Source organism: Macrobrachium rosenbergii, chromosome 37 (genome assembly GCF_040412425.1).
Source record: "Macrobrachium rosenbergii isolate ZJJX-2024 chromosome 37, ASM4041242v1, whole genome shotgun sequence".
Lineage (NCBI taxonomy): Eukaryota > Metazoa > Arthropoda > Malacostraca > Decapoda > Palaemonidae > Macrobrachium > Macrobrachium rosenbergii.
Genome location: NC_089777.1, coordinates 42,117,340 through 42,189,428, shown reverse-complemented (window position 1 = coordinate 42,189,428; position 72,089 = coordinate 42,117,340).

Below are 72,089 nucleotides of genomic sequence, written 5' to 3'. Positions count from 1 at the left end.
TTATATTTTCACATAATTTGTAAAGAATATTGTATGGAAATGTGGGAATGTTTTTCTATAAGATCATATTTATTATATAAATCACATGCCTTATTATATATATATATATATATATATATATATATATATATATATATATATATATATATATATATGTATGTATATATATATATATATATATATATATATATATATATATATATATATATATATATAAATAAAGCCATGTGATTTCTATAATAAATATGATCTTATATATATATATATACTGTGTATGTATATATATATATATATATATATATGTAATATATGTATGTATATATATATATATATATATATATATATATATATATATATATATATATATATATATATATACAGTATATATATATATATAAATCCAAAGAGAGCAACAATCTGATGTACTGAAACAGGAAATCTTGGCCACCACCTTCCGAGCATCTCGAGGTAGCATCTGGGAACGATACCCAACCGAAATCTTCCTGTCTCAGATAAGATAAACATACGAAGTGGCTTCAAGTGAGGAGCGTAATGTGTATAGATGAGTCTCTCGGATCCCTGGGAATGATTGTAGCGCTGAAATGTACTGCGATGGGATGCGACAGGCCCATCATTCACGGTAAGGTCTCGGGATCGGCTCTCAGCTTTCAACTTTCCCCTGCATCTATTATCCGGCCGATCGAAGGAGACACAGTCGCCGACAACGCTTTGATTCATGTCCCGATCTGATCTGCGTAGCGTGGAACTGTTCTCTCTCCGTCTCTCTCATCTATTCTCACTACCTCTGTTCAAATTTCAGTTTTGGTTTTATGCCTCCTTTATTCTCTTATCTGAATTTACTTAAATGATCTGACACATGTAATTTACTGCTACTTTTAAAATCTCTCATTTCATAAGCATCACTTCTCTCTGAATCTCTCTCATGAGACCTTTTTCTTTTATAATCATCCATGGCCCCCACTCTCTCTCTCTCTCTCTCTCTCTCTCTCTCTCTCTCTCTCAATGGTCGTGCCTGTCTGTCTGTTTGTCTCTTTCCCAATCACCCTTGGCCCCTCTCTTTCTTTCAATGATATAGGCGTGTTCTGTCAAGGTGCGTCGATGCAGCATCAATATCAAGTCGCAGATTTTTTGTGTTTGTCACCGCAAGACCTTTCTGTCATCCATCATCGCAATTGTTATTTTATGGCCGTCTCGCTCACCAGGAATAGGGTGGGCCAATGGCATGGGCGTTTGCATGGGTGGGTAGGAGCTTTTGTATGGATGGATAGGAATGTAGGCGTGGGTATAGAGAGAGAGAGAGAGAGAGAGAGAGAGAGAGAGAGAGGTCGTTTGAGTTGTCATAAAGATGAATTAAGTGTTGGACACCCTTGGAAAGAGATCAGATGGATATCTTATTAGCTTATCTTTGCATTATTTTCTTCTTGTCACTTCACCGCTCCCCACCCTTTCCTTTTTAAACATATTTCTCTTTTGTTTTCAAATACTGTGGTTAATAAAGCAAATATTATCACAAAATAAGAAAACATAATTGCCCACCTTTCTCTCTCTCTCTCTCTCTCTCTCTCTCTCTCTCTCTCTCTCTCTCTCTCTCTCTCTCTCTCTTGTTCATGTACGTAAAATTCACCCCAGTCGTTCAGTCATATAACTGCAATTCATTACGGTCAATATAATGACAATCACCTATAGTCGCTTCTGGGTTCAGTGACTGAAGAATTATTTAAACGATATAAAAAGAGACAGAAAATTGTCCTTGTATTGTATGTATGCTTGTATATATATATATATATATATATATATATATATATATATATATATATATATATATATATATATATATATATATATATATATATATATATATATATATATATATACACACACACACACACACACACACACACACACGTACACCCACTGAACGTTTGTACGCCAGGAATAAGAAGATATCCATTACTTATAAATATCGATGGTCATTGGTGCCTGTGTAACATCTACCCAGAAAATATAAAGTTTGGGATCATCGAGGTGTTTTTGCTCAATTAAGTATAATCAAGTACACTGTCAAGTACACTTTTATCTGTGAAAGTACACTCGAGTGTACACACATTCACGCTGTGTGTAGCTTTGTTCTCATAAGTGAATGAGTTTACTTTTGTTTCACGTATGGTAGCTGTACACATCCACGTGGCCTTTCAAGTGAAATGACATTTGTTGCTTGAAAGTTCGTGCGTTTACTTGAGATAGTGTATTTAGACATCCGTGCTTTCAGATACTCGTGAGCGTGTGCCCGCGCAAATTCAACCATGTACAATAATTGCGCGTAATGTTTTCTAAGTGCGCTTGAGTTTATAGAGTTGTGTGTACTTAACCCCAAGTAAATATACCCGTTTTTTCTGTGCACTGGTACAGTTCTGGAGGACGCGTGTCAGTCTAGATTTTCTTCCACGTGTGTCACGGTAAAATCCACGGCATGCATATACCACTGAAGAAGTATTGCTACGGTCTCCATGTAAGTGTCCCATTACAGATCCCGCCAACACCCCCTCCCCCCCTCCGTGTATGTGTCCTTATAAAATTCCCATTTACAAGTGCCCATGCAAGAGTCCCCTCAAGTTTCCGTACCCATGTGCAAGCGCCAGGGAATGCAGCTCATGTTGGGGTATACGTGGATGGCTCGGAGCCAATACCTGACCTTTGATTTATGATGCCCAAAAGAGATACTGGAAGACGATGAATAAGTCTCGGTATTCCGACACTTTGTTGAAGAATTAATGATGCAGAAGGAGAAGAAGCAAACTGCTCGTAAAATATACTCGACAATATACATACACACAATATATTTATATAAAAACGCACGCACACACACACACACACACACACACACACATATATATTTATATATAAATATATATATATATATATATATATATATATATATATATATATATATATATATATATATATATATATATATATATATATATATATATATATATATATATATATATATATATATATACACACATACATACATACATACATATATGCAAAATACAAAAATTTAATTGTTCAATTTTAATTTCTTATCGAATCCAGATCAAATACTATACTTCGTCGACTAACTTTAATAAACTAAACATTTTAGTGTCTTCGTCTTGTTTGTCAACTCTCTTCCGGTCTTTCTTTTCAAGTGCCTCTCCTTTTCTTGGTCTCTCTTTAACACTCTGGACTCTATCTCTATCTCAATACGTCTCTCACTTTAACTTTGTGGTCTCGTCAATCTTTGGCATTCGTACCAAACTATGTTTCCGTTTGTGCCTTTCTTTCCTCCCAAGTTTATAAGTTTACCAGTTATCCCTTTCCCTTCCTATACCTTCTCTTCCCCTATGCCCTTTTTATCTCTCTGTATTCCTTTCCTTTATAACTTACCGTTACTCATTGTCTGTCTCTCATTCAAGACCATCGCCTTCATCTCTCTCTCTCACTCTCTCTGTAAAAAGATGACCTTTGCGACAAATTCATCAAATCTCTGACGGAGATACAGAGGAATCTTAACGAGCAATTGCGAAGCCAATTAGATAGACAACGCTAACAAGGCATGTGTCCGCAACATTCGTCTCTGATCTTCTCGTGCTATTTGCCAGCAGAAGTTAACAGCGTATTGATCTACAATGGAATATCTGTCACCTGTATGCATAACGCTACATTTCTTGGAAATTCACGGCAAATATGCCAAGACATGTCACAAAATCTTTGTCACATTTATTGTAATAATCTTTACAGGCTTGAATTCCCCTTGGACAAAGTTACATTGAAATTCAAACACTGGAAAAGATGCCACAAATTCTACTTGAAATTAAACTACGTAATTCAATAGGCCAATATTTGTTCATCCTTGTGTATAACAATGCTATATACCCTGGAAATTCTTAGAAAACATATCAAAAGATAACAGAAATTTGAGTAATGAAAAATAAGCCATAAACGTTTTTAAACAATATGAAACATCTACATGGAAAATATCCAAGTTCAATTCGTTTGGATAAAGATGTTTGAAATTTAAGAGACTGAGCAAATTATCTTCGTTTACTGACGTTGGAAAAACAGCGAAATGATTAGTAAACTATACACCCTGAACGTTAATGTTATCGTTGCACGGAAATAATCTCAACCAGTTATTGCTTTTTTTTTTATCTCAAGAACCTCTTATACACTTCTTTTTTCAACGGCATGGAATAACAGCAACTAAAACAGACATATTACCAAACCTTTTTTGTTTATTTTACTGGACAATAATAATATCTATAAAGATAGTAACTGTACCAAAAGTACTGGTCCATATTAAAAACAATAAGATTTCTCTGGAATGACACGAGATGGGGATCATAATGATTTATGTTCTGGACTCCATGCTTTGACTGGGATCAAAGAAGTTCAATAATAATAATAATAATAATAATAATAATAATAATAATAATAATAATAATAATAATAATGATAGTGGTAAAATTTTATGTGTATCCATTTATCTACTTTTTCTGTTTGTAACTACGGTGGTCTGGTAAAGAAGTTCCATGCTCAGACTTACAGTTAGCAAGACACTCTCTCTAACCCTTGGCCTCCTTACAAGTATGCATAATGAATATGGAGCTTGCATCTCTTTTCTTAAATTGCCATAATTTTCGGCGCTAATAATAATAATAATAATAATAATAATAATAATAATAATAATAACAATAATAATAATAAGCAAAGAGGGATCCGTATTATATATATATATATATATATATATATATATATATATATATATATATATATATATATATATATATATATATATATATATATATATATACAGTATATACACACACACTACGTACATGAATTTTTGTCACATCACTGTAACATTTGTTATTCATAAACATTAAGCTACAAATGTCGTTGATATATATATATATATACTGTATATATGAATCTTCGTCACAACACCGTAATTTTATATGCAAGCATTAGGCTACAAATGTTTAATATCCAAATCTTCGTCACATCACCGTAATTTTATATGCAAGCATTAGGCTACAAATGTTTAATATCCAATTCACTCTACCTCGGAAATAATGTGTATATATATGTTTACCGAAGGGGAATTATAGTTGATAAGAATTTCGTCATCTCACGGGATCGAATCCCCTAACACGAGATCTTAGGACGTCCAGTGGACGCCTTAGACCACTCGGATATCAACAGAGGTATAAGTTGATACCGACTCTCGTGTACAAACGCACAAAACGGATATCATGGGGGAGGCGGGCAAGGTCTAGAGGTGGGTTGATTCCGACGCTAATTACAAATAACTGCGTTGGGCGGGTATTTGCACACGAGACTCGGTATCAACTTACACCTCTCTTGATATCCGAAAGAGCTAACGCGTATACTGAACGTCGTGAGTTCTCGAATTCGGTGGTTCAATCCCGTGAGATGACGAACTTCTTATCAACTATAATTCCCTTCGGTAAACATACAAATACACATAATATTTCCGAGATAGAGCGAATTGGATATTAAACGACATTTGTAGCTTAATGCTTATAAATAAATATATATATATATATATATATATATATATATATATATATATATATATATATATATATATATATATATATATATATATATAGACTGAATACAAAAACACACACACACACACACACACATACATATATATATATATATATATATATATATATATATATATATATATATATATATATATATATATATATATATATATATATATATATAATGATTGAGTGCATGTTGTATGTGTATTCATTTCGAGAGAGAGAGAGAGAGAAAACTATGTAGATAAAGAGTTGAAAGGGTGCTTTAGCTTTTAGTCTGAGAAAATTGTTCCAGGATTATGATCTTAGAAAAGACTATGTACGAATTTTAATCTAATAATATCAGAATTGATGGTTAATTATTCGTAACATCGAATTTTCAAAAGACTTCAAAATACGCATTGTACTGACGACCAGTGATACAGAAAAGTGTAAAAACAAGAGCTACACAAACAACAAGAATAATAATAATAATACTAATAAAAATGAAATTGTAAAGTAGTATATGAATGAGTGAAATATATTAAAAAAAAAGAGTCCTATATGCAATACAGTGGTTGCATAAGTGAGCTGGTCTAATAATGATAATAATAATAATAATAATAATAATAATAATAATAATAATAATAATAATAATAATAATAACAACAACAACATACAAAAAGGCAAAGTGACAAGGACTGAAGGGATAAAGCTACCAGACGGGGATAGCATCTGAAAACCAGTGGAGACGAGTGGCTAACGAGTGCATGGGAAGAAGGACTGATAAAAGTAGTCGAAGACCCAAAAATATACAGAGACAGGAGAATGAAAAACAAAACAGTCGAATGGCACAGCAAACAAATGCACGGACAGTACATGAGACAGAGTAAAGGACTGGCCAGCAATGAAATATGGCAAAGGCTACAGAGGGGAGAGTTCAAGAAAGAAACAGAAGGAATGCTAACAGCGGCACAAGATCACGCCCTAAGAGCCATATATGCCCAAAGAACATTAGATGGAAATAACATCTCACCCATATGCAGGAAGTGCAATATTAAAGACGAGACCATAAACCACATAGCAAGCGAATGTCCGGCGCTTGCACAAAACCAGTACAAAAAGCGGTATGATTCAGTATCAAAAGCCCTCTACTGGAGCCTGTGCAAGAAACACCAGCTAGCTTGCAGTAATAAGTGGTACGAACACCAACCTGAGGGAGTGATAGAAAACGGTTAGGCAAAGATCCTCTGTGACTATGGTATCAGAACAGATAGGGTGATACGTGCCAATAGACCAGACTTGACGCTGATTGACAAAATCACGAAGAAAGTATCACTCATTGATGTCGCAATACTATGGGACACCAGAGTAGATGAGAAAGAAAGAGAAAAAATTGATAAATATCAAGACCTGAAAATAGAAATAAAAAGGATATGTGATATGCCAGTGGAAATTGTACGCATAATCATAGGAACACTAGGCACGATCCCAAGATCCTTGAAAAGGAATCTGGAAAAACTAGATTCCGAATTAGCTCCAGGACTCATGCCCAAGAGCGTGCTGTTAGAAACAGCGCACATAGTGAGAAAAGTGATGGACTCATAAGGAGGCAGGATGGAACCCGAAACCCTACACTATTAAAACCACCCAGCCGAATAAGGATGATTGTGATAGACCAAAAAAATAAGTAAATGAATAAATAAATATTTATTTGAATAATAATAATAATAATAATAATAATAATAATAATAATAATAATAATAATATTAAGAAGAAGAAGAAGAAGAAGAAGACGCTGCCTCTATCGCTGAACCATTCAAGCAAACTCCATCTACCACAATATTTGTATTAGCTAAATATTATCATAAACGAAATATAAAAAAAAATGAATGTTAATGATGTACCAGCATAATCATTACAAAATTCCTTGCAGGTGGTTGTTACTGAAAAACTCCAGAGAAAAATGTATTAATTAACATTTACACGTAATTATCTTACGTCAACTCCTAAATTGGAGTATAATACATCATCAAGAGTTATGCGGTAAAAAAAAAACTCCCAAGTAGAATAAATAAAACATATAAATGTAAAACAATCACAATATTTAATGCATCTTCTAGAATTATGTTTTAAGAAATTATCATCATTATGGATGAAAATGTATTCTTATGGAACAATTTTTAATTTAAGCCCATATACAAGGATGTTCGTTGGTGGGGTGGGGTGGGGTGGGGTGGGGTGGGGGAGATGGGTATCCAACCCAACCCTGAAAGCGATCAAACCCTCTAAAGAGAAATCCCCCTAAATGTTTTCACATAAAAGTACTGTAATAAGTTGACTGAATTTAGTAAGAAGCCTGCACAAAGTTTCAAGTTCTGACCGAGGTATAATAATTGTTGATAAGCGATATTATTATTATTATTATTATTATTATTATTATTATTATTATTATTATTATTATTATTATTATTATTATTATAGTAAGAAGCCTGCTCAAAGTTTCAAGTTCTGACCGAGGTATAATAATTGTTGATAAACGATATTATTATTATTATTATTATTATTATTATTATTATTATTATTATTATTATTATTATTATTATAGTAAGAAGCCTGCTCAAAGTTTCAAGTTCTGACCGAGGTATAATAATTATTGATAAACGATATTATTATTATTATTATTATTATTATTATTATTATTATTATTATTATTATTATTATTATTATTATTATAGTACGAAGCCTGCTCAAAGTTTCAAGTTCTGACCGAGGTATAATAATTGTTGATAAACGATATTATTATTATTATTATCATTATTATTATTATTATTATTATTATTATTATTATTATTATTATTATTATTATTACCATTCATCTGCGGCCCGTAATGGACAACCAACCATATGTGATGAAAGGGAAGATGAGGAAGAAAGAAGAAACGACTAGCACAGACAACATACAGTATATCAAATGATAATAAATAAAACCGAATTTATATAACAGATAACCAAACCTGATAAATAAAGCTGAATTTTTATAACTTATTATCAAATCCAGCATATAAACCTGAATTCGTATAAATAACATTCAAGCCCATAAAAAATCGTAAGAGGAGATTTTTTTTTTTTTTATGAACTACTGAGGACAATAATATCACTTCCATTTTCTTCGGAGTGAGCAGAGGATCTCGGAAAGTTTGGTGGTGGTAAACGTCCTTGTAGCGCATATATGCCCTTATTGCAGGGGTAGCCCTAGCTTACAAATGGCTCTATTGAAGGTTTACCACTTTACCTTACTGATGTCTTTACCTTCAGATGGCTTCCATATGTTGCTCAGGTGCTCCTTAGCTTATAGATGTTTACTATATGGTTTCCATTAGCTTATAAATATCGCTATTATGTCTCTATTAGCTATTGCCACAACAGATGTCTTGATTACAAGGTCTACATAATCTTACATATATCTTTATTATGGTTCACCCCTCATCCCTGTTGTTGCTAGATTGAGCGGGCCTTATGCCAGCACATTCATTTCTTATTTCGAGCAGCAAGTATTTCCTCAGCCTTTAGATGATTCAGTTACATGATCTCCTCTTCGTACCAGAATGTATGAGCACTTCATAAGGTTCCCTTCGACTGAAAAAGTATCAACTGCCAACCTCTTTCAACTGATAATACACTCTCGGATCATAAGGACTGTCTTCGTCCTCCGTTCTCTCCATATGACCAAGCAGCATCACAACATTGCGATTCATATTTTCATATTTTTACATCTATATCACATTCTCGTTTTATATATATATATATATATATATATATATATATATATATATATATATATATATATATATATATATATATATATATATATATATTTCTCTCAACCTCTCATTTGCTTTTGTGCTACTAAAATCATTCATGTCAATAGATTACAGCTTTTACTTTCATTTGTATTTAACAACTGATGCGTTGAATGGAGTCGTCATGTACCCATCTCCAGAGGTATGAGCATGCAATTTCCTAGTTTTCATTATTTTACTTTTTTTGGGGGGGTGCCTTTCGGTGCCTTGGAGGTTACACAAATGCATAGTTCTTTGTTGCAATTCAACTTCTTGCTTCTTCATCTTAGGCAACGTGAATCCTCATAAAAGACATCTACAAAGCACTACAACATTTCAGTTATATTATTTTCATATAACGTGCAAGTGAGGTCTAAGGTCGCAAGAAGAAAATAATAGACAACAGAGGATTTCGTATTCCCTTTTTTTTAACCTTCAATAACAATATTGATTATAAGTCTGGTTTACTCAATCCGGATAATAATAATAATAATAATAATAATAATAATAATAATAATAATAATAATAATAATAATAATAATAATAATAATAATATGGGTTAAATAGCAAAATTCAGCAATGATGGAGAGAAATGAAAGAATAAACGACAACGACGTGAATGGAACCTTTGGCAACAAGAGAGGCTTCGACGGGGAGGACGGTCAGGTACTTGGAGGTCGTCATCCAGCAACTGACCACCACAACGACAGAGACTGGAGCTACAGAGGCAAACTAGAGGAAGTGGACAAGAGAAGAAAATAAGGAAATATGGAGATGCTACATCAGAAGCAACCCAACAAAAAAAGGATATAGAAGAAGACTGGTCAACAACTGGGATGAGAGAAATAACACCCCTCAAACAGAACAGAGACTAGCAGACCAAGTAAGGAACAAAAAGAAAAAGAACTGGCTCTCCACAACAGAAAGAGAGGAACTGAAAAGAGAAATAACACCCAGCAACGAAGGACAACTCCAGCATTGTATCACAAACCACCATGCGCCCAAATGGATGACCACAGGGAGAACATCTTTAGTACAGAAAGACAAGAACAAGGGAAATATAGCAAGTAACTACAGGCCTATCACCATGTTTCTCCCTGTGGTCATCCATTTGGGTGCATGGTGGTTTGTGATACAATGCTGGAGTTGTTCTGCTATTCGTGGGTGTAGGGCCTTGAAGTTTTTGAGCCAGTATCCATGGACTTCATCGGGACCTGGGGCTTTCCAGCTGGGCATTTTCTTTAGTTGGTGTCTGACTGTGTCTGTCGTGATCTCGGTGAATCTTTGTTTTATTCTCCCCATTTCTTCTGCCTACCAATTATGTGGAAGTTACTAACAGGTACCATCAGTGAAAGGCTATACAACTACCTAGAGGATACAAACACCCAACTACCTAGAGGATACAAACACCAGCCCCCACCAACAGAAAGGCTGCAGAAGGAAGTGTAGGGGCACAAAAGACCAGCTCCTAATAGACAAAATGGTAATGAAGAATAGAAAGAGACGGAGAACCAACCTAAGCATGGCATGGATTGACTACAAGAAAGCCTTTGTGATGATACCGCACACATGGCTAATAGAATGCTTGAAAATAGATGGGACAGAGGAAAACACCATCAGCTTCCTTAAAAATACAATGCACAACTGGAATACAGTACTTACAAGCTCTGGGATAACACGAGCAGAGGTTAGCATCAGGAGAGGGATCTTTCAAGGCGACTCATTGTCCCCACTACTCTTCGTAGTAGCCATGATTCCCATGACAAAGTACTGCAGAAGATGGATGCTGGGTACCAACTCTGAAAGCAGGTAACAGAATTGACCATCTGATGTTCCTGGACGATATCAAGCTGTATGGTAAGAGCACCAAGGAAATAGATACCCTAATCCAGACTGTAAGGATTGTATCTGGGGACATCAGGATGGAGTTTGGAATAGAAAAATGCACCTTGGTCAACGTAGAAAAAGGCAAAGTAACAAGGACTGAAGGGATAAAGGTACCAGACAGGAATAGCACCAAACACATAGATGAGACAGGATACAAATACCTGGGAATAATAGGAAAGGATATAAAATACCAAGGAAAGAATATATGCAGAGACTTAAGGTGATACTCAAGTCAAAACTCGACGCCGGAAACATGACGAAAGCTATAAACACATGGGCAGTACCAGCAATCAAATACAGAGAAAGAATAGTGGAGTGGACGAAGACTGAAATCCGCAGCATAAACTAGAAAACACATGACAATACACAAAGCACTACACCCAAGAGCAAATACAGACAGACTATACTTAACACAAAAGGAAGGGGAGAGAGGGCAACTAAGCACAGGATTGCGTCAACATCGAGAGAAGAGCACTGGGGCAATATCTGGAAACCAGTGAAGACGAGTGGCTAAGGAGTGCATGGGAAGAAGGACTGATAAAAGTAGACGAAGACCCAAAAATATACAGAGACACGAGAATGAAAAACAGAGCAAAGAAATGGCACAACAAACCAATGCATGGACAGTACATGACACAGACAAAAGAACTGGCCAGCGATGAAATATTGGCATTGGCTACATAGGGGAGTACTCATGAAGGAAACAGAAGGAATGCTAACAGCGGCACAAGATCAGGCCCTAAGAACCAGATATGGCCAAAGAACAATAGATGGAAATAACATCTCACCCATATGCAGCAAGTGTAATATGAAAGACGAGACCATAAACCACATAGCAAGCGAATGTCCAGCGCTTGCACAACCAGTACAATAAGAGGCATGATTCAGTAGCAAAAGCCCTCTACTGGACCCTGTGCAAGAAACAACAGCTAGCTTGCAGTAATAAGTGGTACGAACACCAACCTGAGGGAGTGATAGAAAACAATCAGGCAAAGATCCTCTGGGACTATGGTATCAGATGCTGATTGACAAAATCAAGAAAAAAGTATCACTCATTGATGTCGCAATACTATGGGACACCAGAGTAGATGAAAAAAAGAGAGAAAAAATTGATAAGTATCAAGACCTGAAAATCGAAATAAGAACGATATGGAATATGCCATTGAAAATTGTACCCATAATCATAGGAACACAGGCACGATCCCAAGGTCTCTGAAAAGGAATCTGGAAAAACTAGATGCCGAAGTAGCTACAGGACTCATGCAGAAAAGTGTGCTACTAGGAACAGAGCACATAGTGAGAAAAGTGATGGACTCCTAAGGAGGCAGGATGCAACCCGGAACCCCACACTGTAAAAACCACCCAGTCGAATAGGATGACTGTGATAGATGATCTTATAATAATAATAATAATAATAATAATAATAATAATAATAATAATAATAATAATAATAATAATAGAGCACTTTTAAAATCCATCTATACTTATGATTGACTTTCTCCTCGCAAGCCCTCGAATTCTCCCCAAGAAGGAAACTTACTTGGTCAAAGACGCATTACGAAATAAAGCTAGTCTTACGAAAGATATGAATACAGAACAGTAATCAGAATCAAAAGGCAAATGGAACTCGAAAAATTCAGGGAGTACAAATAAAAGATGCGAAGACGATGTGAAGAGGTGCCATAGGAAGATAAAAAACAAAAAAAGTTTGGAGCGTAACACGCAGGCAGAGAAAAAATTTAAATAAAATCAAACATAAAAGGCATAACAATAGAAACACCTCAGATTAAAAAATAATATAATAAAAATACACAACGAAAACACCATATAATAGTGATGGTTATTAAAAAGTGTGGAATATCAAGAAGAGTTGCAAAATATGCAACGGCAACACTGAATAATACTAACATGCCTTCGAAACAAAACAGCAGAGAACTAAGGCATGAAATTAAAATCTCAGATACAAAATCGAAGCAAAACTCGAGGAAAGTCGTTTTCATTTCGGAAGAGCTAACGAGCATTTTATTGCCCTCTCTCATGCTCACCCATGAACGCATAATGGGTCCGCTAAGTTCCGACCTCTAATAATAATCTCGACATATGCATTATGGGAAGATAATATCGGCACTGTGTAGCCTTTGCAAAGCCGAGAGAGAGAGAGAGAGAGAGAGAGAGAGAGAGAGAAATTTCCAGCTTAGTGTAGATCATATTTCATCGTCAAATTGCATTCGTGTTTTTGACATGGATGAAGAACCGAACAGATAATGGTTCATATTTTTTACCCTTTTGCCTCTGGCAGTGAATTATGTACGCAGAAGGTGGTTAACAAGGGGGGCGCCACGGTGGAGAAAGGCATGGGACTAGCAACGTCATCCAAAATTTCTTAGTGAAAAATTAATGGCAAAATCTTAAAGAGCCACCTCCTCTCAAAGGTAGAGTCCGGTTTGATGGTGACTAGATGATGTTATTAAATGTGGATTAGATTTCTAGTTCCCTCTTCAGGTCTACCCTCGGCTACGGTCAACAACAGTCAAGTAACCACCAAGTATACAGTTCACTGCTCAGGTCTACAAAAGCAAAGAAAGTTGTAAGGGAACGCACTCTTCCTGTTCTGTCCTCGCCTGAATGACATCCACAACCCTTTTATTGCCTCTGAATATCAGAAGTTTTACAGGGAGCTTGCGGCTACCTGCTCACTTACCGTTATCAATAATAATAATAATAATAATAATAATAATAATAATACTGCCATGCAGTAAGAGTAAACGCACATGGAGCAACGTTTTGTGCAATGACCAAATTCACATACATTGCCATTACCTGATATAGGTGTTGCCTTACAGCTGAGAGTTTAAGTAGGCAATTAACCTTAGTAAATTGGTTTTCAGTGCTCTATGTTGACCATAAACCATATATCAGAGCTCTTGAGAAAAGAAAAAGTTATGGAGTAAATCCCATGAATGACCCAAGTCCAATCCTGAGTGTTTTCGGGTAAGCAATTAGTCCGTGGGGTCACTGTTTCTTATATTGCGTTTTATTAATGATTTTGGGCAGAAGAAAAACGGGGTAAGCGACGAGGAACTTCAATTATTCATTCTTTAATGTGAGAGGAAGTGGAAAAGAGGAAGAAAAAGAAAGAGGAGGGGAAACTTAACGGTTTTCTTTAGGACTACGGAAAGAGAAACATTACTAAATTTCTCAAAAGAAAAAGAAAATGCTTAATATATTAATATTCTATAATATTGATACCGAAAAATCACGTTTCTCTCTAAGAAGTAGGAAAAGAAAGACTATTGTTTTTCTCTCCAGATTAAAAACAAAGAAGCACCTCTCTACTTTCTATGAAGAATATCATAAAATGAATAAGAATTCGTTTAATTTTGAAGGAAGAATTTTTTTGGCCATATTTAGACCAACATTGTTATATATCATGTCCCATCCACTTCACAAAAATATAAAGAGTTTAGCACTTTATTTCTATTTTATTTTTCATTGATTCTGTCCTTTATTGTTAGAGTTATATATAAATTTAAATATAATATACATTAAAATATAAATATAAATTAACTAGCAGAGGTTGGCTTAGAATAACAAGGTGATGCTCACTACCACATTCATTTATCGGTTTTGTCGGGAATGAACACCCGTGCAGTAAACTTCCACTATTAAACTAAAGTGATGTTTTGAAATTTTAGAAAAATTTAATAATTAGTGGTGCAGCGTATTTCAGTGTCACTTCTCTACCGTTTCTAATAAAGAATAGTGTATATATACATATATATATATATATATATATATATATATATATATATATATATATATATATATATATATATATATATATATATATATATATATATATATATATATATATATATATATATATAATGTGTGTGTGTGTGTGTGTGTGTGTGTGTGTGTGTGTGTGTGTGTGTGTTTTGTATTTTTGAATACAGTCCCATTCAAGTACAGATACCCAGAGATTACCATAAGAATGTAGGAGGTCGCATTTCATGTGGATTATTTGCCACTATGAGGCCTCTCTCCTAAAGTTGGGAGTGCGAGTATTTGACCACACCTCTCTCTAAAGGCAAAAAAAAAAATATATGCAGGACCGATTTGAATGATAAATGTCGATCGACGAATCAATATTTGGTTTTCCCTACCGATTTATACCACCACCAGTAAGTGCAAGCACGGCGCGCGGGCGTGGTTCCGTCTAAGACATGATGTCACTGGCCACGCCCGTGGGTGCCATATAAGGTCTGGCGCCCATCGCAGTAATGAGGTGTTCCCCGGTTACTGTTCTTTCCCTTTTCTTTTATCCCTTTTTTCTGTTTTTGATTTTGGTTCATGTCTTTTTCATCCTTTGGATTGCAATGTTCATTCCGCGTCACTGTAGTCCTGAGTTCTTGTCTTCCGTGGTTCGAGCCCACGACACGACGAACTTATTGTCAACTAAAAAATTCCCCTTCGGGTAACATATATGAAAATATAATATTACTTCCGAGGTAGGGCGAATTGGATATTAAAGGACGTTTGTGGCTTAATGCTTGTATAAAATTCATTCATACACATATACATATATATATATATATATATATATATATATATATATATATATATATATAAATCGTTTGTCTTTTCCATTCCTTTCTTTGAATTGCTATTTTCATTTCTCTTTGATTCGTTTCCATATTATATATATATATATATATATATATATATATATATATATATATATATATATATATATATATATATATATATATATATATATATATATATATATATATATATATATATATATATATATATATATATATATCAATGGAGATAAATGGAGAGAGAGAGAGAGAGAGAGAGAGAGAGAGAGAGAGAGAGCTCTTGGCTTCTCGATATCTTCGCGTTTTTGAATAAGGTTGTCATTACAATATCTCGAGTCCGAAATGAAGATCAACTGAGGAGAATCGTCAGATCCGGGTATACGGGGCTAGGGCGATGTTAAGCAAAGCTAAATCACTCGGCCAGAAAAGGGGTATAATTTTATTCTCGCTCAAACACATTTTTATCTCTCGAATTCAGATACATTTTGTTAAAGCTGAAATAGTACCATCCTACCAATTGTAGCATGATGTTTTACTGTATATTCGCTGAAAATTGGAGATTTTTTATTTGGTTTCCATTTTGGATTCAAGACATTATAGTGACAAGCTTTATCCAAAAAAAGCAAGAAGAAATTCAGCAGCTAAGAGGTCATCGAGATTATTGCAAAAACGCACACAAACGCAAACACAGACATAGACAGACAGACATACACACACACATATATATATATGTGTGTGTGTGTATATATATATATATATATATAATTGTTGTGTGTAATGCCCCTGGGTCTCACTTGAAAGACCAGGGTTCTCTCCTGATGTGAGTCAGAAATTTGTAAATATATATATATATATATATATATATATATATATATATATATATATATATATATATATATATATATATATATATATATATATATATATATGTTAAGAGAGGATTGTGGCTATTAGAAATATATATTATATATACAGTATATATATATATATATATATATATATATATATATAGTATATATATATATATATATATATATATATATATATATATATATATATATATAAATTTTTGTCATACACACGTGACTTTTTTGCATTCACAGAAATTAATCCACACAATCACTTGATTACCGAATCTACTATATATTGAGAATAACTTACTCCCAATCAATCGAGCAATGATTCGAACCGGCGCCTTTAGTTTAGAAATGACGATAGATAGCTGACTTTGGCCACTCGGCCGGGGCAGAAGCATTTACCAATCAGAATTCACTTTGGGGTGTAAATATTACCAAGGCAAGGTAAATCCAATATTATCTGTGGTTTTTATTTTACAGTATATATAACATACACACACCTATATATATATATATATATATATATATATATATATATATATATATATATATATATATATATATATATATATATATATATATATATATATATATATATATATATGTATGTATATATATAATATATATATATATATATATATATATATGTATATATATATATATATATATATATATATATATATATATATATATATATATATATATATATATACATATATATATATATATATATATATATATATATATATATATATATATATATATATATATATATAAACACGTAAAATCGAGATTGCTAAGAGTATTCCTTATTTCTGACCTGATCCTAAATGGCGGCGATATCTTGCTTCAGTCGGGCCGGCTGTCTCCGTTTGTGGTCGATTTCTTGCAATAAAAGAATGTGTTCAGAAAGTCCACGTCCAGCGAAGCCTTTGACTCTTGCTTTGCCAGCTTTTCCCATTTCCGAACGTCTCTGGTAGTCTGGGCATCATATCTTCTTCGGATTATAGTGTAAGAAGACAGATGTTTCGGAAATCTAAGCCTCAGCAGGAAAAGAAGTTAAGAACCAACACATTTTATTTGCGACGCGTTTCGTTGTTTCTTCATAACAACATTTTCAAGTCTAAAAGGGACATTATAGCATTTTAATTGTTAAAAGATTGTACAATCATTATTGGCTGACAAAGCTGAGTAAAGGTGACAACAATAGAGATAAATGATAAAATCTTTAAAATGATTTACAATATCTTATAAACTACTTATTGGGTAAAACAGAAATCGAACAGTTTACATTATAAATGGATTATTGAATAATTTATATTAAAAGCAAGGGATAAGATGAATTGTCAAGGTTAAGTTCTGGTTTTCTAAAAAATATTTCAATCGACTCAGAGATTCTCAATAATGATTCTTCATTGAAAGTACCAGGAACACTAACATTTTCTAATCTTCTACCTGTATTACATTCCTCTGTATGTTGTAAAATCGGCGATCTGGTTGACTTGGCCAGCAAGCAGCCAGTAAGAGGAGAAATGCCATAATATTCGGAAGATCTTGTCCGGACTGACCTCTTTGACTGGCCATTATACAGCGTCACATTGGTAAATATAGGTGATGCCAGACAAAAAGTTCTGTAGGTAGTTTATCCTTATGATTTAACAACGCTTGAATAGTACGGTTGTTGGTAAATATTAACTTGGGGTTAATGTGGGGAAAGCTATACTTAAACGCATTTTTTACTTCTCTTGTAACGTATTTAGAACATCGATCACATAGTCAGTTTATCAACCCTTGGTATATCTGTTTTGCTACTTATACTAAGAGATTTATTTAGGAAATTTTTTTATTTCTTTTTATATTATGTTACTAGGATAAGCTCTATTTTTTAAATAGTTTTAAAGAAATTTTATTTCTGAGTCAAAAGACTGCCAGGAGCTGCAGAGAGAATATGCTCTATGTATTAAAGTCTTTATGTTATTTATTTATTTTAAAATGAAAGAATGCAGCGCTTTGGAAATTCATTCCATTACCGGTAAAAGTGGACCTTCTGAAAATGCTGAAACTTAAGAGTGACTTACTGTTTACGGTAGCTTTGGTAACGCTTCCATATTAAAACTTGAGAATATTATTTTCTTCACGTTCCACGGTAAAACTGAATACAAGGGTGTTTACTATTTGAGTAATCATGGAACGTCTGTACGTGACTTAGATGCCCGAAAACCAAAAATGTGTCGTCAACATACATGTGATAAAATAGATACACCAAGGGTTGATAAACTGACAATGTGATCCATGTTCTAAATGCGTTACAAGAGAAGTAAAAAATATGTTTAAGGATAGCTTTCCCCACATTAATCCCAAGTTAACATTTACCAACAGCCGTACTATTCAAGCGGTGTTAAATCGTAAGGATAAACTACCTTCAGACCTTTTCTCTAGCATCACCTATATTTACGAGCGCCACTATATTGGCCAGTAAATATAATATATATATTTATATATATATATATATATATATATATATATATATATATATATATATATATATATATATATATATATATATATATATATATATATATATATATATATATAACCCTGGAAGTATGGACTAATATACATCAGCCGACGCATACTGGACGAAATATAGAACCCCTCCCCAACACACACGCATTCATACATGTGCATAAAATATAAACAATTATCACATAGAAGGTGTAAATAAATTAATAATAAAAAGCCATGTGACACATCAAACAACGAACGTTACAAGCGCCCCTAGACATTGCCATTTGAAAACGATTCTCACGACATTTGCGAGGGATTTTTTTTTTTTTTTTTGCCCACCAGGCAGACATATTACGCTCCTCCAGCCAAACCAGTATCGGCTTAATTGTTGCAAGATATGTGCTTGAATATTCTAATTGGAACCAACGTCAGTTGCCTTTTAGGCGTTAGATTATCAGTTTTAGATTCTTCCGTACTTTTCTTATTTTCTTTTTTCTATTTTTTTTTATACCTTTAAAACTAATAATTAATCACGGTTCCCGTTCAGCGTGTCTCAGTGAATAGCACAAGGGCCTCAAGTCCCTGATTCAGGTCTTTGGTCTTGTTTTTATTTCCTCGAGCCTGCGGGATTGATGGTGCTTGTAAATTTATTTTTACGATAATGACTTCAAGTTTCTGAACATCAGGGATATGAAGAATTTCGTTGCAAACTTTTTAAATGTTGCTGCAGACATTTCTGATTTAGATATTGACTCAAGTTACACGCTATTTTCAAATTAGATGGCATTATATCTGCTTCGTTTTTGTTTAGCTTCAGGGTTTGTATTTACAATTTTATTCCTTTTTCGTATAACGCATCTTGCGTTTTTTTTATTGGGTCCATAATGTGCCTTACGAGACAGAAACAAATAGTTTGGATCAATAAATAATAAAATCTTTGCTTTGAAAGGAACATTTCCATAACTTATTTTTAAACAATTTAGGCTCTCGAAATATTGGACGAGCCGAATTACACTAAAAAAAAATGCAGCGCAAAGACCGATTGATCTTCATTTTGTATTTAGCAACAATTCTTCCTTAGGTTTCAGTATTTCAATTTTGAACTTAGGAAAATAACGTAATATAAGAGAGAGCCGCACGTTATGTCTCATCCTGAAGTTCGGATACGGTACCTTCATTCCGCTGAGTATTTCCACGGTCTGGTGAGGAGAAATGGCTGCCTGGGCTACACAACGGATTGCTCGGGCTGAACAACAAAAGCCTAGAAGTGAAGTGTATTTTCCGTACACTGTCAATACTGCACGCAGAAAGAAATGTCTGGAGACATCACGATTTACCACGCGGAAATACTATGACTGCGTTGGTACACGAGTGACGTATTACAGGGTTACTGGTATCCTGCCGCCAAACTCTGCAACAAGCCAATACTAGGGGCTCAGTAAATGCGCTGCTTTCTGCCTTGTACATTCTATTCTTTCGCCTTCTAAAACTTCCATTTGCTCCAATTCCCAGTTCTCTTTGAAGAACAAAGACTTCGTCTGAGCCTTCTGAGAATTCGGAGATACGACTTCGGTGGTTAGGCTAATCAACTAAACAATAATAATGACACCTCAATAGATCTCCTCGGAAATATGCTAAGAGATGCTAAAGTGCGTTCGGAACGCGCTTGCGCGCCACATCACCATTAAGGGAGCCTCGTCAGTATATTTTTCTTTAGCGAATAATCATCTGTCACCTGAATTGATCACCTGTAAGGGGCATTTGGTTTAAGAACGCGGCTCTTCGAATGTCTAAGATAAATCTAATTGCTTCGTAGAACCAGTTACAGGACGAATTCTGAACAAACTTTACAAGCTTCCAGATTTTTTGTTCTAGTTTTATTTTCTACTTTTATTCAAGTTTTCTTTATTTTTATTTTCTTCATATTTCTGTCATAGATTGTGTTTGATCTCCACAGGTGGACCAAATTTTCAGCTTTCTTCTTTTTTATTTCAGTTTATTTTTTTTTTCTCGTTCTCACCAATTTCTTCTTCATTTTCCCCCGCCATATTCATCGTGTTTTTGTTTCCCTTTCTTCCTTATTTTAAGCTTTCATCTCATTGCTCGGATTTTTTTCCCCAGTCTTTATCTCGTACAGATTTCCTTTTGCTGGTTTCTGTTCTCTTCTTCGGACAGCAATTTTTTCAGACCCACTTCTTTCTCTCCTTTAGTTTCTTACTTTTTGGATTTACCTTTCTTACTTCGCCCCCTCTTTCTTCTTATTATTCCTTCTTTCTAATTATTACTTCTTCTTCCTCCTCTTCCACCTCATTATTCTTAACTGAATGTTAAAAGTTAAAAACGTTTTCTTTTCTCTTCTCTCTGCCTCGGTACAGTATTTTGTTCGAAGCTGAAAAAACTCACATCCCAGATTAAAATGTCTTCGATGTCAGATACTCTCATCGATACTATCACCTACAATTATAGGAACTGCCCCTAATGACCCTCATTATAGGAAATCCAGTGTGATCGTATGACATCATCTATAATGAAAATAATGTAACATTGAGACATTATGAAAACAATGATTACGGTTTATGTTTTTAAAGATGATTACGTTCATCGATATTTGCTACCACGTTATAAAAACGGCCCAATTTTCACTCTATAAAAATTGTAATATGATCATAAAATCTGGAATAATGAGGACACGGCTATTCTGACATTATGAACAAAATAAATTTTAGTGAATTTTCTTAATTTTTGCGTGAAATACCTCAACAAAATTCATCACCTTCATTTGCACAAATTATCTGTTTTTTACCGTTACCTATAAAATACAACAGAATATAGGATTTAGGCCAAAGGTCAAGCGCTGGGACCTATGGGGTCATTCAGCCCTGAAACGGAAATTCATAGTAAAAAGGTTTGAAAGGTGTAACAGGAGGAAAACCTCGCAGTTGCACTATGAATCAAGTGTTAGGAGTGGGTGGAAAGGAAGATGGAAGAAAGAGAATATGAACGGAGGTATAGTAAAAGGAATGTAAAGGTACAGTAAAAGGAATGAAAAGGGTTGCAGCTAGGGGCCGAAGGGACGCTGCAATGAACCATAAGTAATGCCTACAGTGCACCGCATGAGGTGCACTGACGGCACTATCCCCCTACGGAAGTTTTCTATAAAAGCGCAATATGCTCGTATGAAAAGGGAAATAATAAAGATACAGAATTACTGTAACAATACAAAAAAGTTTACAATGAACGATGTGTTTTTAGGATTTTCTTTGGCACTATGCTCACCATTTCATTACCGTCTGATTTACAGTTTCTGGTTCTTCCTTTATTTCTCTCTCTCTCTCTCTCTCTCTCTCTCTCTCTCTCTCTCTCTCTCTCTCTCTCTCTCAAGCGTAATTAAAGACGGTGTTGGAAGAAGGCTGTAATTAGCAAGTCATTAGGCAAGTCTTCTCTTTCAGCGGACCGTGTGTGACTTTCATCAGTGTCTCTCCTAACGCGAAATTTTCTTTGGAACGTCGCTTTTTCTTCAGCGGCCTATCTGCTGCCTCATCTATAGATTTTATTGTCGGTTTACGCTCGGAACGTTCCTTAATGGCTTTATCGTTTCTATTCTTCCTTTTATTTAGCGTATGTTTATCATGTACTAAAAGTATGTTTATCCTAGCAAAATATTAAAAATATAGAGAAATTTTTGTTGTGCGTTTCTCTCATTTCTTGGCGAGGAATTTGAAGAAAAGGCTAAAATTACAGTTTCAGATATTTTCCTTCCATTTTCTTTTTTCATTATTACTGTTTATATCACTTCTGGACTACATACATGTTGATTTTAGTGAAAGCTTAAAAATTAAGGAGTTGATGTTGTGTATTTCTCTCATTTAATGACATGGAAATAAAAACTAAATATAAAATGCAACTATTCATAACTGTTTAACTTTCTGAGTTTTTCTCTTTGTTCTGATGCTACGGGTTGCTAGAAGAAGCGTAACAAAATAAAACTACTTCTATGGAATTAACCATATGACTGGCAAGCAGCTGCACTGTGCAACCATGAATTAGGAAACCAGTTATTTTATTTTATTTTCTCTGTAAGAGGTTCCTGATCCAAATGCCTTATCTGAAATGGGTTTGTAGACAATACTAAGAATCATCAGAAGCTGTATAGGAACCGTGCACTATGCTTACTTCTGTTGAAGTGCCACAGGTTGAAGCGTCATTTAGTATCAAATCTCTCAAGAGTCAAGGTAAAATTTGTTTATGAATACTACGATCTAAATGGGGTAATATGATATACATCGCAACCCCACTACTCATATATACCTACACACACACACACACACACACTCACACACGAGAAGGATAAAAGTCTAAATGATGGTGAAAGATGGGTCTATTGCTCTAATAAATACATCTGAAAACGACAGGTGTATATATATACAGATAATGATCCTTCTCAAATGACCTCCTTTTTTGGGACCTGGTTCGTCTCCCGTGACCGGCAAACCACAAGTCTCTTCAATTTCTTGTGTTTGGATGTCACGGCTTCCAAGCATATCCAAAAAGCGCGAAGAATACTATTAGAATTACATATGTGTCTGGTAAAAAGTGACCAGTAGATTCTACATATATATTTCAGCCTAAAAAGCAATAAAAACGATTGCCTACGTGGCTACGATGGTGAGCATGGGTCTATTCCAGCTCTAATAAATATATCTGAAAACGACAGGTATATATATGTACGACAGGTATAGACTTTTATCCTTCTCGTGGTCAGGTCGGCAACGTGACCTCCTTGTGGTTAAGGTGACCCTGGTTCGTCTCCCGACCAGCAAACCACAAGTCTCTTCAATTTCTTGTGTTTGGATGTCACGGCTTCAGTTACAAGCATATCCAAAAAGCGCAAGAATTCCAAAGTTAAGAGGGCATTGTGGCTATTAGAATTACATATGTGTCTGGTAAAAGTGACAGTAGATTCTACATATATATATATATATATATATATATATATATATATATATATATGTATATATATATATGTATATATATATATATATATATATATATATATATATATATATATAAATGGATGTATGTATGTGTGTGCGTGTGTGTGTGTGTTCCACATATACTCTGAAAAGCATTGAGCAATTTCAACCAAACTTGGTAAACATGTGACTTATCATCTGGGAAAGAACGATGTGGGAGTAAGGCATCACTGGCACCAAAGGGGGTGTGGGAAGGGGGTGAAATGTAAAAATTACAGAAAATGACAGATATTAGTGTCTAATCCAAAGTTTTCGAGGTCGCTGAGATGAATAGTGACACTCCCAATGCCCTTTAAGTCCAAGTTCAGCCCCAATGCGAAGGGGGGGAAGGGGGTGACATGTAAAAATAACCGAAAACGACAGATATTAGTGTCTAACCCATAGTTTTCGAGATCACTGAGAATAATACTGACACTACCGATGCCCTTCAAGTCCAAGTTCAGCCCTGATAGGAAGTGGGGGTGAGAAACGGGTGGGAATTATTATTATAAATTATCATTATTATTAAAAATAGTTTTACCAGACCACTGAGCTGATTAACAGCTCTCATAGGGCTGGCCGGAAGGATTAAAATGAAATGGAGTACCAGGTCTAAGACGTAGGGTGAGCACTGGGACTAAATGATGAATGTGAAGAAAGAATCTTTAAAAATATGCAAAAAGGTATATGCTTCCACACGAGAACACATGCACACATTAAATACATTTACTCAAGTTTCCATCTGCACCACAAAAATAAAATAAACTGAGTAATGATAAAAATAAGAATAACTTAACATTTTTAAAATTCGGATTTTATATAATTATATATATATTTATATATATATATTATATATATATATATATATATATATAGTAGCAAGTAGGCTCTTGTGCTCTCATAATTACTTTCTATACTTTATCAGTTAATTGACACTTCCTCATGAATATTAAAATTGGGTCAGTTGAAAATGTTGCAGACTCTGATAAAATGTCGCCAATCGATCCATTTCCTAAAGTTGATAACCGATGTTGGTTATGTTTTGGACATTCACATAACACGTTTAACTGTTATTATCACTTTGCATTCTGAGCATTCGGGAGCTGATGCATGTGGGCTGCTCATTAAGTGTCCATGTGTCAGACGAGCATGACCTATTCGCAGACGTGTTGGAATTACTTCCAATGTCTCTCTCTTTGGTATGATGAACTCCATCTTTTAACTCCAGGTTTTATTTCCATCAACTTATTATTTTCAGGATCTTCATTTTATTTATTTTGCCTTTTGTTTAAAATGCCTACTTTTATGTGTGTCATATAATCGTTAACAGGGATATTTACATTCGATCTTCTCAAATGGCTGCTTCTTTAGCTGCTGTATCAGCCTCTTCTTTTCCATTTATCACTACATGGGCAGGGATCCAACATATTTCTATATTTTTCCCATTATTATATAACTTACGGAGAAATAACTTTATTTCTTGTACAATATTATTTTTTGGTTTATAACTCTGAATGGCTTCGATGGCGCTTCTAGTGTCACTAAAAACCACAAAATTATTACATGGTTGTATAAATTATGATTTACATAATTATCGTTTTTTATTCGGATTTTAATACCTGATATTTGCAGGTCAGTAATGTTTACAGGTACTTTGTTGTAAAATACTTTTTTTATGTACATATATATGGCTGTACCTAAATTTCCTTCTTCCTCTCGTGATGTTGATGCTAAGGTGTATTTACCTATTGCTGATACAGTTTTGTTGACATGTTGTAAACATAATACCATTGGTTCATACTCTTTTAATAACCGTTGTACTTTTCCTAGGTGTAATCTGGTCTGTAGACCATTTTCGTTCCATTGTATAATATTTTTATTATAGCGGTCGAGCTTTGCTTTCTACTTTTTTTTTTTTTTTTTTTTTATCAACTTGGAATTTTTCTAATAATTTACTCAAGACATTCACTTGTTTTTCTTTATAATATATTAAGTGCTCAATGCACATGCAACCTTATTCATGGGTGCTTAAATCAGTGGTTTATTTTTTTTCAATATTTCATAAAATTTCTTATAATGTTTGTTAAACCATCTTTTGTTATATTTTTGTTATTACTGCACAATGCAATGAAACAATCATTAATCATTACATCCACATGTGTTATCATGTATATTACTTTCTTTATTTGTTCTTGTTGTACCGATTATTGGTGATGGAGTAATCTCTTCTTTTTTGACATAGTCATTGTTATCTATGGTGTGGTTCTCTTCCACCTCTTCGGTATTTCGGTATAATCTTAGCTTGTTTTTGTTTTTGTTCTTTTTTCATATCTTTTGTCTTTGGTTTGACCGATGTTTTGGGTGGTGTTCTTTCCAAATGTCTCTTTTTGTCTTTAATTTCCAGCCCATCACGACCCTCCTCTGTTACTTCCGTAGTAGCATCCTCCTGTGTTTCTATTTGCGTTAATATTTCAAATGAATTTGATAAAATGTTATCCAAATCATTTTTACCTGTTTTTTTATTCTTTACCATTTTAGTTTTTTTCCTTGAGCATTAATGTCTTCTTGCGATTTACTTTTCTCTGCTCCGTTACTTCCATCTGTACACATTTTTGTTTCATTATTGGTTCCTGTTATTGAAGAATATGTATGTTTCTTAGATGGATCTTGAATTCCTCTCATTTTCAATTCCTACTTAGTCTCTTTTCTAGACATCCCTGTTCTTTCTTGTAACATTTTCAATTCTGTAATGAATACATATAGTACATGCATTCTTTGGACCTAGCATCATGATCTTGTCCACCATTTACACACTTTGACTCACTACATTTCCTTTGTGTGGCATGTTCGTCAGATCCACAATAAGCACACACAGGTTCATTCGACTGTTTTTCTTCACGTGTCCATATTTACTATAATTTTGACATTGTAGTGGCTTTGGAACATATAGGTCTCAGTTCTCTATTGTGGACCAAAATTTTTATTTTTTGAGGTAGAATTTGACCCTCAAATTTTATTTTTGCAATTCTTAATACTTTATTATTCTGTTTACTTGGTATTATATATACCTCACAATCTTGGACTTTGGTATATCTCATTTTAAGAGAGTCCAACAGCATGTCCTTATCAACCGGTTCGTCATTATTTTCAGGAAGTACAATAGTACCCTGAATGCTGTTCATAGTGTCATGCTTCTTTACTTTTACATTCAAATTGTCGATAATTTTTATGGATAAATAATCTTCAGATTGGTTTTTTGTTGTGGTTTCTATATGCCACGTCTTTATTTTAATTTGTCTGAACGACATTTCTGTCGTTGAGTGTCTTTTTAAAAAGAAGTTTTCCAACTTTAGGGTTGCAATTTGGTGTTCTGTTTCCATGGTTAGAAACCTCGACCAACTTCCACTCCCAAAGAGGGAGTCGAAGTGAGTCAAGGTTGGGTTAGGACGATATTTGCTTCTTTTGGATTTGTTTTGTACTGGAGCATAAGGTTTCAGTGTGATTACATTAGGATTCTTTTTTGACTTTCCTAAAGAAAGAAGAAAGGTTGTCAAGAGGAGGGTTCCAGTGGTTGTCAACTGTGCTGAGTCACTACCATCAAAGGGTCCAGGAGTACATGAATCTTTATTTTCACTTATCATAAAAATTTGAGAGGGAGAAAAAAAAACTTAACCTGTAAACCTTAAAAAGATATCATCAGCTTTTCATGGAGTTTTATTCTTCCACCAATGGCACAAGTGAGAACCGACTCCCAAATGTCCACGTCCCTACCCTGCTCCACGGGGGATGGCACAACACGATTAAAGTGGCCCAAGTGTAAGCCAAACCAGCTTGCTAGGACTGAGAGTATTACAAGAATACAATCATCCTCACCCTAATCATGTTATGGGCAAACTGGACAGAATGCCGTGAGTCCTATCCCCAGAACCGGAGCCCCCTGGAATCCATGGTCTGGCCCTAAAGAATAGTTCCACCTTTGAGCTATCAATCTGATAACTTTCAGGTCCAAACATTATCGGGCAGTTGATGGTCCTACCACGATTCTCACTATTTAGCTTCGGATATAAAGCCAACCCCAGCTATGAAATCTTTTCCTATTTATCAGGTCCAATCAATTTCAGCAAAAGTGGAAAATTCCACAAAATTAGTCCAAAGAAATATATAATAACATATGAGACCCTTGGACTCAAACCTGGGAACAAATTCCTGGGGTTCAAGAGTGCCCCCCCACCACGTCAAGGTGGTTCCATATCGAGGAGGAGCAGATGGGCAGGAGGTGACATGTAAAAATAACCGAAACAACAGATATTAGTGTTTATCCATAGTAATCGAAGTCCCTGAGAAGAGCAGTGACACTCTCGATGCCCTTTAAGTCCAAGTTCAGACCTGATAGGAAGGGGGGTGAGAAGGGGTGGGAAGATGTGACATGTAAAAATAACCAAAATGACAGATTCTGGTGTCTAATTCATAGTTTTCGAGGTCCCTGAGAAGAATACTGACACTTCCGATGCCCTTTAAATCCAAGTTCAGCCCCGATAGGGAGGGGAGTGAGAAGGAGTGGGAAGGGGGTGACATGTAAAAATAATAGAAAACTACAGATATTAGTATCTAATCCATAGTTTTCGAGGTCGCTGAGATAAATAGTGCCACTCCCGATGCCCTTCAAGTCCAAGTTCAGCCCTGATAGGAAGGCGGGGTGGGAAGGGGTGACATGTAAAAATAACCAAAAACGACAGATATTAGAGTCTAACCCATAGTTTTCGAGATCGCTGAGATGAATAGAGACACTCCCGATGCCCTTCAAGTCCAAGTTCAGCCCCGATAGGGATGGGTGGTGAGAAGTGGTGAAATATAAAATTTCAAAAATGTTGGGCAATGTAACTGAAGTAACTATCTTAACAGGAATGAGAGAGAGAGAGAGAGAGAGAGAGAGAGAGAGAGAGAGAGAGAGAGAGAGAGAGAGAGAGAGAGAGAGAGAGAGTTTATAGGTTGTCATTCAGATTTCCCGGGCAGCGCCGTGTTGGTCAGTTAGTGTGGATATAAATATACATATATATATATATATGTATATATATATATATTTAAATATATATATCTCAATTTATTTTCTGTATTAATATATATATCCCTGTATGTATTCTTGGGTATGTATATTTGTTTAAACATTAACCTCAATTTCATTTAATCTGTATTAATCTGCTCTCCCTGTTGGGGTTCTTGAACAGAGCCAATATATGTTTGAATGGAACCAAGTCAAGCAATTGCAAAAATATAGCTTTAAAAGACCAATAATACTCATAGCACTCCAAAGGTGTGGAACCTGTTTCAGTGATGGTATCCGGCAATTTATTTCTAGTAACCATACAACTATCTTAATCACTGTTATTTTAATTTTCAACTTACAAAACAACCAAGGAGAGGAGACTAAAATTACTGTATACTTTGAAAACTAAGGATGCGCCCACACCACACTAACACATATCAGAATCGCACGTAGGCGCCTTATTGCACTGACATCACAAACAGGTTGAATGCAAGTCAACAACGTATTAGCAGTCCTAAGGGTGTGTCCCCACCAAAGTAAACAATGTCATACACATAGATCAGTAATTAATTCATTACTGTGAATTTTCTGACGCCCCAACACATCAGTATCTTACTACAAAGACATCAGTTCTAACCAGTGCTTCTTCATACCATTATCCAGGATTGGCCGAAGGTTTGTCAATTTGTCGGCGTATCTTTTTGACATGTTGTACTATAGTGTGGACGTACCATTAATAGTGCATCATACGACTGTCCACTGCTTACCAATGCGTCTTTCTCCAATTACGGTCACTGACTTGTTTTCAACCTGTTTGTGACATAAATGTAAGCTACCATGTTTTACCCCGTAATAACGATGACTCCTCATTATTCCTTGAAGATCCACATTAAAACCGTTTCATGAGTCAGGCCGTGGTTGTATTTATTCTGGTGAAGGGACCGAGACTGGCAAGGCTGGAAAAACTAACCTTTGTTTATTAGTGGACCAAATTCCGTAAGTGAAAGCATACCTACTTTTAGAAAAGATGCAAGTTGATTATTTGATTGTTCATATTGCCTGGTGCTACACGACGATTAAAGGAGCTTCACCCATTGAGCGACAATTGTCACCGCTTCTCGAAAAGAGTTGATTGATTGACTAATAAGTTTACTTATGTAGCATTTCATCGCACAATGAACGAGGCAGAGCAACATAATCTACTTGATATATATAACTACAATGGAATTGCAAGATTACTTGAGTATTTCTTTCATAAAATACGGGATTGGTAGCTACACTAGTATTTTACCAGGAACAACTTCAGATGTGTCGACTTTCGGCCTGCCGATTTAAGGACCGTGAGAACCAAACGGGTAGCAACACCATCATTACAGTCTCAACGCCTACCAGTGAAACACTTCAGGGCTACCAGCATTAACATTAAAATTTTCAGGACTACCAACGCTGTAGGTGAGAATTTCGAAAGGAGCCAAGATTAGGATCACATCCGTCAAGGTTACTAAACCTGTCAAATGAAAACACCAAGAAAAGGGCTCCCAACATTATATAATTACAATCATCTTGGCTACCAATTCTAAAACTGAAACTCCAAGTTTACTAACATTAATTCAATAAGGCTCAGGAGTACCAAGTCACAAGAAACACATTTATGCGTTGACAATGCGACTTTGTCCTAGTTTTCGAAACATTTTCCGAACATATTTTGTCCCATTCACTCAGTGAAGGATGCGCCTCATTTAAGCCAACTTTATTATGAAATTTCTCTTAAATTCTCATTATATTTGACGTTCTAGAATTTGTGTACCTCCCTTTCATAGAGTGCAGTTTTCTTTCCTTCTAAAATGTTCATTAGCTTCAATTTATGTTCAGCGAATATCTTAATGACCCGATGGCTTTACTGATACATAGAGATCCATTAATTTCTCTCTCTCTCTCTCTCTCTCTCTCTCTCTCTCTCTCTCTCTCTTTAACCTTTTAACCTTTCTTCACAGCCTGGGTGCCTCTTATAATCATATCTAGCAATTCGTCGTTGCTAGACCAAACAGGTTTTCTGGCACTGAAATAAATTTCCTCTAATACTATCCTGCGGTTGTTCGCTTCTCTCTACCAACTTTCCTTTTCACTCGGATTAACGAACCACCATGGATAATAGTTCGTATTCTTGAAGTGAAGAAGAAAAAAAAAAGTATTTCGTCCGTTGTTTATTTGTTGTTATTATATTACAAATTTACCAATTCTCCCATTAATAATAACTGTAAATAAGATAAAACTGGTACCAAACCTATTGTCATTATCATTATCATTATGCAGAAAGAGTAATGACATAGAAGTGTGGAATGAGAGCGAAAGCGCAAAAGTTGAATTAGAAGAATAATTATTAAGTGATAGTAAGTTACACATGCTGCTCTGGGCCTATCTCTTTCATGTTAAGCCCCGGCCTACTTCGCTTGACGGCATGTTCCAATATAGCGGGCTTGGAGCCCTAAGCCCTAAGCTCTGGGCTCTAAGCCGCTTTGTTTAAGCTGTTGCGTCAATAGGCCGTGACAGCCGGTTGGGCTCCCAGGACTAACCTGTCAGGTGATGCAGCTATCCGTAAAGAGGAAAGGGGAAGGCATTAACGTGAAATCAGAAATTGAGGTTAGATGCTGGAATTTGTGCATTCTACTCATTTTGCACAGATTATAACGAAGTGCCGTGATACTGTGCTTCGCAGTACCAACACGCCTTCCTTTCTTAATACTGCAGAACTACAAAAAGGTCTTAGTTTTTATTATAAATTTATTAAACCGATTCCTGGCCTTTCACTGATGTCTTATATTTACTTTTATCTTGAATTGTGGAATGGCTTTAGCAGTAATGCTGAAGTCCTTCTTTCCCTGATATTGTGAACCTGTTATAAGGTGTTCCTGGTATTAATGAGGTACTTCATTTTCCCTACTGTCAAACTGTCCACCAGTCTCCCCGCCAGTGTTATTGATGCCCCTAAGCTGAACAGAAGTTGTAATGCTACTGTAAATCATCTTTCACCGTATCGTTAAACTTTTTACTTTCATCTTTTTTGCTCCGTTTGTACCTATTTACGTTTATTAAGTTTTGTTGATTTATTACTTTTGGTTTGGTTTTTTGTTCTCTCTCTTACTTTTTTCCCAAATGGCCGTTCTTTCAAACCAGGTCAAGCGAATGGAGGAGGAATGAAATGAAAAGTACCACTAATAATAATAATAAAGTATTTTCTTTGTGATTTTCCACAAGTTTCATCTTACGGTTAGGGCTATTGTTATTATTATTATTATTATTATTATTATTATTATTATTATTATTATTATTATTATTATTATTATTATTATTATTATTATTATATGAAACTAAGAGACTGCCCGCCCGTATGTGTATCCAGTATTAGGAACGGCCTGCTTCAGGAGCAAAAGCCCGTCCTGGGAGGATTAGCTTAGTCAACAACAACGGCAAAGGAAGTAAGAGCTTATTTATATGCGCATGTATATAGTATATCAGTAAGATACTGATGTTTATTACCGGTTGTTGGAAAAAAAATAGTTTTATAAAAGAGTGAACAACATTTTAGGAAGAAAATAGTTTTATAAGAGAACCTTACAGCCACTTTGAAACCGATTGTCATCAACACTCATAAAGGGAAAATACAAAATTCGGATAAAAAACCTGAAAAACACTTTACAAGACCGATTTGATAGAAAACTGGGCTCTGATTCGCACAGACAGTTCAATCTGTTAGACAATACCAAAGAACGTTGATTGGTTCCGTGGAGAGATTAATTAAGTCTGCATAAAATAAAGAGCACTAAGTGGCTCAGAAGATATGTTAACTATGCAAGTTTTGTCTAATTTAGTTGAGTTAAATAAGACCAACGTTGCATGCCTAGGTACCACCATTATAATAAAAATAACATTAGTTTCTTGAAAATTTAGATAATTTGAAAACAACTCTCGAAAATAATGTTTATTTAGATTTGTAAATAACTCTTTAAATCATATAAAAATCTATTTTAGAATTTTTTAAAAATTGGCACTTAAAAACTACTTGAAAGGAATTGAAAGTACCTTTCAGAATTTAAATTTCTGAAAAATGAAAAATTTTTTGAAGGCAAATTTCAAGAACTCTTTCTTGCGGAAATGACCCAAAGGCGGCAAGTGGGGCCAGTCCAAGTATACAATGCAGTCCGGCAACTGACCTTTTGGGCCTTAGTTACTGGAGGGCATTGGAAGAAGATGCAGCGATTACGAGATATTAACGAGTTAATCAAAGGAAAAGACGCCGAGTATGGAAAGACCAGCATATACCCAGAGTGACTGCTTTAAGACTGTTCATCGGAAAAAGAAGCTGTATATATTATATATGTGTGTATATATATAATAAATATATATATATATATATATATATATATATATATATATATATATATATATATATATATATATAAATAAATATATATCACACACGTGTCTTCCATATGTGTTATTGACCAAAAGTTTTCAAAACCAATGAAAATTTCTTTTCCATTCCCACTGTAAAGTTAGCCGCGCTCGCAATAAAGAGTTCCAAGGTGAACACAATTCCCTTCAAATATCAAAAATCAATTTTCTCGAAAACTTCTTCAGGCTAACAAAAGATTTACGTAAATGACCTACTTTTTGGTTTCTCAGACCGCATTGTGATCCATTGCCCCAAGGTACGTCGCAAGTTTCGAAGTTCTTATGTTTTGGTATGAGGTAGCTGGCCTTCCGTCTAAGTTTCGATAGAAAGTATGCCAATGTCTCCTCGTTTTCATTAAAGTAATGGCGATTAAAGCAAATATGCTATTGTCGGGCATTCGTTGGTTGAATTTCCTCAGTGAAATAATTAAACTAAATGATCTTTTATCAAAATGGAAAGAGGAAGACGACATACAACGGTAACTGACATAAAAATGAAATTAAAGGAAATTTCTGAATGAAAATTTGAATTAGGCTTTGCTCCGCTGACTGATTTTTTTGCTAACCTGATTTTTATTCGCTTTTTCCTCCTCATGTCTTCTCTTTATTTGCAGTGAACTCTTTTAGGGCGGTTTCATGAAAATTTACATTCTTATAGAGCTGTTTCACATGAATAATAATGATTAAAATAATAAAAATATTTTCGGAAAACAGATTTATTATTAATTCACAAGACTGCAGAAATTCAAATATACAATCATTTAACAAACATTTTGCATATTACTACATATATTTAAAATGTTTCTTGCTAACATAGGTAGAATTTGTTACTGGTGCAAAAGGCATGAGATTCTTGCTAATACTAGATATTCTCAGTAAGTACTAAAATAACTTGAAGTATATTTCTTCCTGTATGACTGCAAAAATATTAGCAGATTCTTCATGACGTGTGTATTTCTGGCAAATTACCACTAGCGATACATGAAGTGCCACCCACTCTTTCTTCAAGTCGAATTAGCATAATACTTTCTCCTTGCAAATTAATATTGAGAAATTGTTACAAACTAAACGACTCCGAGATTAAAATGGATTTTTTTTTTTTCATTATAAACGCCTACTTACCTCACAACCGCCCCCCGCCCCAACTCTCTCTCTCTCTCTCTCTCTCTCTCTCTCTCTCTCTCTCTCTCTCTCTCTCTCTCTCCAAGTTAAAGGAGAATATTACTTTTTCTTCGGAAATAAGTATAGTAAAATCGAAAATAAAACCAAAAGATTCAAAGATTACAACGAAATTTCCATTATAAAACCCATTTACAAATGTCCTCTCTCTCTCTCTCTCTCTCTGTCTCTCTGGACTACTACCTGCTTCTACAGTTCCTGCATTCTCCTAGCTCATTAATTTCGCATCTTTGAGGGAAAGTTGAGCATTGCCTTTATGGAAATGAGGAGCTCCCTTTCTCCGCAACTTTTGGATTTTCTACATAAGTTTTTGTTTGTCTGAGTTCACGCTCGCAAATAAATAAAACTGTTGAGAACAATGAACAAATATAATCATTTCATTCAGTCACTCACAAATCACCTTATCTTAATTACATGTCCTTGCTCGCAAACTTAAACTCTGATTGGGAGTATATACGCGTATGACAGTCCCCTACCCGGATAAAAGAGAGGAGAGCTGGGTGTAGTTTAATGTAAACATCCAGATATAAGAATACTGAAACTTGCAACAGGCCTCAACAGTCTGATGAGAGGGAACACGGGTCATAATAAGGCTCAAATAACAGCAGAGTAGGCAATGCGCTTTTCATTTTTTTTTTTTTTCGCACTAAGACTGTATCCTGATGAAGAGTAAGTGCAGGCTGAGGAGAAAAGATGCATACGTACAATAGCAGTAGCTCTCAGGTCTCATTGTAACTCGCCGTCTATTACACAGCACCAGACCATGATATTTTAACGTCACCGTTATGTTTTCTCCCATCCTCATCCTCATCCAGGATATTCTACCTACCTGCTGGCCGTCTCTTCACAGTACCGTCCATTACCGGTCAATGTGTTCCATTACCAGTCATTGCATTCTAACTACCTTTTGGTGTTCTTCCATCAATCGAACCTTCAATCATCAGCCTGGTGTTCGATCTATCCTTCCACCATACCCTCCATTCTTAGCCATAACTCCCTATCTACCTAATGGTCGTCTTCTATCAACCATAATTATCTTCCATCACCATCCGGGTATTCAATATACTGAATGCTCTTTTAGCTGCACCAAACCTTCCGTTGCCAGGAACGGTATTCTATCGGTCTCCCTTTCTTCACAACGCTGAGGAAAGAGAACCAGAATTCTGCACGGGAACCAAGCTGCTCACACCGTCATAGATGACGTGAATTACGAGCCACGGTCTATAAGCGAAAGGGTTTATAATGCGGCAGAATTCATTAGCATAATATCATAAAAGAAAAACATAAAGAGACGGCTTAAAAAATGGCGAATTGCGCAGATGAAAATCTTATTTAATAAGAAAGTCTGAGAGGAGAAAGAGCGCATGCGTGCAGCTCAGCCTTTATAATGAGGCAAAGTCTTGTTACGGCATCGCGTTGTAATTTTGGGTATTCGTTGTACGGATGAGAAATGGTCCGTTACGTATAATTGCTGTTTTTCATTCTTGCCATCAAAGGAATTACACACAACAAAGGAAAGGGAAAGTGGAAAATGATAAATTAGAAATATAATTATATACCAATATGCAAATGAGAAAGAGAGAAATGAATAATCAAAATATTCTTTGTGATTCGCTCACGCTTCACGTCAGTCACAAGGCATCACTGAAGATAAATTCAGCAATGAAAATATTATAACAACAAGCAAAAGCATACTAGCGCTCTGACAAAAAAAAAAAAAAAAAATAGCGCCATGAAGATAAAAATTTAGCAAAAAAATCAGGAGCAACAGAAATATGTGTATGCAATGGTCATCGGTAAGGGCAAGACAGTACCCTTTATAATGTTTTAGGCTTCAAAAAACAAGAAAAAGGAATACAAGGTACGAAGGAGAGGGAGAGACTTAACCACGAAAGGGGGGGACTCACCTGCGTCTCAAAAGTGTGAAGGCTGTTAGTTTTGTGTATAACGCCAAATTGTAGAAAGTTAATGTTATAATTTCGGAGAACAACCGTCTCCCTCTGCAGGCAGTTAATGAATGCTAACGCCAAAATGTAGAAAGTTAATGTTATAATTTCGGAGAACAACTGTCTCCCTCTGCATTCATTAACTGCCTGCAGAGGGAGACAGTTGTTTTCCGAAATTATAACATTAACTTTCTACATTTTGGCGTTTTTATGGGCTCCTTTTATTTGATGGAATTTTGTTTTAACAGTATATATATATATATATATATATATATATATATATATATATATATATATATATATATATGTATGTATGTGTGTGTGTGTGTGTGTGTGTGTGTAAAAATGTAACTATTAAAACTTATAAACTGACACAAAACTTTAAGAAGATATTTACGTCATGAAGAAATTCTTCAAGATCTGCTCAACACGCGAGCATGTCAACCGCAAATCAATTCGTTTCATTTACAACCAGAAAAGCGTCGGTGCAACCCCCGATGAAGGAGATTACTCAAAACACGAAAACCATCTTAATGGTGTCCATAGGTCAAAGAAAAGCCATTAAGACCATAATAAACTTCATACGTGTATGGTCATCATCATAAGCAGGTTCCTAAAGAGAATTTTTTGTTTTATACTTGTGGTGATTGCTTTTATTGGACGAAGAGCATTTGCAACAGACAAAAACGAGATTGGAAGTCAAAATGAACTTAGAATATTAATAAGTTATTTTCGATACAGTTGCTGCTCCCAGAAACATCGACTCCGCATAGGAGTGGGAAGATGCCAAGGAAGTAGAAGAGAGTACTGAACTTGGGTTAGTTTTGTGCCAAAATGCGAAGGTTAATAATGACCACAAACAGGCACGGCGACCGAAATTAACTAAAAAAAAAAATATATCAAAGATAAAAGCATTAAACTCGACCCAATAATTGAGTCAGGAGCCTTGTTGTTGATCCTTGCCAGTGGACGAAGACAATTCAAAAACATTAAAACTTTGAGTAGAGGAAGTTATTTTCTAGAGATATATTTAACATGACCCACTATTTAAATGATGACATTTACAACAGCCAACAATGAATCTACAGAGCAATTCTAATTTAAAACATGAAGAGACAGGCCTGGTAACAGATTTTGGCTTCAAAAATTTCACCGAAGAGATGGAAGGGATATGAACAAGCGGTAACTTCAAAAATTTTTATAAAAACTTATTTAAGGGATTGGGGAAGTAGAAGTAACCAGAGAGAGAGAGAGAGAGAGAGAGAGAGAGAGAGAGAGAGAGAGAGAGAGAGAGAGAGAGAGAGAGAGAGAAGGCTTAGCGTGGTCAAGAGAGGCAAGCAAACAAATATGAAAAATCAAATAGCAAAGAAAAAAAAGGAGCATACACTAATTTTAATTTTTTTTATGTTTGTAATCTCAAGTATCGTAAACAAAAAAAAAACTCGAATTTTCAAGAGTAACCCTACACATACCGTGAATTTATTTATTTTTTTATCCTTAATCAATTACGTTTCGACACGGAACTATAAAATAGTTACTCCGTGTGAGATATTTCTCGCTTTTATACTATGTTACTTTTACTGTAAGTAAAATTTGGCAGCATCTCCTTTTTTCAGTCGTAGGACTGTACATTTCGTTTTATCTTTTAGCTTGAACTAAGAGCAAATTCTCAGTATTTAGTTAGTTGTTCTTTGTATTTTTTTAATGGAAAATCTTAGCAAATATATACTTTGATATTAATTATCGTATACCGCTTTTTATGTGTAACCGTGTAAGCTCAGGGGTTGCGATGTATTTGAAACCAAAATTCTTGCGTCTGACTGAGCGGGTCTCTCTCTCTCTCTTTTTAGGCCAAAGGACCCTCCAGCAGCCTTTTAACAAGACATGTCGCAGAACACCTGACGTTTCATCAATATTAGGAGCCGTCATCAAGGCGGACTTCGTCGATTAATCCCCATCGTCCTTCTTCAATTAGAGTGATAAGCATGCTGAAAATAATTGTTCATGAAGAAACAAATAAAAAGGGAACAGTGAATCCAGTTAGGATTATAAGTAAAAAGGGGAGATGGGCTAAATATCAAATGAGCTAGAATGATTGTTGCAAGTCGATTTCCCTTGCAGAATACGAGTAAATACATACAATAATAATAAATCAAATGAGAAGGGAGTAAATTATAACTATGATTCCAAGAAGTATTTTCCAATGAGAATACGAACAAAGATATAAAATAACAACAACTGGAGCAGAAGTGAAATAATTCAGAATTATAATTCCAGTCGCTTTCCTAATCGGGATACGATTAACTATATAGTGACCATAACTCACATAAAAACAGATATAAGTTAACTTGCATTCCATGAAAGGACAATAACTGGGATTAATGACATTTAAGTCACTTAAATCTAAATATGAATCAGACTACAGGTCACTTTTACCAGAATTTAGAAGTTAAGAGGGCATTGTGGCTATTAGAATTACACATATATATATATATATATATATATATATATATATATATATATATATATATATAATAATAATAATAATAATAATAATAATAATACAGCATAAACAGAATTAACAAAGTGTTGAATACTTAAATTCCGGAAAATAAAGAAAAAAATTAAAGTCACACAAATGGGCAATAATCCAATCAAAACAAAATGAACTGAGTATTCGAATGTGCTCATGGTTAGAAAAAAAAATAGTATTATATAACTAATATCAAAGAATAAATATATACAGTAAATACTGAGGTAATAATTGCAAGCCTCTTTATCATTGAAATATGAAAAACTAAAATCTTACCAAAAGAGAATCGGCCATGGGTTCAGTTTTGGTGGTGGCGGATAAAAGAATGATTTAATAATTACAAAATAAATAAAACATGATAAACAAGAATAGCACAACAAAACCATTACATTTTCCGGTAGGAATGATAGGAAAATGCATAGGCAATGACGACAACCTCTCGATTTTGGATATATAAGGAAATGGAACAATAACAGTTAACAAAATGAATAGAAGAAAAACTCAGGGTTAAAATAAGACTTTTGTAGTGTGTAAATTTTGGTATGAAGTTAAATACACCTAAAGTTCCTAAGCTTTGCGAGGACTATTATCTTCAGCATCAGATCGAATAACACTTTCTCAAAATTTCTACAAATACAGATTATTTACGTCAGGTTTCTGCTTGATCGCTTGCTTTTGGTACCTACTGAGGAAAGATTTCTCCCCGTTCCAACATAAATACCAATATCGAGTAAAAAGTCACTTTTTTAGTAACCGGAGTACATCACTTAGGGAGCAATAAGGCACTTTCCACCTTTCAATGTAAATTAAAGTAAATACTGAAAATATGAAAAAAAAAAATTACTTTTGGAAATTCACAATAAGTAGCATGAGAGTGATAAGACCCTTGTCAAAAACTTACAAAGTACATGAAATAATTTTATAAAGTTTTTGGAAAATCTAGAAAACATGAAATATCTGACTTGGGAATAGGAAATAAGAGAGAAAAAGCTATCAGTTTTCTTGTGAGGTAGCAAGTTGAAGAACTCTGAACTCGTAGCCTTTAAGAAGGATAACAGCAGCGCATCCCCTCCCCCAAAAAAAAAAAATAGCAGGAAAAACAAATATACAGTATATGAAAAATAGGGAAATCAAGGAGACTAAAGTGACAAAATAGGTATGGCAAGAAACTGGCTGCATAAAAATAAAGAATAAGAAAGAAAATACTTGTTTTTGGCTATTAATAGTCAGCAAGATTAATCTGGCAAGTTTACTGTGATGAGTTCAACTGAGAACTGGAACTAAAATCTGGACAAAACTTTATTCGCTTTCATGAAAGCTTTAATTGACTGCTTACAAGCTTCAAGCCCCGCCGACACATCTATCACATTCCTCATTCATACGATTTGCTCCTCATTGGTGGAGGAGAAGATTCCCTCTTCAATATGGCGACGAATCAAGCTGCGGTAAATGAATCTATGTCAATCATTCACATTTTTTAATTCGTCTTCTTCTTTAAGGCAGCGAGACTTTTCCTTACTTCAATATGGCGGTGCATGAAGACAGCCTTACAAAAACATGAGATAACAGGGCAGTGACCAAAGAAGTATATAGCACAAAAACGCACAAACAGACACACACACATATATAAATAAATAAATATATATATGTATTATATATATATATATATATATATATATATATATATATGTGTGTGTGTGTGTGTGTGTGTGTGTGTGTGTATGTATGTATGTATAGTCACCCCTTTGGAGGGGAGGACGCCAAGAGTCTTTAGGGATGAAGTTGCTAGTTGCCGGACCCATGCGTTTTTCCTTGACCTCAGGGCCGTTTTTACAACTTGGAGCAGTCCATGGACCAAGTCAACACAAACCGAGAGATGCACCACTCTTCCACGGTGCCAATGTTGGCAAATTCCACTTTCCAGAGGTGCGCTGTGGGGTAACCAAATCTCTCCGTCTACAACTCTAGAAAGTGTCTACCTTCTGGTGCTTAGCATTTTGGATGGGGCTAATAGCTCATCCCCTCAATCACCAAGGTTTAAACCCACCGAAGTCGACTGTTTACCATGTGTTTAATTCCCGCCTTGGGTCAAATGACACACTAAGGATTTTTTTTTTCAAATTACTGTTAGAGACTGTTCCGCTCAAGCAGGAATCGAATTCAGTAATATAATAATATATATATTTATACAATATATGTGTGTGTGTGTGTCAGTGCGTGTAGGGCACCAGCAGGCAAACGCATTGGATAAAGGTGTCCCTAGTATGGAGATCCAAGAAAGGATGAGTCCCTCAGCTGATGAGAGAAAAAGTGAAACTGAAGACAACAAAAGCACCACTTACATGGTTTTTTGCTAAAAGGGTTAATGTAATGGTGGGTATTCACATATTTGTCACCATACAAATATCTAATATTTATAACAGAAAAAATTTGCAAGATGCAATAAGTACGGTCAAGGGGAAAAAATACCGAAGTCAACATTAGATGATGAAAAGAAAAGGTCTCAAAAACGAGAGTGAGAATAACACAGAATACTTAAAAGACAAGAATCGCTAGTGATACTGTCTGGTAAGAGATGGAAAATTCTCTAGATTAAGTATATCTTAGTTTAACCAGACCACTGAGCTGATTAACAGCCCTCCTAGGGCTGGCCCGAAGGATTAGATGTATTATACGTGGCTAAGAACCAACTGGGTTACCTAGCAACGGGACCTACAGCTTAATGTGGAATCCGAACCACATTATGACGAGAAATGAGTTTCTATCACCAGAAATAAATTCCTCTAATTCTTCATTGGCCGGTCGGAGAGTCGAACGCCGGGTGAACAGCATGCTAGCCAAGAGCTCTACCCACCCCTCCAATGAAGAACACGAAAATTTTCATCCATTTGAACTGAGATTCCAACGTTGCAACACTTTTTTTTTTTTTTTTTTTAGAAAATTCTCTAAAAAGGTTGCAACGTTGGAATCTCAAGTCAAATGGATGAAACATTAGGTCATCAATACTTATCACAAATGAGAAGGAACATGAGGAAACGTAAGGTCAAGGTATATTTACGCAGTAAGCATTGATATGTCTATCCCATGATACGTACTTTTAATTATCAAGACTGTGGACATCAAGCAAGGAAAATGTACATTATTATTATTATTATTATTATTATTATTATTATTATTATTATTATTATTATTATCAAAATAGTTTCACCAGACCAGTGAGCTGATTAACGGCTCTCATAGGGCTGGCCCGAAGGATTAAAATGAAATGGAGTACCAGGTCTAGGCCATAGAACAAGCACTGGAACTAAATACTAAATGAAAAGTGAAGTTTTAAAAATAAATATGCAAAAAGGCATATACTTCTAAACTAGAATACACGCACACATTAAATGCATGTACTCACGTTTCCATTTGCACAATAAAAAAAACTAAGTAATGATAAAATCAAAATAAGTTGAGATTTTTAAAATTTGGATTTTTTTGTTTATTAAATGCCCCGTGGCCTTTTCTATTTTCATAAATTATTTTTATATTTTATCAACTAATTTACAGTTCCACATGAATATTAAAAAAAATGTACAGATGAACTTTTATGTTCAAAGTGTGAGTTAGAAACCTACAGTAGATGGAAAGGCGTCAATTCAAGGGAGCAAAATGTGTACCTCGTCAACGATCACCTATCAGTATTGAGGGATGACGGCTGAAGAGCAAAGAAGCAAGAATAAAGAAATAGAAGTGGCCTTGGAGGCAAATGGAAGCGCTGCCTCTCGAGTATTCAGTCCTCTGGAGGTTTTAATGATGATCTTGAAGAGGAAGTGGTGTTTTCACTTCAATTCTGTTGATGACTACTTCTCAGTGATGACTCAATGTTTCACCATAAACTACACCATAGTATTGGAGTAATATAATTAAGTGATAACATATTTTCAAAATATTAGGTGACGACAGGTTTTCAAAATTTTAGGTGATAACAGATTTTCATAATTCTAAGTGGTTTTCATTAGCCGTGTTCGGTAGCCTTTTTCTTGGCCCAGAGTATTTTTGTGCTTTAAAAGATCGGTTTTTAAATTCTACACGAGATTTTCGGTTGACTGAGGTATTACTCTCCTGTTACCATCAATTAAAAAGATTTTTTTAAATAAACCGGGCGTATTTGATGATATGAGAGAAATTACTGAGGATATATAAGTAAATCCATAGTTAGCGAGGTTGCCTTTATTGAAAAAATAGTTTATGATAATTTTTGTCAAAATATGGATATAATTCTGTAACCGAATGATAATTACGGAATGAATGGTGACACCAACAGAGAAGACGACGATCGTGAAATATAGCAAGTGAAAGCGAGTAATGACGTTCTGATAAGGAAGCACAAATTTGGCACTATCTTCCGACTAGGCCATAATAACTACAATAATAACTACAATATTCCTACATATACTTTTTTTTCCTTATGTTGTATAAAGCAAGTTGTTGAGCTTCTCTAGTTTTCAACAAGGAAATATATTTCTATCCGTGAACATAAGCCACATCTAGAGTTTCTAAATCCAGGTCTCATTCAGGAATGTGATTTAAAATCCCTTTCAAATTCATATTGGAATAGGAAACATAACTGCGTTGCAGAACACGTTTATTTTATTAAAATTATTTACAAAAGAAAAATTTAAATCATAAAAATTTACCGTTTCCAATTGCCTGTTTATTGCCACTTTATATCAATTAATTACTTTTACAAATTTCATAAACTGGATTCTTGTACAACTTTTGTCATCTGCAGTTTTTCGTTTTAATTCATGTTCTGAATGATTTGGAACAGGAACGATTTCATCAAACATGGTAATAATTACAGTAATTTATATCATACTTGTTGTTTAAGTTAAGAAGTTCAGTAAAACGTAAAACAAGGCATCAATTGTAATCTTATTATGGATGTAATACAATGAACAAGTTAAATTTAATCCTTAGGCTAAATTAACATAATTAGATGGCAAAACATAGGGTTTGTGAGATAAGTTACCTTCCTCAAGAACATGACTCAAGTTTGAACTCAGCGTGATATACAGAACACCTTATTGCAGACCGGACCCTTCGGCTTTTTTGTATGTATACGTTCATCCGGATACTTCTTTGTGGACCCATACGACACACACACACACACACACACACACACACACACACACACACACACATATATATATATATATATATATATATATATATATATATATATATATATATATATATATATATATATATATATATGTGTGTGTGTATATACTGTATATATCCGAATGAAATAAATACAAATAGCCCAGGAGACGGCATTCATACTTTGTATTTCTAATACAACGAAAGTACTGTAAGATTACTGAGGCATTTTGTATTCTGTAATTTATCACGACCAGCGTGCTGTAATTTATGAAGGAATCGTAAAGAAATATTGAGATTGATCGCACGAAATAAGCATGTTATGGGTAAGTTATTGAAGTGGGTCTTGAGTTTTGTAGCGGTTTCATGACTGTAAGCTCTCTTTTTACGTGCTTTTAGTATATTTTATTCTGTAACATTAATTTTTATTGTTATAAGGCTCCAGTTACATCAGTCAAGAATAGTTATGGTCAAATAAAAACCTATATTCTGTGCACGAAATTTGCACATTGCCAGTAAAAAAAATTGCCGGAAGTGTATCGTGAACAAATATCTACCTGAATTTTTTTTTTTTTTTTTCGGTATCCACATTTCTAATCACTTCTGTGTTATTTCTTAATATAATTTTTCCTTTTTATCGCTTACTGACCTCATGCGAGTTCCAAAAAAGTACTAATCATGAACTTATTATAAACACTTTGCCTGAGCCCCATACATCGCATTTTTTTTTATCATACAAGTATCATAATTAGTCTCTACAGTACGTTTTGTGGATCTATGGAAGAGGTGCTTTCAGGCGTTTGAACTTACGTTTGGTCTGACATTAATATCAATATTTTGCCCTTACTGCTCCCAAACCCCCTTCTCTCTCTCTCTCTCTCTCTCTCTCTCTCTCTCTCTCTCTCTCTCTCTCTCTCTCTCTCTCATATACAAGGCATGAAAATACAATTTGAAGGTTTTCGATATTAAAAGTGTTTGTATAATACTCCTTTCAATCTCTCTTACTCCCTTTCTTTGTATGTAAGGTCAGGCCCAGTGCAAACAATGTTATACGATATCCTGGAGGAGCATCAAAATTCAAATTATAGCGGTGGATAATTTACTGTGATGAATGCACATAATTTTGTTCCTTTTTTTCTCTCTCTGTTCCAACTGCCTAGTATCGGACAGAACATAAAATATATCTTGCCAAAATTTTCATTATTTTATGTTTGCTGGTGTTCTGTATTCGCCTGCAATTGATCGAAGCACGGAACAGAATTAAAAATAAAAAAGAATTTAAAATAAATACCTTCTTTAATCAATCAGAAAAAAATGTGATTTGCAACAGTCGTAAATGGAGTCGTTTGGCGCTAGGGTCAACAAAGTGGCCCAAGAAAGAAAAAAGCGAAGAACAGTGTTTACTGAAATATAAAAGAAAATGACAAGTTCACTCCATCTATTTCAAATACAATTTCGCCCAAGTGAATCTGAAATGTAAAGGCACTTTCTTTAATAGGTCAACAAGAAACGAATATGTAATTAATAATCAGTTTCATCAAATAACCAAATGAAACCAAATGTCACCAGAGCTCAACTGAATCTTTTCTGACGAAAAGATACTAACATTCGACACCTACCTTGATAAAAAGGTCACGGTTTCGGGAAAACAATCACTAACTCCAAGGCACGCCCCCGCTGGGTTTCATCAAATTCAGAGAAATACAAAATTTTGACCTTTGAATTGACCTGATACCCACGGAAAAGGTTTAGGTTGAGGTAAATAATCCATCACAAGGTGCCTACTAATAAATTTTCACAAAAACACAACAAAAACAAAAAAGGATAAAAATGAAGGGTTGAAAAATCGACCTTTGACTTTTAAAATGACCGTAAAGAGTTCAACAGAAATAAAAAAAATGGGGAAAAATAATCACCAACCTCCATGATACCGGAGGGAGACCGGTCGTTTTCCTGGGTCAGTAAGATGTTGCCACTTCTTCTTCGTCCTCCAAATCCTACCCCTACCAAGAGAAGCTCTTTCCTTTGGGAATACTGCACTCAAATCTATTCTTACAAAGACCTTTCAAATCCGGGGTCAGCCTTCTGACTTTGCGTTTTCATATTTTTTATGCCTATCACTGTGCACGTGATCGCTCATAATTAATGCCGTTTTGTTCAGGTCGCTATGTAATTTCTTATGAAATTCAGTGTGTGAAAGCACTTAAAATAATGGGCACACTATCAGACCTATAATATTTAAATTAGATGTGTCTTTTATTCTTGATGCTAACTTATTTTCATGGTGTTACTATGAAAACGTCTTTTTTAATGTTATCTATTTGCATTTTTCTTATGATTTCCCGTTTGCTATGTTTAAACCCAATTTTTCTTTCAAAACTTAGTGAAAGGATTCTTTGCTTCGACCAGACAGGGGATTAACGATGAATCACCCGGGTCGACTGCATAGGGTGGGCCATGAGCCACGGTTTGTAGGTTGTAAACCAAGGACAGTCTAGAACTTGTACACAAAATGCTCCTCGCTTCCACGAATGTGTGAGGGCTGGAATTCAAGATACATTGATAAAGAACTTTTTATAGCCTTGCCGAATAATTGTGCAGTGTATGGTTGTTCGAACACCAAGTTCAAGTCATTCCTGAGCATGCAGTTGTCTGTTCTGTTCATTTCAAACCCTGAGATTATATAGATGAAATGAAGTTACGGCTGCTGAACATTGAAAGCCCTAACAACAAGCGGTTATTAAAAGAAGACGCTGTGCTGTCTCTCACTTTGGCAAATGGTGAGTTTAAACTCCCTTGTTGCCTGTGTACATGAATAAAAAATTAATACGTCTACAGTGAATATATTATTATTATTATTATTATTATTATTATTAAAGTAGTTTAACCAGACCACTGAGCTGACTTTCAGCTCTCATAGGGCTAGCCTGAAGGACTAGATTAAAATACTAGGTCCAGGCCTGAGGCCAAGCGCTAGGACCCAATAGATCATTCGGTACAATGATGAATGAATTAAAATGAAATTAAAAACTGCATATAGGCACATCCTCTCATACTGAAACACATACATACAATAAGTACATTTACTCAGACTTCCTTACATACATACTAAAAAGGTATATTAAAATTCAGAATATAAATTAAGCAACATTTTAAAATTTTGCCCTTTTTTTTCAAATTCAACAAATTTTAAAAGGGTTTTCGTGCTTTTATTATTTACTCATTTTTATATTTTATTAATTATATTACAGTTCCTCAAGAACATCAAAATTGGAACGATTGAAAATGTAAAAGATTCTGACAAAATTTCTTTCATTGATCTATTTCCGAAAGTTCTCATTCGTTGTTGGTCATACTTTGGACACTCACATAACACATGTCTAACTGTTATATTACCCTGCACTTTGAGCACTCGGGAGCCTGGCCAAGTGGGCTGCTCAGTAAGTGCCCATGTGTCAAACGAGTATGGCCTATTCTGAGACGTGTTAAAATTACTTGTGCGTGTCTTTCTCTCTGATATGATGAACTCCATTTTTTAACATTAGGTTTTACTTCTTTCAATTTATTACTTTCAGGATCTTCATCCCATATATATTGCCATTTATTTATGATACCCATTTTTATGTGTGTTATATAGGCTAATCAGTAACAGGGATATTCACATTTGATCTTGTCATGTGAGTTGCCGCTTTGTCTGCATCTTCATTTCCTACATGGGCAGGGATCCAACATATTTCTACAATTTTTCCATTATTATATAATTTATAGAGATATAATTTAATTTGTTGTACTATATCATTTTTTGATTTGTAACTTTGAATAGCTGCTATAGCGCTTCTTGAGTCACTAAAAATCACAAAATTATTTAATGATGATTTTTAATTATTTTTATAGCTGATGCAGTTCCATACAATTCTGCTGTAAATACGGAAGCATTATTAGGAAGAGAGAACTGATAAGTTTTGTCTTGAGACACTGCAGCATATCCCACTCCGTGCTCTGATTTAGATCCATCTGTATATATTGCACAATGTGGACCTTTTCGATTTATATGCTCTATTGTAGGCTGTCTATGGTGTTCTGGTGTACTGTATATGATTTACTTTTTGATAAATACTTGAGGTGTGTGCAAATTCTCATTTTATTCGTTTTCCAGGGAGGAGGTGATTTTACTATTAAAGGCACTTGCATATTTATATTCAGCGACTCAAACAATCTTCTAGCTCTAACTGGGAAAGGAGGTGGATGGTTATTTATAAATACATCTCTTAATTCAAATAATTTTTTGGTTGGAGAATCACTAGTTTGAATTCTTAAAGCACTTTTCATTGTTACTAGCTCTCTATGGAGAGACAAAGGCAGTTCACCACATTCAGCTTGTAACGATGATTTTGGTGATGATCTAAAGGCTCCTGAGCATATTCTAAGGCCTTCATTGTGAACAGGATCTAACATTTTCAGCACTGCGTCAGATGCTGAGCCATATACTTCGCTTCCATTATCAGTGATGGACAGAACTGTTGGTTTATACAGTACAGTAAGGGTATGTCTATCAGCTCCCCAAGCAGTGCTCGATAGTTTTCTAATAAGATTTAATGCTCTTTTACTTTTAGATTTTACATATGTAATGTGGGCTCCCAAGTTCAAGTGAATATCAAATACTAATCCCAAAAATTTTGCTGCTTGGCCAATTGGTATACTATGGTTTCTGATGTTTAAATCTATTTCTTCACCTTTTTTCCACTTTTTATTTTTATAAAACATGATTGTTTGAGTTTTATCTATGGAAAATTTAAAAAATCATCCAGATGAGTTACCCATTCATCTATTTTTACTATATCTTTTATTAATGATGTGCCACTAATGACGCTTCTGCATGTTTTATGTTCTAGGATGCTGAATAACATATGGCTGTAAAAACCTCCATAAATACAGGTTACTTTTTAAGATAATAGGTATATTTTTTTCAATGTCAAAATCATTAATTGTTTTCGTTCAAAACCTAAAGTAGACAGTGTGCCACTAATCGAATGACGCTCTGTTACCTGTGGAACACCATTTTCATGTGGGAGTTAATGTTTTTAGACAGATCATCACCAGTTTACTCTTCCTGAAAATTGCGATCTGTCAAAAAGTTCTGTATAAACCTAGATAAATGTCCACCGATGTTGTTGTTTTGTTCATCTGGAAATTTTTAAGATAGAATACCTAATGTAGTATCGTATGCTTTTTCAATGTCAAAAAGACAGCTACAGTAATTTATTGCTACTGAATATAACTCTATATATTAAATTTTATATATATATATATATATTTATTGCTATATATATATATATATATATATATATATATATATATATATTATATATATATATATATATATATATATATATATTATACATGTTTGTATGTGCATTGTGTATAGATACTCACAAAATCTATTATTTTTTTTTTCTCAGTTAAATAGCTCATAGATGTATTCAATGCAATAAATGGAAAGACACCCGTAGTGGGAAAATGTTAAGAAAAAAAAAAAAAAAACACACACACACACACACACACGTACCTTGTCATCTGGACAGTCGGGAGTTTGTGTACCAGCTGAGCTAAAAGATTTTTTGCAAAAATATCAGTATACTGTATTTTAAATTTGGCACCTTAACAGCGTGCTAAAAATTTCAAAAAAATTTCAAGAAAACTGAAACTTCAAGAAGTAAACTGAGGAAATTAATAAAGTTAAACATTTAGCTCTATTGCACATAAATACAGGTTACATGAGGACAAATTTCTTTTCTTTGAGGTATTCTGGGTAATCTTCGTTCCAGTTTACGTCATTTTTGTCTAAGATGTTGTTTAAAACAATACAAAATAGATGTTAATTACTTGAAGTTCTTACCCTCGTCTATCAATAAAAAAATTAACTTACAATTTTGACATATGAGGCTACATTTTTTAACAAAAAACGACGCTGTTAAATAATGAAGTTACTGGTACTACCATTAAAATAAAATTAATACAAAACTGAAACTATTAAAGCAAAGGCGAGGAAGACACCCAACCGTTCTGTTGCATCGCTGAGCCAGTACCCACATTGTAGGTCCCGTCAGCGACGAGCTCGGTGGTGTCTTTGTCTGGCCGACCTGTGTTAGTGGGTCCTGGTCTTTCCATACCGTCCTGTCACAATGGCAGCTTATGCGCGATGTTTCTTTAAGAAGACAGTTGGTTTAAGATTAAGCAAGTAAAATGACGTTCTAAAAGCCTTATGATGACCATGTGTCGCGGAAACTTAGATTTGGCAGAGCAGGTCAGAAATTATGTCACATCTCTTTCTTGTTTTATACAAACAATTGGGTTCCAGTGAAACTATCTAAAGTCGTGTGAGTTTTTAATGTCCATTTTAAACTCATGACTATACTCTTGAAAAATTCTCACTTATGTAGGACCTGGTAAGCCCATACTTTTAGCATAACAATGAGAAGTTTGTCACTACGGGAATTCCTTATTCGCCGCACCATAGACTATAAATCCTATACTTTCCATAACTACAATGAAATCTTTTCAAGAGTAAGAATTTCCATTCTAAACACAGGAGTTTCATACTGCTTTTCAGACTCTTTTGCCTCAGTAGTGCGTAGAACTGTTTTGAAAAAGCGTTTATCGGACCATTATCCCTTTTTTCATTGATGAAGTATGTGTAAATGTTGTATACCATTTTCAATGTCGAGGTGGATCAAGCGGTGATCCTGTAAAGATGTCAGCTTAAAAGACTAATCCTCACTATCTTCGGGTTTATGCAGCTTAACCGCCTCAGAAAAAGTCCTGCCTCAATTTGATGTTTCGAAAAATTGGAAGAGTTAGTCAAAATACATGGAACGTTTTTAAATTTATAATATTTTATTTTTAAAGGACATTAATAAAAATGTTTTATAAACAAAATAAATTTCAGCGAGAGAATATATATTCCAGGAACTGCAAATAACTTTATTTAACTTGTCATAAAAATGAATATCTGATAGTGGATGATGATACGTATGGCAAAAGCGCATTAACCCAAAACAACCGTCAAGATTCCTTCTGAATTTGTCGTACCAGTTTTATCAAGATAAAAATAAAAATTATTTGGCCTCCAAATTGGGCACTACCCTTCAGAATAGATCAAGGTCAAAACATTAGATATAATCCCCGCCATCCCTCTGAGCACTCGACTATCAAGTGTCGTCCACATCGGAGAAAAGTGATATAAAGACCGTTGCAATGATTCGTGACCTTGAAATACATATCGAGGTAAAAATATCTAAAACAACCCACTGCACTGAATTCTGAATAACTGAGGATTCTCTTAAACGCGCTGCTTACATCTCAACATTAAAAGTGTTCTGTGGCCTTGAATTTTCAAATTGGTAAAGATAAGACAAAAGATACTTGAGGATGATCATCAAACTCAAATAAAACAAGTAAAATATGCTCCGAAGTTTCTTTGGCGCAATCGAGTTTTCTGTACATCGTATGATCAAGGCCACCGAAAACAGACGTATCTTTCGGTGGTCTCATTATAATGCTTTATGAGCCGTGGTCCATGAAACTTTAACCACGGCCCCGTGGTGGCATATCCTATATCGTTGCCAGAAGCACGATTGTGGCTAACTTTAACCTTAAATAAAATAAAAACGAATGAGGCTAGAGGGCTGCAATTTGGTATGTTAGATGATTGGAGGGTGGATGATCTCCATACCAATTTGCAGCCCTCTAGCCTCAGTAGTTTTGAAGATCTGAGGGCGGACAGAAAAAAGTGCGGACGGACAGACAAAGCCGGCACAATAGTTTTCTTTTCAGAAAACTAAAAAAGACTAAGGAGAAGAAGAAGAATAATAACAACATAAAACAATACCTTAATATACAACTAACCACTCCCTTAATACATGCATATGTTACAGATTCCTAGAGCAAGTCAATCCATCCTCATTAGCATCCACAACTTATTGAATTTAAACATAAACTAATTTCCTCATACGATTAAGAACTAATAAAATAATGAATTCCTTTAGATATTCAACCTGTCTCCATAAATACCACTCAATGAATTCAAAACAATTAAGAATAAATGAAGTTTTTGTTACTTAATAAATTACCTAATTTTAATCAATAAAAACGGAGAAATATAAACTGACACTGATTCAATCACTACTCATAAACATCAATCGACGAATTCATCTGCTGCTTATCAGCGGGTATCAGATGTCCTGCTGCTTAAGCAAGCCCTTTATCTACCTGCGTTTGTCTTTGGGATTGCCACAATTACAGTCCGGAGTTAAACACCTGTCATTAGAGGAGCGGAGGGCCATGGATCATGTACCTGGTACCTGGAGGCGCAGATGAGTGTTGATTGGTTTGTTGGATTGGTTTGCTTCACTGGGTAAGCACTCAGTCTACTGTATATGTGAGAAAGAGAGAGAGACAGATTTTGGCCACTGAGTATTTTGGATGTGCATTTTGATTGGTGTAGAAGACGAACGAGCACTTAGAATAGGACAGAAAGAAACTGACTGAAGAAGATGAGAACGAAAGAGTTAATAAGTATGAAAAGAAAAAGAAAAAGAAAGGAAGAACGGCGTAAGAGGAAGAACCAAGAAAATTAACTGACTAAAAGAAAGATAAGAAGCAGTAGCAGAAATAATGATAAATAAAATAAACATGAAAAAGAAAAAAATATAAAAAGAAGAGGGAGGAGGAGGACACATAATGAAATAATAAACAAGTATCATGTGATAGAAAAAAAAAAAAATAAGAGGAAAATAAAAAAGACTGTGATACCGTTCTGACTACTTTAAAAAATAATAAAACAAAATGCTCAAGCTATATTCTGTTCAGGATTTTAACGAATAAGAGAAAACACTCGAGCCTTTATTCTGTGGAAATCGTCAGCTCTCTTCCCCTCTAAAGGTAAACTTTGGAACCTTCTCCCTTCCTCTCTTTTCCCAATTCATATACCTCCTACTTTGGGGAACGGACCATGTTTTCTCTTCCTCCAAGATGCCACTGGCCTTGAAGGGGATGAGGTTTTAGGTTGGCTAAAACATCGGCCTTTCCCTTACAAAAAATATCGTGGTTTATGGTAATTGTAACATTATTATTATTATTATTATTATTATTATTATTATTATTATTATTATTATTATTATTATTATTTAACATAAAAAGTGCCATTAGAAAGTACTTTCCATTTGTAGAAGAAAAGACCGAATAGGGACGAATGGTATATTGAAGCCATGAGAGCTGCTATCTTCCTATCTCAGTCATAAATTTAAACTTGATTAATGAGTGTTTCGTTGCGTTTTTGCAATATTACAAGGCTTACTGAGCTGCAAAACTCTTCTTTTTCATGTCCTACTTCAACGTTGTCCCTAGACGGAGGCGATCATGAACGGACACTGTTTCATTTTTGCAACAAAGAGGCGGCGATGACCATAATCGTTGCAACGATACACAGCGTAAGCAAAACAGTCTAAGGGATCATAGATTTCATTGAATCAATTTTGACACTCCGGGTCAGGGGTGGTCTGCACATCTTTGCGAAGAGTTGGGGAGAAGTCTTATAACTGATAAAATGGATTGTTCTGGATTGGTAATGTCAAATATAATTGCAAAACTCAATATATTGCAATCTGTTTGCAACAAAGGATGTTGCATATGATGTCAAATGACATCCTAAAATTAACTTCCGATTCTGATCAGCAAAATTATTTAATTTCACTTTTCTTTTTGGCTGGTCTCAGATCATCAGGACTTCAGTGAAGTTAAGGAATGATGATGTCAGTATTAGTGAACGCGCCAGGAAAACCTAAAGAAATAAGTTCTACGCTGTTCTCTCTCTTTCTCTCTCTATCCATTCAGGCTCGTTTGTGTAGGTGCTTAAAGTTACTGATGCAGGAAATTTGATGCTTAGAAAGGAACAATTCTGCGAAGTATGATGTCATAAAGATTTAATTGACTTCAGTAAAAAGCTCAACAAAGGCTAATAAACGGCCTTGAAGAAAACTTGGCGTTATGATGGGAATAGACGTCATAAGAAAAAATGGAAGAAAAACTTTAAATAATCCATTATTAATTTTTTTTAAATCATAAGAAAGATAAAACTCAGAAACACTAACTTTTGAATTGGGAACCTTTTTCTTGATAAAAATAAGGAATAAAACGAAAAATGAGAAAAGGCAATGAGCGCTCTCCAGAAAAAAAAATACTATAAGCTGTTTTGCGTTTTGGAGGGATAATAAATAAAATATAAATTTTTGGTTACAAAGGAAACGTTGGTTTCTCTCTCTCTCTCTCTCTCTCTCTCTCTCTCTCTCTCTCTATATATATATATATATATATATATATATATATATATATATATATATATATATATATATATATATATATATACTTTCAAAAAAATCCTACAAGACTTTGACTCATGAAGAATGGCTTGTCTCGATAAAAATTTATTAACAATAAAACAGTACTTTTATTTTGACTTACGAAATGAAAATAAAGGATTAAAAATTAAGAAACTGAAAATGCTATGAAAACGAAAATTAAGCAACACTACTCCAACCGCGTGAAATTGCGCGCAGTTAATGGCGCTGAGATAATGGGCGGAAAACAGGATAGGTGAAAGCGCCATAAATTTGACAATATTCGCGTTCTGTTCACTGACGATTACTCTAATGCGATACAAATGGACAAAGTTCTGAGATCCAACCCGAAGTGAAAGATCGGGAGTATGCGACGAGACATGAAAGAAAGTACGAGACTCGGACGAGAGAAAGAAAGAACTCGCAGTTCAAGGAGGGTCGAGCTCATTCACGAGATTTTGATGAGATTTTTCACGCTTGAGTTCGTTCGAGGCGGGTCTCTTAAATACCTTTTTAATGACACATCTCTGGAGATTCTGCACCACTGTGGTTGTGATTAATGCACTCGGCAAATGATTTCCGATCACTATCTTTCCTTATAATTCAAAACGTCTACGGATTCATATGGAAGAAGCCCGTAGTTCATCAACTTGTAATGAATTATTATTCACCTTTGCGATCTTGCTTCTTATTGGGGATGTGTGAGCACTTTTATGGAACGCGACTTAGGCACGTTTAATGGTAAAACAGAGCTACGAAGTCCCAAAACTGACTACAGCCATTTAAGGTCAGGTACAAGTAACACTGGATCACAATGAGACCTTATCATACGCAAATTGTGAAGAATATATTACTTCTATAAGGACACTGTACAATTATAATGCTTAACCATTAACCAAAATGTACTAACTTTCACATAAGGCAGCCTTAAAGACCATCATCTACTCATGATATTGTCCGAAAGTGAAATTGCTTGGGTTAGGTTAAATTGGTCTTATGCCACCACAGACCCTTGCCTAAAGTTAGGTGGATAGGGAAGCATAAGGCCAGCTTTGGACCTCTGGACTCGGCGTATTCACCCAAGATCATCCATGTATAAAACATCAATCTAAGAGAATAAAAAAATGCAAGAATCCTTAGCGTTCTGGTGCAAGCATCCCTATAGTCGGTTTCATCTCATCTGTCCACCCTCGTGATTGACTGAAAGCTAACGTCTCCGATATTGTTGTCTTATTTTGATAAATATTATAAAGATTTTTTCAATACTATATCTGAGTGTTTATAAATGCCAGAACCCTCCCACCAATTTACATAATTCATCAAACATGCTGATTGTATCGATAATACATTTATACAAGCACAAGAGACGAGCTTGTATGAAACAGTCTACTCACATCAAACACAAATGAACTATGGCCTTGCAATCATCATATTTAATCTCACTTGTATAGCCAAGGTTGACCCATAATTCATATTTTATTCTATGTACAATTTCAATGCACCTATATAAGAAGAACTTTAAAATGATACCTAAGATATATCCACGACCTTAAACTGGAAAAATAACTTTTAATGATGTTGTCCGGTAGAACACAAAGCAATGACGAGCGAACGATAAGCCTATACCAGATATTTGATTTTACTGGCCTTCTTTTAAGCACAATTTCATTTCAAATCAGCCAAAATTACTTGTTCATTATAAAAGTTATTTATTCACTCTGTGTAAGTGTCATTCCAACGCCTTGCTAAAAAAAAAAGTCTAAGTCTTTTATGTCACCAACACAAAGGATGACGGGAACTTAATGAAATTTCAAACTTTTGCTCGATAAGTTATCTGGCAAAATACCCCTGAAACTGTCCAGTCACTGGGGTATTATATTTATTTGGGGGCGCAAGAAAAAATTATGTTATTATGCAAAGTATTCTGAAAAGAAAACCGCAATACCATTACCATGCACTGACTGAAATTTCCCGCCTTCCAGCCAATGTTGCAGTGGCTGTTCCTTTCACTCTACCCCCGACATCTTCATAGACAACAATATTTCAAGTTTTTGCGAATATTATCCTACCCATGTAAATTACATGCAATATATTCTTAAAATATCTTTTATTCGCACTCGCATAGCCAGATGTCTTTTTATCTACCTACACTGAGATAAAACACAATTACTGAAAGCCCATTATTCGTTTGTGTTTGATCTGCGTACACTATTTGATACACGGCCGTCTTTTGTGTGTTGGCGTGTACTGCAATATTACCGATGTAAATCGGCACGTTTATGCTCTATATAAAATGAGAGGGTTCTTTGTATATATAAGCATTTAGATGTGTTACTGAAGAAATAGTTTGCATCTTCATCACAGTAAGAATGCAATATCGGAAACATTTACCTAAAACCTTCGTTGGTGAGTGGACACATGGAATGGTATAGACCACAGTTTCCAATAAGGCCTTAAGGCCAATTGCGTACATGACATTAGATTATTCATAGAAAATGATGGAATTATTTTAACACTTCGGAAAAAGGCGCATTAAGATAAATAAGACTGAACAAATAAACAAGCAAAAATCAACTCAGATAAGACAAACGAAAAGAACACGTACAGCAGAGTGGAAATGAAATAAACTAAAACCAGTCGATGGATTCTTAATCTTCGAGGTCTTCCAATCACATGTGGAACATGAGGCTGCCCAGGGCATCAAACACTTCATTCAAGATGGCATTCACTGACATCTCCATTCACCGGAGGACACATGGCAAAAAATCGCCTGGGGCACAGAAGAATACCCGTTATATGATTTCTCTTAAAAGTTCCTACGTGTACCCCTTTGGGCAAGTACAGGGCATCCTAATTTGGGTATCGTGTGCTGATTGCACCAGAAGTTGAAGGTATGCGTTTGTCAATCAACGTATGCCAGGTACGAGTTTGTTTTCAACTGACGCATTTGTTGCCGACGGGTGAATTTGCCAATCAGCTTCGATTAGAGTGAAACTGTCAATACTGAGAAGGAACGGGGACGTAATTATGTTTATTGTTATTATTAGTGGCCCCGTTACGTACCGTCTGTCTGCATACTTATTCAGAGGCCAGCGCTGGGAAAGACTAGCCAAGAGCCGGGCGACAGCAAGGTTAAACATCGAGTTAATTGTTGTTAACCAAACGAAATAAGAAAAAAAAACTGGATACAAAATCTTATAAATTAAACAAAGCTCCTCAGTAAGTTACGTAGACTCTCACTGAACTGGTTCGAAGGAGGTGAACAAAAAAAACTAAAATCTTAATAAGAAAAAGTAGTCCAACTTGAGCCGAAGGAACACTGAAAAAAAACTATAAATACCTACAGTCCACCGCTCTTGATTTACGCCAAACGACAGCCTGCTACAGAAGTCTTAAATACTGAGGTATCTCGTAATGGGCATCATGAGCAATTAGAATGAGTACCTTGAAGGATATGGAATACTGTTATGGAGGAATAAGAATATGTTAATGTATATTATTCATAAAAAAATACATATTAAGATGATAATTGACAGATTATAAAAAGGACATTGTCTCAAGAAAAGCCCCTCAATATTCTCCATACCTGTATAGTTGAGACATGTAAACAAAAAAATGGTGTTATGAGCAATTAGTCTTTCTCTCTTCTTCTGGAATAAATAACTGGAATGCTCTCTCTCTCTCTCTCTCTCTCTCTCTCTCTCTCTCTCTCTCCTATAAATAACAAATTTCTCTTCATCTTTGAAAATCAAAATTCTCCAAAATATCCCCTCATTCTCTTTCGAACAAGCACATGCTACCCATGAAAAAAAATCAACTTTATGTTTCTCTCTCTCTCTCTCTCTCTCTCTCTCAGAAACTGCAGTGCGAATGAGGTCTGAAGAGATGACACTCATATTTCAAAACAGAAAGAGTCTTACGCAAGCACCACTCAATTAGCCTGGACGACCAACTGGAAAAAAGACAACTTATTAAAACACGCCCAACATTTACTCAACAACACTCACCACAAAAACTCAATTATAACTGCTCGTCCCTCAAGGGCCCTTCAGCACTTACTTCTGCTTATGAACCACTGTTCCTCGAGTGTCAGTTTGTCGAAGGACAATTTGGAAGGCCAAGCAATCAAAGCTCTTTTCTAGACCAGGCACGTAGAAAGCGAGAATAATGAAAAGAAAGGAGGATGGTGGGTTTTAACTAAATAAGATGGAAGGATGTAATAATCAAGAGAGAAACAGGCAGTGAGAGAATTCCAGACGTTTGCAATGGACGAAAAGAAACAGTGTCTGTTACATCATCCGGCGCTTATTTCGTTAAATAGGCATTTATTCACATAAAGTTTTCATGTCCTGTTGTATCTCGTTGGCACCTGTATTATCTGACTGTTCAAGTTTGTTGCAAAATTTAGTAAAATCACGTATCTTACCCTCCTCTTTCGTCTTTTATGTATATTTAACTGTAATACAGTTTGATAATTTGATCAATAAACTTATTCTTCTTACTTTGTTTAATGCTAATAACAGTTTAACAATTTGCTTTCAATTTCCTTTCTTGATGGGACACGGTAATGTCAAAACCCTTCTTTTTGAGTTCTAATAAGAACGTACACATTTTGATGGGTGCGTACTTCAATTAAAACTGGACCTTATTTTAAGCCTGGTAATAATTCCATCGAGAGAGTTCGTGTGTTTCATATTGTTTGTGTACATTTTTTTTTCTTTCCAAGTAGGAGAAGCCTCTCATTTGGCGTTGTTAATAATTTGGCCAAGCAGGAAACATCAAATTTTATGTTTTCTTTATTAAAACAGTCTTCCAACAAGTCATTTAGGAAACTACTTTCGTGTGCAGGAATTCCTTAATATAATGATTTTTTTTAACCGGTCGTTTTAGAACGATAAAAATGTGCGCTTCATTGCATAAGTAAGTTTTTTATATGTTTTTCTCAACAAGTCATTTCGGAAGGAGCATAATATTTCGACTTGATGGAACGTTGCAGTCCTCAGGCAAGCTTTGTAATACGTCAGTCCTTAAGTGCTTGCTCGAGGTAATGGCATGTTTGCGAGAGAAGGTGTACGCACTCCTCCATCTGTAATTATTCGAAACACTATGTTCTGCAGAAATTAATTTTTTTACTAATATAATAGACATTATCAAAATGTAACTTGTTTCTATTTTGAAGTGAATCTCTGAAATGTACATAAAAGAATAAAAGTGTCTTGATAGAGTATATGCCAGCGTGTTTTCTAAAGTGTATCATAATATTTTTGTTCACTAAATTGTGTTAAATAAAGTGCATTAAAATAGCACATCCCGTTTTTATAGTTTTCAAGCATATGTTCTTGTATGCGCATACTGATAAAACAAAAAGTATTTCAGGTACCGTTAAAACGCTTTACCAAAATATATTTTTTTATTGTTATGAGTAAAAAGCAGAAAATATTCTTCTTGTTTATTGAAGTGCGCCATTAAATATATATATTCATTCATGTCTTTGTGCTGAAGTGCTACAACAACAGAAATAAAAACAGTTTGTCGACAGTTTCAAAATGTTTATAAGTCGAAAAGCAACTATAAGAAAGCCGGACAAACATAAGAAGAAAGCAATGAAATATACCAATAACTCTAGTGATACTATTATAACATTATAACAATAAAAATTAATTAAATGTTGACTAATAAACAATTAAATATATTCATAAAAATAATACGACAACAATAATTTCCATTCTCTGCAATCATACTTTATATATAATCGGACCGTTCCGAAGGCTGCGTAAAGGTCGTGCTGAATAATTATGTCATGTCAGGTCCCTGAAATTTCTAACAACAAGAGGTCCTGAAATTTGCAACATACTTTATAAACAAATTTGTGTCCGGGAGCCCACAAAGTAAGAGCAAGTGTGACTTGTTATCAATCATGATATATTAATCGACACTTTAAAATTCAAAAAAGGTATCTTTCCTGTCCCTATTTCTGGATGGGTGAGCAGTGGCTTCCTCTTTGTATGTACGCAACTTACTGTAACTTGATTCTCCTGTATGCTTGTTTATCTCTCTCTCTCTCTCTCTCTCTCTCTCTCTCTCTCTCTCTCTCTCTCTCTCTCTCTACATGTATATATTTTCACACTGCAACTTGTACTCAATTTCTCTCTGTCTGTTTGTCTGTCTACGAAATGCTTTGGCTAAATATTTTCCGATCTGTTCTGCGCCGAAACAGTGACCTTTACGCCGCAATCCACTTCGACCCGTGACCTTATCCAAAAGCCTTCGTGACCCTCTAGATCGCCATGACGTCGATCGCAGGCGCTGGCCTTAATTCAATTTGGGCGTAAAACCTGCGAGATCTGTCGCGTAACTGAGTTTCACTTACCTTCTTGCGTTCGGATAAATGAAGACATCCGGTTTATCCTGCCATGAAATTTATAATGAGAGTCCGGAAAATAAAGACGTTCAGTTTATACTGCCATGAAATTTGTACAGACTGCATTAAGAAGGGGCTTCAGTGCGTCTTGAGTCCGGAAAAATGAAGACGCGCAATTTATAGTCATGGAATTCTTAACGACTGTTTTAGAAATTAAATTTTTTTGCACAGGGTAACCTGCTTTTAACCGTTTTCTCGAATCCGAATAGGTTAATTGCATTTTGTTTATAATGACAGTGAATTTGTAAATATTATTTAATGAATGGGATTTTTGTCAAGATATAACCGGGCTGTTTTACTTACATCCCCGAATAATGAGGATGTCTCGTTCACCAATTAAAGAAACTTTTAAAGATGGCATTAGATATCATATATAAAATGTAATTATTGAACTGTATATAGAATAGGATTCGAAAATAAATATATACGACAATTTAATTACCCTCATGAGTCACGGTAATTAAGAGATTTGGTTTATGGCCCCAAGATGGCCATAAAGTCTGAATTTCTGTTGCAGTATTCTGCACAATACTGCTCTATACGAAGTGTAGCCTGAAAACAAAATTATGCATGAAATTCCCTTTCTCTGGATGGACCGAGGTCTGCATAGGTCCATGGGCTGGACTACGCATCGCGGGAGGTATAATGGGATTAATGGGCCCTGCCGAATGGCTGGAAGTTATTGATGGGAACTCTTGAAATCGAAGCGTCCAAGGGCAGAAGGAAATTGGATCAGTTGTGATTGTTGTCAATCATGGAAATGCTGAAGCTGCGAAAATCCTAAAAATTTATTAATACTACGTTTTCAAAGTAGATGGCTTACAAAATTGAAGCTGTAGATATGCAAATAGATATTTTTATTATTAACTATCACTATCATCAAATAAAACTGAAGGTGAAGAAACTTTCTTCAAAAACTGGAAAAAAATATTATCATTACTCAGCACCTGCTCAGGTACAGAAAAATCCCTTAAAGGTCAATAATTATCCCAACACGTATTCATTCACTGTAAAGGAAATGCAATGTCTTAATCTAGAAAATAGGAATTATGCACCACTCAAGTCCGCCCTCAGATAACTACTGAGGCTAGAGGGCTGCAAATTGGTATGTTGATCATCCACCCTCCAATCATTAAACATACCAAATTGCAGCCCTCTAGCCTCGGTAATTTTTATTTTATTTAAGGTTAAAGTTAGCCATAATTGTGCTTCTGGCACCGGCCCGTGGTTAAAGTTTCATGGGCCGCGGCTCATACAGCATTATACCAAGACCACCGAAAGATACATGTATTTTCGATGGCCCTGATTATAAGCAAAATCCATAGTCCTTTGCAGCTAAGCCCCGCCCACTGCACGCCAGTGATTGGCTAGCACTCGAAAGAGGAATGACGTCACACTACACCTTTTCACCCTCAAATTAAAAAATCGCAATTAATTTTTTAAAAGTTGACTTCCATATTAAAAAAAATTGAACTTCATTTTAAAAAAGTTTTAATTTCATATTAAAAATACTGAACTTCATATTAAAAAAGTTGACTTTCACATTAAAGAAACTGAACTCCAAATTAAAAGAGTTAAATGTCACATTAAAAAAATTGACTTGCAAATTAAAAAAGTTGAAGTTCAAATTAAAAATGTTGACCCTCAATTTAAAAAAGCTGGATTTCAAATTTAAAAAACTGACTTTTAATTTTAAGAAGTTGACTTGAAAGCCAATTTACATTTCCCCCGCCTGGGGGTTAACCAGTATTTAAGCCCAATCCATCCACATTTGGGTAGGGAGTCGAGCCGAGACTCTTGCGAGCCATTAGGCCCTCTCAGCGCCCAGTATTTACACCTTGGTTGGCCATGCGCTGTAAGGTCGTTCCCTGCTTCCCTTCTCCAAGCCTTCCGACCGGGAGGTGGTGAGCCAACGCCTCTGCTGTATTTGCGCTGCAAGCCCTGAGGGATCGGAAGGGTGCAACACCAGGAAGGAAGGCTTGCCAACTCTACCATGTTTTTCCAGTGCAGAACTAAAAAAAATAGTCACTTGGTTACTGAGAGGGCTGAGTTATGCACAGCAACGGTTGCTAGGGGCACGAAAGAGTTGCTAATGAGAATATGATGTGAAGAATCCTACAAGCTACGAAAATAGGTTAGCTACACACAGTCAGATCATATTGTATTTTTTTTTAAATTGAATTTCATTTGTTTTAAATTGAAAGTCAATTTTTTTAAATTGAGAAAGTCATTTTTTTTATTTGAAATCCAGCTTTTTTAAATTGAGGGTCAACATTTTTAATTTGAACTTTAACTCTTTTAATTTGCAAGTCAACTTTTTAGGCCTACACATCAAATTTTATATTTTGAGGCAATGACAGGGCATGGGCCAACGGGTCAATTTCTTATTGCAAATGGGCTTCCACCCGTGTCTGTTGGAAATAAGAGTAGCTTTTAATTAATATAGTAGCTCCGACTCCACGATACATAATGTATATGCATACGGTGAAATGTACACGTATAAGCATGTGCATATACACATATATAAATACATGTGCACTTGCGTCGATGGCCATAGTAAATGTAAAGCTACTTATACCACAGAGAAAAAAAGTAAAATTTTTTGGGCATACATTGACCGATCACAGGGCTCTCTCAGCCTTACACGCAACTATCGAACTGCTCGCAATGAATTACATTGAGATTATGCTTACAAAAGGGATAACAAATTATATTACTGTTATGAGTAAAATATAAGGCTGGTGTAGCATTTCTATGAAAATGAAGGCCATGGTAGGAAGGCATCATAAGATACTTAACGAAATAAGAAAAAAATATATGATAGCTGAATAAGTTATGTATGAGATGATCCAAACCAGTCTGCGACTAGCCCATGATTAATTTTCTTCTGGGGGGCATTCTTGTAAATTACCCTGTTGGACAAAAGGATACATAAGAGGCAGTAAATTCTCTCTCTCTCTCTCTCTCTCTCTCTCTCTCTCTCTCTCTCTCTCTCTCTCTTGTTAGGAGAATATTCTAGCGTAGACTATATTCATAAAGATCTCGATTAATTTTAATTAAAACAAATGACATTTCAATTAGCAATAGTAGGCAGATATTTCTTTACACTAGTATTTTACGAATAGGTCTATGTTTCTTCTGCAATGTTAGGTTACCATGTGAAAATTTTTCGAAGACACTACAAGCACCATAACAGCAGCAACAAACAAGAATAACCACGACAAGAGCCACAATAAAGAGGCCGAGTATAAGATAGGCCTATAATATAAAAGTCACATGCTGCGTTAACCGACAAAAAGACATAGGACATTATAGGTTCACGTCATTTTTTATGATCCTGTTATTTCGAAAGGAGAAACTGTCTCTTTAAGTAAAACCTAGGTATATTCTGGTTTCGAAGAGTGCAGTCACTGCTGTCATCCCATCGAATGTGTAAATGATTGCAATGAAATCGATTTTATGACTATCGCAATGCAGTAAAATTTCCTAAAATCAATATGAAATAGCAGTCTGCATTGTCTGAGAGAGTCTTTGTGTTTAAGTTTAGAATGGCGAACGCGCTTTACAATATCAGACGATAATTTATTATTGTCCTGTAATTCAAGTCCACCGATTCGAACGCAAGACACCCTGTGTCATCTTCGTATTCAGATGAGCCTCATTTACGAAAAACAACATCGCAGCATCGCGGAACACTCCTGACTTTATTCATATTATCGTATTTTTTTTACCATTTTTAGGGAGATGCCTGTTACGATTTTATTTATCCTTTTGATAATCATCAGAACGTATAGTTCGGTAAAACAACCATTGCAAAATTAATGAAGATGAAAAGAACCACAGATTAGCCAACTTTTCGAAACCATTGCCAACCAATCAACTTCAAGGGATGGTCGTGACGTACGCAGTGGGCGGGGCTAAGCTGCAAAGAGCGGTGGATTTTGCTATGTACGATGTACGGAAAATTTGATTGCGCTGAAGAAACTTCGGCGCACTTTTTTACTTGTTTAAATTTTATTCTATTTTCCTTTAAAAGTTTTATTTTCTTTCAACTAGTAAAAAAGTAAATTTTCATCAAATAGTTTTTTACCTAATTTAATTTTGTTTTCTTCAAACCATTTGTTATATTTTCTAATTCACATTTTAGTTTTAAATAAAGGCACAATGTGTTGATTCCGTATACGATTAAAATTTCGAATTAAAATTTTCATTTATTTTCCCAAGTATCCCACCAGTTACTATTCAGTACCATTTCGTTTTTCAGTGCCAGAAGCGTTTCTAATTCTCCTCACGATCGAAGTCATCACAAATACAGCAAATGAATAAATAAAAATAAGAAGAAACCTTACAGAGAATTCCGTTGGGAACGTAAGTTTATGGTCCTTCATTTCGAAAACATTTTCAGTTAAACCTCTTCCTACATTTTCCAATTTAATTAAAACATTTTTCATGTTACATAATTTTATTGACACTTCTCTAAACGTTTATAATAAGCTACATGAATTACATTAACCATAAACTTCAGAAAAATCAATGAAAAAAATTTTTTATAATTTTTATTTACCTTTATATCACCATTTGTTTCCCTAAATAATTTCTTTGGAATTACCAATCATCATAATAAGTGCATCTCTTATTCCGAGTAGTGCTTTCACTTGCTTTGCAGACAGATATCATAGTATAATAGAACATAATACAGAATTTAGGCCAAAGGTCAAGCAGTGGGACCTATGAGGTATTTCAGAGCTGAAACGGAAATTGACAGTAAGAAGGTTTGACAGGTGTAACAGGAGATAAACCTCGCAGTTGCACTATGAAACAATTAGTAGAGAGGGTGGAAAGTCACATGGAAGAAAGAGAATATGAAAGGAGGTACAGTAAAAGGAATAAAAGGAGGTTGCAGCAAGGAGCTGAAGGGACGCTACAAAGACCATTAAGTAATGCCTACATTGCACCACGTGAGGTGCACTGACGACACGGGAGTATCATAATAAAAAACAATAACTGAAGTCATGTGAGCAGAAACAGAAGTCTCTTCCCGATAACGACTATTTTTAATTTTACCCCTTTTTACAATGTCTTCCACTATTAATAATAATATTCCCTTTAACTTCCGGATACAGTTTTAAGTCTCCCTCAAGACGAAATAAAAAAAAAAGTATCGACAAAGAACTCCAAACGTGTCTCGTACACAACTTTTCATATTTAATTTTCTGCACGTCTTAACTGTCCTCACTAAATGACTGTTTAAATTAATGAAAGGTTCTAATTTGTCCAATGAACGCAATAAATGCAAAAGACATTTTAAAAAATACAGAAAAGAGAAACATTTGCAGTCATGATGAGAATATAAATTCGTGGTCTGCTCTATCAGCCACCTATGAAGAAGTCAGTGTTACCTGGCCGTTGTTTTTACCTTAATGGCTCGCGTCATCTAAAAGGGAAATATTTTGGCAGTGGCTGATGTTTGGCTATCAGCTCAGCGCTGTTCTTTCTGAAGAAAAAAAGAAGAAGACGAATAAGACACCGACCAAGAAGATGGTGATGATACTGACGGTGAAGGAAAAATGGATGGACTAATAACCGCCATATAAACCGAGGAGAGAAACATGCAACCAGGATGGCGATAATGATGATGATGAAGGAAGAAGAAAAAGAAAAGTGAAAACCAACTGTAAGAATAACGGACGAAAGCACAAGAAATCATAATAACGACAATGACGATGAACTGGAAAAATAACAAACAAAACTGGTAAAAAGATAGTTAATGTGACATTAGAGAAATAGAACCTAAGAGTAAAATAAACTCATAAAAATGGCAAGAAGAAGAAGAAGAAGAAGAAGAAGAAGAAGAAGAAGAAGAAGAAGAAGAAGAAGAAGAAGAAGAAGAAGAAGCCTAAAGCAAAAATGAAAAAGAAACTGGCAATTAAACTAAACAGAGACAGAGGAAAAATAAAAAGAAAAATTAAAAGAAAGAACAAGAACAAAAACAGGAGAAACTATGACAAAACAACATTACCACCAACAGCAACACTGGAAAAAAAAACTGACAGCAAAAATAGAGAGATAAATGAGAGCCGCTGTATTCATTTCTGCCGTGAATGGCGAAGACAGCCAGGTAGCAGTCAGCTTCACCTGCAATTAATTGACTTTCTATAAAAACGCAATGCAGTTGCTTCGCGAATGCATGCTGCGATCGCCTGCATTTGACGTCTAATCTCAACAAACTAATGATTTTATTGTCGGTCGTTAAGCTACGGTCATGCTGGGCAGGTCATTTGCAAAGGTATTTTGCGTACATGTCAATGTATCAATGTAGGTGTACCTCCTTAAGCTTATAAAGAGTGCCAATGTTTGTTTGTGTATGCATCTGATGAGTACATAATATATATATATATATATATATATATATATATATATATATATATATATATATATATATATATATATATATATATATATATATATATATATATATATATATATATATATATATATATATATATATATATATATATACACACACAAGGTGTACATAATACTCTGCAGCTCTCACCTTTAAAAGCCATTGTGCTACTAAAACCAAGGCAATGGACTATCTAGCTGGTGGTCAGTTCACTTTGGTAAGATCAACCATGGAGAAGAAAAGAACTGGCTACCAAAATCAATGGACCTAATTTACTGGTTATAATATTAACTGTATATATATATATATATATATATATATATATATATATATATATATATATATATATATATATTCATATTACTCGGATTAGACTTAAATTAGACGGGATGGTTTAGATTCCAGATTCTTTAATTTACAAAGCACAAGCTTTCGCAGACATACAATCTTTCGAAGACAAAGAGTCCTCTTCGAAGCGCATCGATGCCTGAAGAAGACTCTTTGTCTTCGAAAACTCGTACTTTGTAAATTAAAGAGCCTGGAATCTAAAGATCCCGTTTAATTTAAACCTAATACGAGTAATATGAATATACAGTATGTACGCAGTAAAGTTGGGACAAGAATATAAGTTTTAGGCCAAAGGCCAAGCGCTGGGAACTATGAAGCCATTCAGCGCTGAAAGGACAATTAAGAGTAAAGGATGTTTTAAAGGTGTAACAGGAAGAAAACTGCGCAGTTGCACTGTGAAACAATTGTTTGGAGAGGGTGGCGAGTAAGATGTAAGAAAGAGAAAATGAACGGAGGTATAGTAAAAGTAATGAAGGGATTGCACCTGGTGGTCGAAGGGATGCTGCAAATAACCTTAAGTAATGGCTACAGAGCACAGCGTGAGGTGCACTGTTGGCAGTGAAGTTGTGTGGTTATTTTGTATATATATATATCTTGTGATTATATATATATATATATATATATATATATATATATATATATATATATATTTTATATATATATATATATATATATATATATATATATATATATATATATATATATATATATATATATATATATACCACAACATTCTCGTAATTGTCGAGTTACACTTGTACAGGAACACCCCACAAACCCCACACTCCGCTCACATAATGCACACATACACAGGCCGTTCATTCAGAGCAGAGGTTTTCTTGTTGCCTTGTTACACAATGCCATAGAACACGCACGCAAACACTAACTTGCAACGAAAAAATTTAATTACTTGTGTGGGGAAAAATATTCTCTATTGCACTTACAAAAAATACCCGGTACCTGGATATGATAATCTGAAAATACCCAGTCTTGTACCTGTCCACGGGACTGATTTCATTAGAGGAGAAGATTAAATTTACAGCGGGATTGTTGGTGTGTGGTGCACCGAGTTACAAGCGATTGGAATGGGGGAGAAAGTGCTGCACTGTGTTTGAAACAGCGGCAGTGCTTAACAGTGAGTTGCACTTTGTTGCAAACAATTTCTGTGAATGTGTTAGAGCTAACAGTTGCAGTATTTCTGATGACCTTCCACTCCGTAGCAAATAGTTGCTGTTCTTAGCAGTTGTGTTGTAAACTTATTTACTCCTTCATTCATTACTTTCACTTGATGTGATAACCTTAATCTGAACATTAGTACTTAGGATTGTGTTACTGATGAAAATGGTTTGACGTGCTTTGTGTTCTTGACTCAGCTGGGGGCTCGAGATTGTATCTGATAATCTATTAAGTAACATGGTCCTGTCACAAAATTAATGGTTCTTTTAGTTACTTATCAAATTATTTACTTATTACATTTTTTTTTATGTGAGCACTGCATTCAGTCGATGCTTGTTCTGTTCCATATAGATATGTGTTCATGTTTCAGACCAATAAAAATAAAAATATAAAAAAAAGTGCAGCCATAATTTCATTTTCTCAATGGGTATCAACAATACACTAAAGGAAATGGATTCCAAGTTTAAACCTGAAACACCCAAGCCCGGGTTCGTCTCTCTCACCACTGGGTCTTCTGCATGTAGAAAATGAAGGTGGGTAACGTACCAAAAGTCCGGACCTTCAATGTCACTCTTCTTGTAATAACGTCACTTTCAGCAATGATCTATAGAGAGGGCACGAGTGTGCACAAGTTTAGTTCATTTCAAAGCCACTGATTTCCCTTACTCAAGCTGCTCTTTGTGACCCAGTGACATCTGAATTAGTTTTTAAAGAGTACGTACAAGCTGTTTGAACAATGCTTGTTCCCTCAGGCTGCACTCGATCTGCCCTTTTATCCGGACTTGGAACAGACATGAGAGTACATAACTTCTATTGCCGAACCTTACAGCATCCGTTCTTACTCTGTTGGCTTCTCGGGACTAACTGAAACCAATTATCTATCATAATAGACTCTTAAGATTTTTGAATACTTAAACAAATGGAAGAAGAAGGCTCCAAAGTATCATTTTTAACCCGAAAAAGAGAAACAAACAAACAACCAAGAGGTAAAACTCACCACAACGAAAGGCAACTGATACCATAGTACTGCGTCATTTTTTTATGAAGCAAACAGGATTCTCTTCTAAACCAAGTTGAGTCACAGCTGGAAAAACGATGCCTCCCCGTCCGTAAAGGACCTTATTTTACTAAAATAATTTAGCTGGCAAGCAATTAATGTAAACCAATAGGTATCACTTTCGTGTTTGTTTTGTTGCTTTGAAAATTATAACGTCTTGTTCTGCTGATTAATGTGGGTGAGTGTCTGGTGAATCACCAACGACTTGTATTGCTAGCGATGCTATTTTGATATGCATAAACACACTCACACACATGTATATATATATATCATATATATATATATATATATATATATATATATATATATATATATATATATATATATATATATATATATATATATATATATATATATATATATATATATATATATATATATATATATATATATATATATATATATATATATATATATATATATAATATATATATATATATATATACATACATACAGTATACATACATTATATATTATTATTATATATATATCCGCCCTATGATCTTGACAGGGTTAGCTTCACTGCTACTCTTCCTGTCCCTAGCAAGTACGTTTGGGATGGAGTCGCTGGCCTCAAATGCTGCCCAACAGAATTTTATGTGCTGTTGGTGTCTGGCAATTCTCGGCGGTTACCCAATCGTGTGACTAAATATGCCTAACGTTACTTATCGTCATTCATTTTTCATACCCTTTTCTTCTTCCTTCAAATAACCTGATAAGTCCTATTCATTCATTTCATCCAACTCAATACCTTATAAATTAGGAGCACATTTAATCTAATTCAAATTGCAGTGTCACTCGGTATGTACTCTCTTATCACAGGGTACCATCCGTCTCAAATTTCGATCTCTCTCTAATACGACAAATGCCGATCTGGAAAGCGGACACGAAGATCAAGGTGAGCCCCCTGCGCTCGGCAGGTGTGAAAACATGGTAACGTGTGTCTCGGAACTGTGACGACAAGGCGCACGGTCAATTGCGATATTCCAAATAGGGTACTGGGTTAGTGCTAGATAAATCTTGGTCGTTGGAACATATCCTCCGCTTTATAAGATACTCTTCTCATTTTTATTTTTTCTGTAGCATTGTATAGCGATTCTTCTTTGGATTTTGCGCCATATCGTTTTAAAGGAAATGAATATCAATGATTTTCAAGGCAAACGCTGTTGACTAAATTCAAGAGCCCTTATCAAGGTTTTGCAAAGAATATTCTATTAACTTTTAACTTAAGATTTTCATTACCTGAAATAGTAAGTTATCAAGATACTACCATATGAAAAATAAAGAAAAAAAGAACAGGAAAATTAAAAAATAAATTCTTCGGAATTACGTTAGCTTTTTCAAGCCAAAACCATAAATAAAACCTATGAAATCAAGCAATCATCATCTCTGCAGATGGAAGAATGATGATTGCTACTACAGAATCATTAGTCAAAAGTCTGCAATCTTTACTGCCAGAGCTTGAACTCACGTTGATTTATCTTGTGTAGTGACATACACTACCCCTCATGAAAAGTCGACAGGACCAAATTACATAAAAAAAAAATATGCAAAACTATCGCATATTTAGGAGTAATACATAAATAAATAAATATATACATACACATATATATGTGTGTGTGTGTATTATTCTAAAACATGATCTAAAATG